The sequence below is a fragment of the Salmo salar genome, chromosome ssa03, assembly GCF_905237065.1.
Source record: "Salmo salar chromosome ssa03, Ssal_v3.1, whole genome shotgun sequence".
Taxonomy (NCBI): Eukaryota; Metazoa; Chordata; class Actinopteri; order Salmoniformes; family Salmonidae; genus Salmo; species Salmo salar.
In genome coordinates, this window is record NC_059444.1 from 12,776,211 (window position 1) to 12,843,010 (window position 66,800).

At 41.6% G+C, this 66,800-nt stretch overlaps 3 protein-coding genes, 5 non-coding genes and 1 pseudogene across 10 annotated transcripts; 3 read left to right on the plus strand and 6 right to left on the minus strand.

Moving 5' to 3' along the window:
• The first annotated feature begins 1,767 nt into the window (after positions 1–1,767).
• On the plus strand, positions 1,768–20,795 carry LOC106598820 (lactosylceramide 1,3-N-acetyl-beta-D-glucosaminyltransferase A). 2 transcript variants are annotated; one of them, XM_014189829.2, is made up of 2 exons: positions 1,768–1,986; positions 18,926–20,795. In XM_014189829.2, exon 2 carries the CDS (start codon positions 19,257–19,259, stop codon positions 20,406–20,408), a length of 1,152 nt encoding a protein of 383 aa, XP_014045304.1. In that variant the 5' UTR covers positions 1,768–1,986; positions 18,926–19,256; the 3' UTR covers positions 20,409–20,795. The 2 variants fall into 2 exon arrangements, with proteins under 2 accessions (XP_014045304.1, XP_014045300.1); XM_014189825.2 differs by having other exon boundaries at positions 1,770–2,013.
• An 8,102-nt stretch (positions 20,796–28,897) lies between these two features.
• On the minus strand, positions 28,898–35,672 carry LOC106598734 (eukaryotic initiation factor 4A-II-like; annotated as a pseudogene).
• On the minus strand, positions 30,360–30,539 carry LOC123741925 (small nucleolar RNA SNORA81). Its single transcript, XR_006769450.1, has one exon. It is a non-coding gene; the product is annotated as a small nucleolar RNA SNORA81 (small nucleolar RNA).
• Positions 30,942–31,122, minus strand: LOC123741924 (small nucleolar RNA SNORA81). The gene has a single exon (XR_006769449.1). It is a non-coding gene; the product is annotated as a small nucleolar RNA SNORA81 (small nucleolar RNA).
• LOC123741927 (small nucleolar RNA SNORD2) lies at positions 31,848–31,918 on the minus strand. Its single transcript, XR_006769452.1, has one exon. It is a non-coding gene; the product is annotated as a small nucleolar RNA SNORD2 (small nucleolar RNA).
• Positions 32,285–32,358, minus strand: LOC123741928 (small nucleolar RNA SNORD2). The gene has a single exon (XR_006769453.1). It is a non-coding gene; the product is annotated as a small nucleolar RNA SNORD2 (small nucleolar RNA).
• Positions 34,542–34,612, minus strand: LOC123741926 (small nucleolar RNA SNORD2). Its single transcript, XR_006769451.1, has one exon. It is a non-coding gene; the product is annotated as a small nucleolar RNA SNORD2 (small nucleolar RNA).
• A 1,374-nt stretch (positions 35,673–37,046) lies between the features above and the next one.
• On the plus strand, positions 37,047–40,453 carry LOC106598823 (DCN1-like protein 1). Its single transcript, XM_014189830.1, has 7 exons — positions 37,047–37,122; positions 37,903–38,116; positions 38,577–38,745; positions 38,982–39,112; positions 39,216–39,298; positions 39,462–39,558; positions 39,805–40,453. Exons 1-7 carry the CDS (start codon positions 37,120–37,122, stop codon positions 39,879–39,881), a joined length of 774 nt encoding a protein of 257 aa, XP_014045305.1. The 5' UTR covers positions 37,047–37,119; the 3' UTR covers positions 39,882–40,453.
• A 1,863-nt stretch (positions 40,454–42,316) lies between these two features.
• Positions 42,317–60,563, plus strand: ccdc39 (coiled-coil domain 39 molecular ruler complex subunit). Of its 2 annotated transcripts, none has more exons than XM_014189831.2 (23): positions 42,317–42,746; positions 42,992–43,111; positions 43,357–43,503; positions 43,777–43,935; positions 44,139–44,231; positions 44,472–44,600; positions 45,030–45,221; positions 45,498–45,601; positions 45,827–45,959; positions 46,441–46,635; positions 48,707–48,871; positions 49,114–49,251; positions 49,408–49,616; positions 50,346–50,469; positions 52,235–52,394; positions 53,603–53,709; positions 54,178–54,318; positions 54,586–54,765; positions 55,346–55,434; positions 56,961–58,549; positions 59,050–59,160; positions 59,258–59,334; positions 60,136–60,563. In XM_014189831.2, the coding sequence occupies exons 1-20, from the start codon at positions 42,657–42,659 to the stop codon at positions 57,136–57,138; spliced, it is 2,853 nt and encodes a 950-aa protein (XP_014045306.1). In that variant the 5' UTR covers positions 42,317–42,656; the 3' UTR covers positions 57,139–58,549; positions 59,050–59,160; positions 59,258–59,334; positions 60,136–60,563. The 2 variants fall into 2 exon arrangements, with proteins under 2 accessions (XP_014045306.1, XP_045570461.1); XM_045714505.1 differs by having other exon boundaries at positions 59,050–59,090.
• The last annotated feature ends 6,237 nt before the right edge of the window (positions 60,564–66,800 follow it).

Here is a 66,800-nt window from a genome sequence, read left to right on the forward strand (position 1 = left end):
AGTTCTTAAGGAGTTCGGGAAGCTAAGCTAGAGCTCTGTAAAACATTCACAGCGGTGGGGGCCGACGTTTTGATCAAGAGAGACCTTTAGAAAATATGCACATTTTATCTAACACTAAACATACAGATATGTATATTACAGTTATAAGGAAGTTGACATCTTATACTTAGTCATTTTTTATAATTTGATCATGCTATATTTAGAAAGCATATAACCTAATTTCAAGACTTATTCATGCAGTTTTGTTGAATAGGAAATACATCGTATAAAATACTTTATATTTTCATATTTGTATCCAATTTGTACTGTGTACTAGAGCTTGTGTCCTCAAAAGTGACTATACCTCAACAATGTATAAAATATATGTTTAAGAGAAAGGTGAGATTTTAGCCTTTCTTTGAGTAGGCCTATACAGCATTACTAGTTATTGTTTATGGCCCTCTCATGATAAATGAAGATTACTTTTAGTTACATTTGCCTACTATTGCCTTAACTCCCTTATCTTACCTCATTTGCACTCACTGTATATAGACTTTTTGTTTTCTACTGTATTATTGACTGTATGTTTTGTTTATTTCATGTGTAACTCTGTGTTGTTGTATGTGTCGAACTGCTTTGCTTTATATTGGCCAGGTCGCAGTTGCAAATGAGAACTTGATCTCAACTAGCCTACCTGGTTATATAAAGGTGAAATAACCAGTATAATTTTTTTTTTTTACAAATTAACAAAAGACCCAGCCGCCCAGAACAGGACACTAGCCCAGGACAGGACTAGTCTAGTAGAACACTGAACCATCATTGTGGTGAGAGAGAGAACAGGAAGAATACTAGATGCATGACAGATAGATACTTGAGCATGTGTCATCAAAAGTGACTACACCTCAGCAATTTATAACTATGTTTACCAGAAAGCTGAGATTTTAACCTTTCTTTGTGTATGCATCATTACTAGTTATTGTTTATGGCCCTCCCCTGATAAAGAATTACTTTTGGGGATTACATGTAGTTACATTTAGCTGGTTAATAACAAAAGACCCAGCAGCCCAGAACATGACACTCGCCCAGAACAGCACTAGAGAAGTACATCAGGAAAACCCGTAATTGTGGTGAGAGAGAGAACAGGAAGAGGCCTTGACAGTGTGTCTCCTACCTCTGTTAATAGCTAGCTAATACTAGATGCATGATAGATCATTTCCTTTGTCTCTACTCTCTTTGTACTAGATAAGTATGATGGTTTCAGATTAAAAAACAGGACCCATCCTTACATAATAATAGATGCATGATAGATAATTTCCTTTGTCTCTACTCTCTTTGTACTAGATGAGTATAATGGTTTCAGATTAAAAAACATGACCCATCCTTACATAATAATAGATGCATGACAGATAATTTCCTTTGTCTAAAAAAATATATATTAGATCCGTATTATTTGTTGGGAAACTCAGATCATTTCCTTTGTCTTTACTTTCTCTATATGATACTTTCTCTATATGATAAAAAAAAAAGATGTCGTTCTGCCACTGAACAAAGCAGTTAACCCACTTTTCTCCGGTAGGCTGTCATTATAAATAAGAATTAGTTGTTAACTGACTTGCCTAGTTAATAAAAAGATATAAGTAGATGATCTGGGGACATGTTTATGGATTTGATATCGTCAGGGGAAAACCTCTGGTTGAAAATGTTGAGGTGGAAGCAAGCACTTCAAGTCTTTCACTCCCTCATATGGCTTCCTACCTCCCTCTCTACACACCCCCACAGTGTTTGATGGCGTGGAGTGAACAGAGGAAGTGGCAACACGCTCTGGACAGAGTGATGCTGACACACTCAGTTTAACTGCGCTGCTTCTAGAAAGAGGAGTGTGTGTGTGTGACTCCACTCCAATCACTCCAGGGAGAGGTAGACAGAAATACCCCCAGAGCTATATCAGGAGGGGAGAGAGAGAACTCAACAGGAGTCGGTTGACATTGGGACTACTTCTTACAACTGGTAATTTGGATATTATACATAACAGCGGTAAGTGCCGTGTTGTGGCGCGTGCTTGGCAGTGATTCTTTCCAGTTTGAGATCTATTTATATACGACCTGTGACCATAGCGGCGGGAAGATGTTTTGTTATTTTATGTAGAATACTAATTATTTATTATGTGATCTTCCAAGACATTGATTCAACTTTGATCTAACTACTAAATGAGCACCATTGTGAGAAGTGGCAGAGCGAAACTCCATGCTCTCCGGACCGCTGCTGTCCGCTGCAACTACCCAAGTTTTTTGCCTCCACATATGTGGCATTTTTATGAAAATCTTATAATATTTGGCCAAGGAAACATTTTTGGTTGATCTAAAACAGTAAAACAGTTAGGAAGGGAAACGGTTCAAACGGGATTGCGTGAAGTAGCAGAAAATATGTTGAATGAGCAGCTAATAAGCATGGAGAGCCTCACAAGTTTGACCAAATGACCTTATATCTTTTAGTCTAATACCGCCATTTGCTTACTTTTCATCAGAACAACACATTACACTGCACCGATCTGGTGACAATAAAATATTTATATTTTTTTAAACACGCTTTTTGAAAGTTGTTAAGCCTACTGTCCTCTTTAAGTTTAGCTGGAGCAAATATGGATATACTGACAAGATACATGTCTCTCCGCCCTTCAGAGGGCTATATCGGTCTGCTAATATAGGACTAGTAAAGGCCCAGTGCACTATATTTGTGAAGACTTTTTTTTTAAATATACAGTACCAGTCAAAAGTTGACACACCTACTCATTCCAGGTTTTCTTTATTTGTACTGTTTTCTACATTGAAGAAGAATAGTGAAGACATCAAAACTATGAAATAACATATGGAATCATGTAGTAACTAAAAAAAAGTGTGAAACACATCAAAATATATTTTATATTTGACATTCTCCAAAGTAGCCACCCTTTGCCTTGATGACAGGCTCTTGGCATTCTCTCAACCAGCTTCATGAGGTAGTCACCTAGAATGCATTTCAATTAACAGCTGTGCCTTGTTAAAAGTTAATTTGGGGAATTTCTTTCCTTTTTAATGCGTTTGAGCCAATCAGTTGTGTTGTGACAAGGTAGGGGTGGTATACAGAAGATAGCCCTATTTGGTAAAAGACCAAGTCCATATTATGGCAAGAATAACTCAAATAAGCAAAGAGAAACGACAGTCCATCATTACTTTAAGACATGAAGGTCAGTCAATCCGGAAAATTTCAATAACTTAGAAAGTTTCTTCAAGTGCAGTCGCAAAAACCATCAAGCGCCATGATGAAACTGGCTCTTATGGAGGACAGCCACAGAAAAGGAAGACCTAGAGTTACCTCTGCTGCAGAGGATAAGTTCATTTGAGTTACCAGCAGCCCAAATAAATGTTTTACAGAGTTCAAGAAACAGAGACATCTCAACATCAACTGTTCAGAGGAGACTCCGTGAATCAGGCCTTCATGGTGAAATTGCTGCAACAAAAAAAACCACTACTAAAGGACACCAATAAGAAGAAGAGACTTGCTTGCGCCAAGAAACACGAGCAATGGACATTAGACCGGTGGAAATCTGTCCTTTGGTCTGATGAGTCCAAATTTGAGATTTTTTGTTCCAACCGCTGTGTCTTTGTGAGACGCAGAGTAGGTGAACATATGATCTCCGCATGTGTGGTTTCCGTGAAGAATGGAGGAGGTGTGACGGTGTGGGGGTGTTTTGCTGGTAACACTGTCAGTGATTTATTTAGAATTCAAGGCAGACTTAACCAGCATGGCTAACACAGAATTCTGCGGCTATACGCCATCGCATCTGGTTTGTGCTTAGTGGGACTATCATTTGTTTTTCAATCGGACAATGACCCATCACAACTTCAGGCTGTATAAGGGCTATTTGACCAACAAGGAGAGTGATGGAGTGCTGCATCACATGACCTGGCTTCTACAATCACCCGACCTCAACCCAATTGAGATGGTTTGGGATGAGTTGGACCGCAGAGTGAAGGAAAAGCAGCCAACATGTGCTCAGTATTCCAGGTGAAGCTGGTTGAGAGAATGCCAAGAGTGTGCAAAGCTGTCATCAAGGCAAAGGGTGGGTACTGTGAAGGATCTAAAATATATTTTGATTTGTTTAACCTCTTTTATCACAACAACTGGTTTGATACATTCACCCTTGAAGGTAAATAATGTACTTACATTCAGTAATCTTGCTCTGATTTGTCATCTTTAAGGTCTCAGAGATAAAATGTAGCATGGTTTTGTTTTATAAATCAATTTTTAATGTCCAAATGTAGGCACTGGGGTCTACAGTTTGACCCATCCCCACTGCTGTCTCTAGCGCCACACCCACCACGCCCGGTCATCTAGATGTGTGAAAGTTAGTGTATAAGCTAATGATCTAAAATTTATGACATTCCTGGGGGTGTGTAATCTTACATGTTTTATTACCATAGCATTTTTGTATGTTCTCTATAGTTATGTACTTGCAAATGTATCAATTGACCAATTAGGCACATTTGGGCAAACTCCTGGCAGACTTGATACAAAATATTGTGCAGTAATTTAATTCTTCACTGGATCAGTTGGAAACTTTGCACACACACTGCTGCCGTCTGCTGGCCAAAATCTAAATTACACCTAGACTCCTATCTGAAAGTATGGCCTTTCTCTTGCATTTCAAAGATGATGAAAGAAAAAAAATGCACCTCAATGAGCTGTTTACGTCGATAAGCAAACAGGAAAACGCTCATCCATGGGCAGCGCTCTTAGTGGCCGGGGACATTAATGCAGGGAAACTCAAATCCGTTTTACCTAATTTCTACCAGCATGTTAAAATGTGCAACCAGAGGGGGAAAAAAAACTCTAGACCAGCTTTACTCCACACAAAGCTCTCCCTCCTTTTGGCAAATCTGAACATCAAATGAAATTGTATTAGACACATGCGCTGAATATAACAGGTGTAGACCTTACAGTGAAATGCTTACTTATGAGCCCCTAACCAACAATGCAGTTTAAAAAAATACAGATAAGAATAAGAATTAAAAGTAACAAGTAATTAAAGAGCAGCAGTAAAATAACAATAGCGAGACTATATACCTATATATACCTGTACAGAGTCAATGTGTGGGGGCACCGGTTAGTTGAGGTAATATGTACAGTGGGGGGAAAAGTATTTGATCCCCTGCTGATTTTGTACATTTGCCCACTGACAAAGAAAGGATCAGTCTATAATTTTAATGGTAGGTTTATTTGAACAGTGAGAGACAGAATAACAACAAAAAAATCCAGAAAAACGCATGTTAAAAATTGTATGAATTGATTTGCATTTTAATGAGGGAAATAAGTATTTGACCCCCTCTCAATCAGAAAGATTTCTGGCTCCCAGGTATCTTTTATACAGGTAACGAGCTGAGATTAGGAACACACTCTTAAAGGGAGTGCTCCTAATCTCAGTTTGTTACCTGTATAAAAAACACCTGTCCACAGAAGCAATCAATCAATCAGATTCCAAACTCTCCACCATGGCCAAGACCAAAGAGCTCTCCAACGATGTCAGGGACAAGATTGTAGACCTACACAAGGCTGGAATGGGCTACAAGACCATCGCCAAGCAGCTTGGTGAGAAGGTGACAACATTTGGTGCGATTATTCGCAAATGGAAGAAACACAAAAGAACTGTCAATATCCCTCGGCCTGGGGCTCCATGCAAGATCTCACCTCGTGGAGTTGCAATGATCATGAGAACGGCGAGGAATCAGCCCAGAACTACACGGGAGGATCTTGTCAATGATCTCAAGGCAGCTGGGACCATAGTCACCAAGAAAACAATTGGTAACACACTACGCCGTGAAGGACTGAAATCCTGCAGCGCCCGCAAGGTCCCCCTGCTCAAGAATACATATACAGGCCCATCTGAAGTTTGCCAATGAACATCTGAATGACTCAGAGGACAACTGGTGAAAGTGTTGTGGTCAGATGAGACAAAAATGGAGCTCTTTGACATCAACTCAACTCGCCGTGTTTGGAGGAGGAGGAATGCTGCCTATGACCCCAAGAACACCATCTCCACCGTCAAACATGGAGGTGGAAACATTATGCTTGGGGGTGTTTTTCTGCTAAGGGGACAGGACAACTTCACCCGCATCATTTGACGGGGCCATGTACTATCAAATCTTGGGTGAGAACCTCCTTCCCTCAGCCAGGACATTGAAAATGGGTCGTGGATGGGTATTCCAGTATGACAATGACCCAAAACACACGGCCAAGGCAACAAAGGAGTGGCTCAAGAAGAAGCACATTAAGGTCCTGGAGTGGCGTAGCCAGTCTCCAGACCTAAATCCCATAGAAAATCTGTGGAGGGAGCTGAAGGTTCGAGTTGCCAAACATCAGCCTCGAAACCTTAATGACTTGGAGAAGATCTGCAAAGAGGAGTGGGACAAAATCCCTCCTGAAATGTGTGCAAACCTGGTGGCCAACTACAAGAAACGTCTGACCTCTGTGATTGCCAACAAGGGTTTTGCCACCAAGTCATGTTTTGCAGAGGGGTCAAATACTTATTTCCCTCAATAAAATGCAAATCATTTTATAACATTTTTGACATGCGTTTTTCTGGATTTTTTTGTTGTTATTCTGTCTCTCACTGTTCAAATGAACCTACTATTAAAATGATAGACTGATCATTTCTTTGTCAGTGGGCAAACGTACAAAATCAGCAGCGGATCAAATACTTTTTTCCCCCACTGTACATGTAGGTAGAGTTATTAAAGTGACTATGCATAGATGATAACAACAAAGAGTAGGAGCAGTGTATAAGGGGAGGGGGGGGGGCAATGCAAAAAGTTTGGGTAGCCATTTGATTAGATGTTCAGGCGTCTTATGGCTTGGGGGTAGAAGCTGTTTAGTAGCCTCTTGGACCTAGACTTGGCACTCCGGTACCGCTTGCCATGAGTTAGCAGAAAGAACAGACTATGTCTAGGTTGGCTGGAGTCTTTGACAATTTTTATGGGCTACGTCTGACACCACCTGGTATAGAGGTCCTGGATGGCAGGAACCTTGGCCCCAGTGACGTACTGGGCCGTTCGCACTACCCTCTGTAGTGACCTGCGGTCGGAGGCCTAGCAGTTGCCATACCAGGCAGTGATGCAACCAGTCAGGATGCTGTCGATGGTGCAGCTGATCCTTTTGAGGATCTGAGGACCCATGTCAAATCTTTTCAGTCTCCCGAGGGGGAATAGGTTTTGTTGTGCACTCTTCACGACTGTCTTGGTGTGCTTTGACCATGTTAGTTTGTTGGCGATGTGGACACCAAGGAACTTGAAGCTCTCAACCTGCAGCCCCGTTGATGAGAATGGGGGCGTGCTCGGTCGTCTTTTTCCTGTAGTCCACAATCAGCTCCTTTGTCTAGATCACGTTGAGGGAGAGGTTGTTGTCCTGGCACCACACGGCCAGGTCTCTGACCTCCTCCCTATAGGCTGTCTCATCGTTGTCGGTGATCAAGCCTACCACTGTTGTGTCATCGGCAAACTTAATGATGGTGTTGGAGTCGTGCCTGGCCATGCAGTCATGAGTGAACAGGGAGTACAGGAGGGGACTGAGCACGCACCCCTGAGGGGCCCCTGTGTTGAGGATCAGCATGGCAGATGTGTTGTTACCTAACCTTACCACCGGGGGGCGGCCCGTTAGGAAGTCCAGGATCCAGTTGCAGAGGGAGGTGTTTAGTCCCAGGGTACTTAGCTTATTGATGAGCTTTGAGGGCACTATGGTGTTGAACGCTGAGCTGTAGTCAATGAATAGCATTCTCACATAGGTGTTCCTTTTGTCCAGGTGGGAAAGGGCAGTGTGAAGTGCAATAGAGATTGCATCATCTGTGGATCTGTTGGGGCAGTATGCAAATTAGAGTGGATCTAGGGTTTCTGGGATAATGGTGTTGATGTGAGTCATGACCAGCCTTTCAAAGCACTTCATGGCTACATACGTGAGGGCTACGGGTCAGTTGTCATTTAGGCAGGTTACCTTAGGCACAGGCACTATGGTGGTCTGCTTAAAACATGTTGGTATTACCGACTCGGACAGGGAGAGGTTGAAAATGTCAGTGAAGAGACACTTGCCAGTTGGTCAGCGCATGCTTGCAGTACACGTCCTGGTAATCCGTCTGGCCCTGCGTCCTTGTGAATGTTGACCTGTTTAAAGGTCTTACTCACATCGGCTGAGGAGAGCGTGATCACACAGTCTTCCGGAACAGCTGGTGCTCTCATGCATGTTTCAGTGTTATCTTCCTCAAAGTGAGCATAGAAGTAGTTTAGCTCGTCTGGTAGGCTCGTGTCACTGGGCAGCTCTCGGCTGTGCTGCCCTATGTAGTCTGTAATGGTTTGCAAGCGCTGCCACATCCGACGTGCGTCGAAGCCGGTGTAGTACGATTCCATCTTTGTCCTGTATTGAAGCTTTGCCTGTTTGATGGTTCATCAAAAGGCATAGCAGGATTTCTTAGAAGCTTCCGGGTTAGTCCCGCTCCTTGAACGTGGCAGCTCTAGCCTTTAGCTCAGTGCGGTTGTTGCCTGTAATCCATGGCTTCTGTTTGGGGTATGTACGTACGGTCACTGTGGGGACGACGTCATCAATGCACTTATTGATGAAGCCAGTGACTGATGTGGTTTACTCCTCAATGCCATCGGAGGTATCCCGGGACATATTCCAGTCTGTGCTAGCAAAACAGTCCTGTAGCTTAGCTTCTGCTCCGTCTGCCCACGTTTTTATTGATCTAGTCACTGGTGCTTCCTGCTTTAATTTGTGCTTGTACTTTGAAACTATGCAGACATAGAAGGCTCACTTTCACACAAACTGTATTTAGACTGAGAGTTGGGAACCCATGAGGCTTTTTCAATTTGCACTCCCGGTTAGAGTTTCAAGTACAGGTTTGTGACTGTGTGTGAGTGTACAGTCGTGGCCAAAAGTTTTGAGAATGACACAAATATTCATTTCCACAATGTTTGCTGCTTCAGTGTCTTTAGATATTTTTGTCAGATGTTACTATGGAATACTGAAATATAATTATAAGCATTTCATAAGTGTCAAAGGCTTTTATTGACGATTACATGAAGTTGATGCAAAGAGTCAATATTTGCAGTGTTGACCCCTCTTTTTCAAGACCTCTGCAATCTGCCCTGGCATGCTGTCAATTAACTTCTGGGCCGCAGCCCATTCTTGCATAATCAATGCTTGGAGTTTGTCAGAATTTGTGGGTTTTTGTTTGTCCACCCGCCTCTTGAGGATTGACCACAAGTTCTCAATAGGATTAGGTCTGGGGAGCTTCCTGGCCATGGAACCAAAATATCGATGTTTTGTTCCCCGAGCCACTTAGTTATCACTTTTGCCTTATGGCAAGGTGCTCCATCATGCTGGAAAAGGCATTGCTCGTCAACTGTTCCTGGATGGTTGGGAGAAGTTGCTCTCTGAGGATGTGTTGGTACCATTGTTTATTCATGGCTGTGTTCTTAGGCAAAATTGTGACTGAGCCCACTCACTTGGCTGAGAAGCAACCCCACACATGAATGATCTCAGGATGCTTTACTGTTGGCATGACATAGGACTGATGGTAGCGCTCACATTGTCTTCTCCAGACAAGCTTTTTTTCCCGGATGCCCAAAACAATCGGAAAGGGGATTCATCAGAGAAAATGACTTTACCCCAGTCCTCAGGAGTCCAATCCCTGTACCTTTTGCAGAATATCAGTCTGTCCCTGATGTTTTTCCTGGAGAGAAGTGGCTTCTTTGCTGCCCTTCTTGACACCAGGCCATCCTCCAAAAGTCTTCACCTCACTGTGCGTGCAGATGCACTCACACCTGCCTGCTGCCATTCCTGAGCAAGCTCTGTACTGGTGGTGCCCCGATCTCGCAGCTGAATCAACTCTAGGAGACGGTCCTGGCGCTTGCTGGACTTTCTTGGGTGCCCTGAAGCCTTCTTCACAACAATTGAACCGCTCTCCTTGAAGTTCTTGATGATCCGATAAATGGTTGATTTAGGTGCAATCTTAATGGCAGCAATATCCTTGCCTGAGAAGCCCTTTTTGTGCAAAGCAATGATGACGGCACGTGTTTCCTTGCTGGTAACCATGATTGACAGAGGAAGAACAATGATTCCAAGCACCACCGTCCTTTTGAAGCTTCCAGTCTGTTATTCGAACTTAATCAGCATGACAGAGTGATCTCCAGCCTTGTCCTTGTCAACACTCACACCTGTGTTAACAAGAGAATCACTGACATGATGTCAGCTGGTCCTTTTGTGGTGGGTCTGAAATGCAGTGGAAATGTTTTTGGGGGACTCAGTTCATTTGCATGGCAAAGAGGGACTTTGCAATTAATTGCAATTCATCTGATCACTCTTCATAATATTCTGGAGTATATGCAAATTGCCATCATACAAACTGAGGCAGCAGACTGAAAATTAATGTGTCATTCTCAAAACTTTTGGCCACGACTGTATGTGTTGAAGGGACAGACACTTTTCACAGCATTTCGATACAAAGTGATTGATGTAGCAGGTTAGGAGAGCATTTCCTGCTAACCCTATCCCCATTCCTAACCTTAACCTCAGTCTCCTAACCTGCTGCATAAGTATTCCTAACCTTCTACGAAAAAGTCATTACCGTAGTGTTGTGAAAAGAGGGTTTCCCGTGTGTTAAAGGTATGCTAATAGTTGCAAAATTTTAACAAACCTGTATCAACGGTTTCAGAGTGTTTGCTGAGGATGGTGACACCCTTGAAAAGATGCCAAACAAACTACAGTTGAAGTTGGAATTTTACATACACCTTAACCTGAGTTTAAATGTATTTGGCTTTCACAATACCTGACATTTAATCCTAGTACAAATTCCCTGTCCAAGGTCAGTTAGGATCACCACTTTATTTTAAGAAAGTGAAATGTCAGAATAATAGTAGAGAGAATGATTTTTTTCAGCTTTTATTTCTTTCATCACATTCCCAGTGGGTCAGAAGTTTACATACACTCAATTAGTATTTGGTAGCATTGCCTTTGAATTGTTTAACTTGGGTCAAACATTTCAGGTAGCCTTCCACAAGCTTCCCACAATAAGTTGGGTGAATTTTGGCCCATTCCTCCGGACAGAGCTGGTGTAACTGAGTCAGGTTTGTAGGCCTCCTTGCTCGCACACGCTTTTTCAGTTCTGCCCACATATTTTCTATGGGATTGGGGTCAGGACTTTGTGAGGGCCACTCCAATACCTTGACTTTGTTGTCCTTAAGCCATTTTGCCACAACTTTGGAAGTATGCTTGGGGTCATTGTCCATTTGGAAGACCCATTTGCGACCAAGCTTTAACTTCCTGACTGAAGTCTTGAGATGTTGCTTCAATATATCCACATAAGTTCTTCCCTCATGATGCCATTTATTTTGTGAAGTGCACCTTCCCCTCCTGCAGCAATGCACCCCCACAACATGATGCTGCCACCCCCGTGCTTCACGGTTGGGATGGTGTTCTTCGGCTTGCAAGCCTCCCCCTTTTTCCTCCAAAAATAACGATGGTCATTATGGCCAAACAGTTCTATTTTTGTTTCATCAGACCAGAGGACATTTCTCCAAAAAGTACGATCTTTGTCCCCATGTGCAGTTGCAAACCGTAGTCTGGCTTTTTTATGGTGGTTTTGGAGCAGTGGCTTCTTCCTTGCTGTGCGGCCTTTCAGGTTATGAATATATAGGACTCGTTTTACTGTGGATATAGATAATTCTGTACCTGTTTCCTCCAGCATCTTCACAAGGTCCTTTGCTGTTGTTCTGGGATTGATTTGCCCTTTTCACTCCAAAGTACGTTCATCTCTAGGAGACAGAACACGTCTCCTTCCTGAGCGGTATGACGGCTGCTTGGCCCATGGAGTTTATACTTGCGTACTATTGTTCATACAGATGAACGTGGTACCTTCATGGACATGGAAATTGATCATAGTCTGCTGCTGGAATATATATATAAATATATATATATTTATTTAGTGGCGTACTTAGCTTTACATTTACCAGTACCTTATAGAGTATAACATGACTTTAAACCCATGGCAATCCTGACATTTCCTGAGTAATGGGTTTGTATTTGTATTTATTATGGATTCCTGGGGTCCTGCAGAATTAAGGCAGTTATTACATTTTAAAAACATTACAATACATTCATTACAGAATTCACAACACACTAAGTGTGTGCCCTCAGGCCTGTACTCTACTACCAGATATCTACAAAACAAAATCCTTGCGTGTGTGTATAGTGTGTATGTTATCATATGTGTGTATGCATGTGTCTGTGCCTTTGTTTGTGTCTCTTCACAGTCCCCTCTGTTCCATAAAGTGTATTTTTATCAGTTTTTAAAATCTGATTTTACTGCTTGCATCAGTTACTTGATGTCGAATAGAGTTCCATGTAGACATGCCTCTATGTAGTACTGTGTGCCTCCCATAGTCTGTTCTGGACTTGGGGACTGTGAAGAGACCTCTGGTGGCATGTCTTGTGGGGTATGCATGGGTGTCCGAGCTGTGTCCTACTATTTTAAACACTTTGAGCCATGAGAGATTGACATGAATGTCATTGTTAGCTCTCCGTGTACTTTTAGGGCCAGCCGTGCTGCCCTGTTCTGAGCCAACTGCAATTTTCCCAAGTCCCTCTTTGTGGCACCTGACCACACTACTGAACAGTAGTCCAGGTGTGACAAAACCAGGGCCTGTAGGACCTGCCTTGTTGATAGTGTTAAGAATGCAGAGCAGGGCTTTATTATGGACAGACTTCTCCCCATCCTAGCTACTGTTGTATCAATATGTTTTTAGCATGAAAGTTTACAATCCAGGATAACTCCAAGCAGTTTAGTCACCTCAACTTGCTCAATTTCCACATTATTCATTACGAGATGTGGTTGAGGTTTAGGGTTTAGTGAATGGTTTGTCCCAAATACAATGATTTTAGTTTTGGAAATATTTAGGACTGCAGCTCTTTGTTAAGTGTTGCAGTCATTTCAGTCGCTGTAGTAGCTGACGTGTATAGTGTTGAGTCATCCGCATACATAGACACTCTGGCCTTACTCAAAGCCAGAGGCATGTCGTTAGTAAAGATTGAAAAAAGCAAGGGGCCTTAACAGCTAACCTGGGGAATTCCTGCTTCTACCTGGATTATGTTTGAGAGGCTTCCATTAAAGAACACCCTCTGTGTTCTGTTAGACAAGTAACTCTTTATCCACATTATAGCAGGGGGTGTAAAGCCATAACACATCCGTTTTTCCAGCAGCAGACTATGATCGATAATGTCAAAAGCTGCACTGAAGTCTAACAAGAACAGGATCCATTTGCCCAACTTTTTTTCTCCCCTTACTGGCTCTGACCTTGTTGATAGCTACTTTCTTGAGGAAAAATGGACTTACTTTGACTGTGATAAGTGGTTTTCCTACCTAGTTACTGTACCTTAAGATGAATGCACTAAGACTAAATGACTAAAATTAAAATAAAATAAAAATGTATACAAATAATTACTTGAATGGTTAAACATTAGTAGAAAGTAGCCTAAGTAAAGGTATGTCACAACACATATTACAAACCAAACACGCCTGTGAGGTAAAGCATATTTGACTTTCAACAGTCAACAAGAAAACTTGCAGAACAAACAGGCAGTTTTATTGGCAGATGTCAATGAGACTTGAGAGGCGAGACACACCTTTGTCTTTGTTAGATGGATATTGTATCGTGGCCACAAGACCATCAGCAGGAAAGCCAAGTATTTACAATGGAGTACCTAAGTGCCTGGGAAGTATACTTAAGCAATAATGCTAGAGGGGGTGTGGTATATGGCCAACATACCACGGCTGTTGCATCGTGCCTAAGAACAGCCATTAGCCGTGGTATACTGGCCATAAACTATAAACCCCGAGGTGCCTTATTGCTATTCTGAACTGGTTACCATCGTAATTAGAGCAGCGAAAATAAATGTTTTGTCATACCCGTGATATACGGTCTGATATAACACGGTTGTCAGCCAATCAGCATTCAGGGCTCAAACCACCCAGTTTATAATCAGTGTCTTATGTCAGACACCGGTACACACACACACGTACATGAAGCACAAATGAATACATCATAGTAAGACAATACTGATATCCAGAGCCATTTATTTTAGCATGTCTCTACTTCGATCTAACTGTTCTTTCATTTACCAATGCAAAATTACCCCAGTTTCATATACGGTAAGCAGTGGTGAGTGGAGTGATGTAACTGAACATCCCTTTCCAGTTAATTCCAGATTTACTTGAATCATACAATTTGCAGACGATTGTTTCTTGAACCATTGTCCTTTATGAGATAATGACAGTTAATTAGTAAACACAGATTCATGCAGGCGTGGACTTTACTGTAACACACAGACAGTGGGAGGAGGGGCTTCTGAAAGCTTTTTCGGGTTGAAATGGAGAAGCTGAGGTTAGACAAGACAGCAATACCTCCTCATCTTACTCAGGCAAAGAGGGAGTCACAGGAAGAGATAAGGATAGAGAGAGGGAGAGATAGAGAGGGGTGAGAGGAGACAGAGAAAGATACGAGATTCTGAGCGTGTGACCCTATTAGGCAGTGGGTAGCTAATGATAAAAGCTCTCGGGGGAGGGGGGTTTACCAAGGCCAAATGGGCGGAAGCAGCCTATTCTCATCCCCGCTCTCACTGTCATTGTGCTCCCAGAGCTATCCTGATGCCCTCCATTGTGTGCCGAACGCTTTCCGCAGCTCTCAGGAGTTTCGATGGGTATTCGTCATAAACCCCTCTATTATGGGAGAACCCCTAGCACAACATTTGCTGCGCTGGCTTTTACCATTCACCGGCCACACTTTGGACTTCTCAGCTAATGTCACACAAAGCCACACTAGGAAATCAGAGGAGAAGCACACAACAGAAGTACTTGTTTTTATGATATGAAACTGATTTAGTTGAAATGATAAGCCTATAGATTTAAAACAGGTATAGAGGGATTGGGTGACTGGGAGGGCAGCTTCTCTGAGGTGTGTGGGGGGCCTCAACTAATCTCACTTCAGTCTCTTGGTGGACCCACTCTCCAAGTAGAACCCCACCAGCCAATATATTTTAATTAACATTTTAGTAATTTAGCTGACGCTCTTATCCAGAGCGACTTACAGGAGAAATTAGGGTGTCTTGCTCAAGGGCACATTGACAGATTTTTCACCTAGTCATGTCAGGGATTCGAACCAGCAACCTTTTAGTTTCTGCTCCAACACTCTCAACCGCTAGGCTACCTGACCACAATACTCAGGGTGTGTCCGTAATTTCAATCTGGAGGGCCAGAGTGCGCTCTGGGCGTTCATAAATTCCGAGCATTGTCAGATTGTCCAGAGCGTTTCACTCTCCTAGCGTTCAGAGCATACACTAGACACTCTGGCTGAGGACTAGGGTTGATCCGAGCGGGCTGACCTCACAACGGTAGTCAAGCACCCAAGCTAACTGGCTAACGTTGGCTCGCTTGCTAGCTACTTCCAGACACAAATGAGAGAACACCTCACAACTGGTTAGGCTACTTTCATGTTATCCAGAGCATTGGTGACTGTAACTGTGCTGCTGGCAACAATTTAAGTATGCTTTGTTTTGCTGATGTTTACCGGCACCAGCCATATTCAACGGGTGTTGAGCATTCGTAAATTCATCAGTTATTCTGCGTTCTGGCACAGTCAGATTTGAGTGCTCTGAAATCAGAGTAGATAGCCAGAGTGAATTTACGAACACACCCTTAACTGACAGTCTTCCTCCAATGTATGTACAATGACATAAATCAACAGATTTTCAGTACATTAGGAGAGGAGTTGGAGTTTAAAAGTGCCTCAAAGTACAAATAATTGCTTGATTTCTGTTGTGTGTTCTCTGTTAAATGTTTGCTCAGCCCACATGCTCTATATGGCCAGGTCGCAATTGTAAATGAGAACTTGTTCTCAACTTACCTACCTGGTTAAATAAAGGTGAAATAAATAAATATATGTAATGTATACAATAACTATGTATTCATACTATGACTCTCTAAACGTATTTGCAGGCGATATCCTGATATACCTGACCAATATTGAAAACTCAATGCCACTCTTGCTAAATATAGTTTCAGAATACTCAAAAATCTCAGGATATAAAATGAACTGGGAAAACCCTAAAATAATGGCAATAGGAAAAACAATTCATGATCTACAGCAATCCTTTAGTAGACCACAAAAAAATATAAAATACTTAGGATGCTAAATAAGTGACAAACAAATATATAGAGAAATGTGTCTCATTACTCAACAATATGAAAGCAGGTCTAATTAAATGGAAACATCTTCCCATAAATCTTACAAGTAGAATATTTCCTCTTCAGAATGGCATGGCTCACAAAGCTGTATATTATTTCTCGTTTACCACACTGAAGACATTCTTTAAAAAATGTATACTTGGTCATAACAGACTTTATATGGGCAAATAAAGATAATAGAATAAAAAGGAAAGTTCTACACTAGTAAGTCTGAGGGTGGTGTTACATTCCCCCAGCAAGAAAACCAAAAACGTCACTCAAACAGTAAGGGGAACTAACAAAGAGTCACTGACAACAACCAAAACGAAACAGGTGGGGTTATAAAAGACTCTCATAGAGGTGTTCATTGAAAATTGCTTAGCGAGAACAACTGGGACCTAAAAGACACCCATCGCGAGCACCCACTAAGAAGAAAACAAAAGAAAAACAAACTCACAGACAGGAAGCAAACCAAAAAGTTTAGCAAAAAGAAAACAGGGAAGATCAGACAAAGGAATGTTTTTTCTAGAAATCAAATAGGGAGCGCCAACTAAAGGTGTTGACCAACTAAAGGTGTTGACCAGCACAGCACAGAATTGTCAATGAGGTTAAGAAGAATCCTAGAGTGTCAGCTAAAAACTTACAGAAATCTCTGGAAGATGCTAACTTCTCTGTTGACGAGTCTACAACACGTAAAACACTAAACAAGAATGGTGTTCATGGGAAGACACCATTGAAGGAGCCACTGCTGTCAACAACAAAAAACATTGCTGCACGTCTGAAGTTCGCAAAAGAGCACCTGGATGTTCCACAACACTACTGGTAAAATATTCTGTGGACAGATTAAACTAAAGTTGAGTTGTTTGGAAGGAACACATAACACTATGTGTGGAGAAAAAAAGGCACAGCACACCAACATCAAAACTTCATCCCAACTGTAAACTATGGTGGAGGGAGCATCATGGTTTGGGGCTGCTTTGCTACCTCAGGGCCTGGACAGCTTGCTATCATCAACGGAAATATGAATTCCCAAGTTTATTAAGACATTTTGCAGGAGAATGTAAGGCTATCTGTTTGCCAATTGAAGCTCAACAGAAGTTAGGTGATGCAACATGACAACGACCCAAAAGACAGAAGTAAATCAACAACAGAATGGCTTCAACAGAAGAAAATGTGCCTTCTGGAGTGGCCCAGTCAGTCCTGATCTCAATCTGATGGAGATGCTGTGGCATGACCTCAAGAGAGCGGTTCACACCAGACATCCCACGAATATTGTGGAACTAAAAGTTTTGTAGAGGTATGGTCCAAAATTCCTCCTGACCGTTGTGCAGGTCTGATCCGCAACTACATAAAACGTTTGGTTGAGGTTATCGCTGCCAAAGGATGGTCAACCAGTTATTAAATACAAGGGTTCACATACTTTTTCCCAACCTGCACTGTGAATGTTTACACGGTGTGTTCAATAAAGACATGAACAATGAATTGTTTGTGTGTTATTAGTTTAAGCAGACTGCGTTTGTCTATTGTTGTGACTTAGATGAAGATCAGATACAATTGTACGACCAATTTATGCAGAAATCCAGGTAATTTTAAAGGGTTCACATACTTTTTCTTCCCACAGTATATATATTTCATCATACTATTTTGTTGAGGTACTATTTCATTATTGGTTTTGTTAATGACGTCACTACTGCATGTTAACCTCCCCAGTAATGAATGATCCTTGAAAGTCCTGGCAGGCAATCTATTTATGACCATTACACTATTAGACACAGTCAGAATAGACACAGCTCAATATATATTACCTTAACATACATAGTGTGGCTTGGACAATGAAACATGTATCTGTGTGCCTGCATGACTAAATGGCCCCACAATTCATCATTATGACACTTAATTAGCCTGACTAGCTTAAAAAAGCATGGAGATTATAGAAGCAAAAGCTATGCTAAATAAGAGTAAATACTACAACTTTACATTAAAAAACGAATTGGTAAGTCTTTACATTAAGTTGCTTTTGTACCTGTGTTGTAATTGCTCTAGTAATGATGCTGTATTAAAGCTGCGATATGTAACTTTTTTAGGGAGACCGAACAAATGCATATAGAAATATGAGTTATGGAGCTTTCATTCGCATCATTTGCTATTTCTATGCATCCTGTTCTTTAGTTTCGTTTTTGCATTTTTTACTTTGGGTTTTGTACACCAGCTTCAAACAGCTGAAAATACAATATTTTTGGTTATGGAAAAGATATTTCAGTGGTTTAGATGGTACAATGATTCTCTTCACAATGACTGCTTGTTTTGTCACATCAACTGAAATTAGGCAAACTATTAGAATTTTATCAACCAGGAAATGGCGGAGCGATTTCTGCATATTGCATCTTTAAATAACAACATTGTATTCAGAAGTTAATACATTCTAGTTAGAGTAATTACAGAGTAACTACACAGGTAGAAGAGCAGGCTAACGTAAACAGTTACCAAATGTTTAAGAACTCTATCACACCCAAAGGCAAAATTGTTTACAATTTCAGACTAGTTGATTGATCTGTTTGTCTGCTTTTCTCTAACGAGGATTTTATTACACTTTAACTCTCACCACATTGGGCCATTAGAGTAAAACGTGTACTCTCTGTTCCATTTCAGAGCAATGCTCGGCACCCTGGGAACGCTGGATGAGTCTGAGCAACTATGAGGACGGCTGTGTGTGAGTCAGTAACAACAGGAGTGTGAGGGACTTTCCAGACGGAGGCGATGGATTCCGGGAGGCTCCTTATATGATTCACCCTGACACACCCATGCCTCCTGCTCCATGTGGGAAACCTAGGATGGAACACACACACTGCTATGCACAGTCACTGGGACAACTGCCTCTGCAGCCGCTCTTTCACACACTCTGACACACACCACCGCCGCCAACACCGATCAGACTTGACATAGGAAGAACCCCAGAATTTTCCAGAACCAATTTTCCGGTATGTTTGTGAATTTTCGGCGGATCCGCAAGTGCCAGTTCTTGCAGCTAATGACCACGTGCCTGGTGCTGTCGGTGGTGATGGTGTGCTGGGATGGCAGCGTGGTGAGCCACGTCAAGTCCTACTCCTACCGCTACCTGGTCAACCGCTACACCTTCATCAACAAGAGCTTCACCATCCCGCGGCAGGAGGCCCACATGTTCAGCAACCACCGCTACCTGCTCAACCACCCGGATAAGTGCTCAGGAGAGAAGAACGTTTTACTGCTGCTGCTAGTCAAGTCCTCCCCAGAGAACATCGAGAGACGGCGAGCCATACGGTCGACGTGGGGCAACGAGACCTACATCCGCCAGACCTTGGGGGTGACTGTGAAGGTGGTTTTTGTGCTGGGCCTCCCCAAACAGCAGGAAGCTGCCCAGACTTGGAGGAGGCGAGGGGGCACCCAGGACAACCTTGTCCGTGAAGACCTCTTGAATGGCGACTTGGTCCAGCAGGACTTTGTGGACTCGTTCCACAACCTAACCCTCAAGCTTCTGCTACAGTTCCGGTGGGCGCACGACTACTGCCCGCACGCCCGCTTCCTCATGACGTCTGACGACGACATCTTCGTGCACATGCCCAACCTGGTGTGCTACCTTCAGGACATAGACAGGAAGGGCGTGACAGACTTCTGGATTGGTCGTGTGCACAGAGGCGCGCCACCCATCCGCCGGAAGGAAAGCAAGTACTATGTCCCATATGAGATGTACCCATGGTTGGCATACCCGGACTACACGGCAGGGGCGGGTTACGTTGTCTCTAGAGACGTGGCGAACAAAATCTACCAGGCTTCGTTGACTCTCAACGCCTCGCTGTACATCGACGATGTCTTCATGGGCATCTGCGCCAACACCATGGGCGTGTTGCCGCAGGAGCATGTGTACTTCTCAGGTGAGGGCAAGGCGCCCTACCACCTGTGCATCTACGACAAGATGATGACGTCGCACGGCCATGTGGCCGACATATACGAACTCTGGAAAGCCGCCACGAATCCGGAGGTCAAACGGGTCACGTCAGGACTCTTTGGGAGGTTGTACTGCACGGCGGTGAAACTCACCCTTCTTTGTAGACCTTATTTCTTAAACAGCTACCCCTGCAAGGCAGCCTTGTTGTAGTACAGTAAACCTATGTACTGTGTTTGTTCCAAAATAGAGCAAGGGATCATTTTGTACCAAATTTGTCTTTCATCGGTCTCCCGTTATTTGAAAAGGCTGAAGGAGGGAAGTCCTGTGTTTTGTGTTGATGGAGGAAGATACGCATGAGTCATATCTATTGCTGTAAAGTTGGGTTTTACAGTGACCGTCTATCTATATGGCTTTACAGTGACCGTCTATCGATGTGGCCAGCAGTGGTCCAGTTCTTGATATCTTTACGATGTATTGAAGAGCAGAGACTGAATGTGATGAATAAGGAGATGGTATCCAGAGATAAGGATGACAAATAGGATTCTAAGTGAATTTCCGCTTCCACATCTCCTTCCATTAAACTAATTGAGAGATTGATTCTCTGGCCTAAAATTCTGTTATTCTGTTGGTTATGCTACTGTGGTTTAAAAATAACTGTGGATGGACACGATTGGCTCATTCTCTATTGTTTCACAGTAAGGTTTGCTAAAGTTAACAGAAAGATTAAAAAAAAAATGTTTTACTTTCAAACATACCTAATGTCAAGGATGCATTTGAAACTGACAGCAAGCATTTCAAATGGGTGTTGGGGAACAGAGAAGTCTTCAAAACTCTGCAGCCATAAGGTGGCAACTGTCTCAGGTGAAGCAGTACATTAATGTGTAGCCTATGTTTGAGTTACAGTGAGGGGGAAAAAAGTATTTGATCCCCTGCTGATTTTGTACGTTTGCCCACTGACAAAGAAATTATCAGTCTATAATTTTAATGGTAGGTTTATTTGAACAGTGAGAGACAGAATAACAACAAAAAAATCCAGAAAAACGCATGTAAAAATTTTTATAAAATGATTTGCATTTTAATGAGGGAAATAAGTATTTGACCCCTCTGCAAAACATGACTTAGTACTTGGTGGCAAAACCCTTGTTGGCAATCACAGAGGTCAGACGTTTCTTGTAGTTGGCCACCAGGTTTGCACACATCTCAGGAGGGATTTTGTCCCACTCCTCTTTGCAGATCTTCTCCAAGTCATTAAGGTTTCGAGGCTGATGTTTGGCAACTCGAACCTTCAGCTCCCTCCACAGATTTTCTATGTGATTAAGGTCTGGAGACTGGCTAGGCCACTCCAGGACCTTAATGTGCTTCTTCTTGAGCCACTCCTTTGTTGCCTTGGCTGTGTGTTTTGGGTCATTGTCATGCTGGAATACCCATCCACGACCCATTTTCAATGCCCTGGCTGAGGAAAGGAGGTTCTCACCCAAGATGTGACGGTACATGGCCCGTCCATCGTCCCTTTGATGCGGTGAAGTTGTCCTGCCCCCTTAGCAGAAAAACACCCCCAAAGCATAATGTTGCCACCTACATGTTTGACAGTGGGGATGGTGCTCTTGGGGTCATAGGCAGCATTCCTCCTCCTCCAAACACGGCGAGTTGAGTTGATGCCAAAGAGCTCCATTTTGGTCTCATCTGACCACAACACTTTCACCCAGTTATCCTCTGAATCATTCCGATGTTCATTGGCAAACTTCAGACGGGCATGTATATGTGCTTTCTTGAGCAGGGGGACCTTGCGGGTGCTGCAGGATTTCAGTCCTTCACGGCGTAGTGTGTTACCAATTGTTTTCTTGGTGACTATGGTCCCAGCTGCCTTGAGATCATTGACAAGATCCTCCCGTGTAGTTCTGGGCTGATTCCTCACCGTTCTCATGATCATTGCAACTCCACGAGGTGAGATCTTGCATGGAGCCCCAGGCCGAGGGAGATTGACAGTTATTTTGTGTTTCTTCCATTTGCGAATAATCGCACCAACTGTTGGCACCTTCTCACTAAGCTGCTTGGCGATGGTCTTGTAGCCCATTCCAGCCTTGTGTAGGTCTACAATCTTGTCCCTGACATCCTTGGAGAGCTCTTTGGTCTTGGTCATGATGGAGAGTTTGGAATCTGATTGATTGATTGCTTCTGTGGACAGGTGTCTTTTATACAGGTAACAAACTGAGATTAGGAGCACTCCCTTTAAGAGTGTGCTCCTAATCTCAGCTCGTTACCTGTATAAAAGACACCTGGGAGCCAGAAATCTTTCTGATTGAGAGGGGGTCAAATACTTATTTCCCTCATTAAAATGCAAATCAATTTATAACATTTTTGACATGCATTTTTCTGGATTGTTTTGTTGTTATTCTGTCTCTCACTGTTCAAATAAACCTACCATTAAAATTATAGACTGATCCTTTCTTTGTCAGTTGGCAAACGTACAACAAAAAAAAATCAGCAGGGGATCAAATACTTTTCCCCCCACTGTATTAGTGGTGACTAGTGACATACTGTACCCATGGTTGGCATACCCAGACTACATGAGAGGGATGGGTTATCATGTGTGAGTGCCAAAAGGGTCTGTTACGAGGTGGAAAATTCCACAGAGATTTGAAGTATAATGCATATCAGCTGATCTCTTATCATTAATGAACATTAATGAATTGTTCTGTAAATTAAAGGAGGATGCAGGTGGGAAATATACAGCTTGTTTCAAGCAATTTCTTTGTATTACATTTGGAAACCCTAACCAAAGCATATAGGAAGCCTTTTCAACCTGTCGCAAAGCAAATAAGAAACAAACAATGAGGTGATATAGACTAACTGTGAAACAAATTCATCTCAGAGAAAGGTTGTTGTACCACAGAACATATCCAACCCCTTTCATGGCTTTTCTCTCTTCACCATAGCAACTGTATGTTGAGCAGCGGGTGGGGGAGTGGGTTAGATGAGAGTGACACACAAGCCTCACCACAAAGCTCTGAGTTGTGTTCCTGTGGACATTCTGCATGATGGCTGTTGACTTGAGTTCACTCTTGATATACAAGCCGGTGGAGGTTCTTCCAGGATGTACGTCTGTAGAAATATTTAATACAATGAAACATAAGCCTGTAAATTAAATAATTGTAATCATTATAACTATGAACTATTGAGGGCAAGATGAGAATATTAAGCAAACAAATGCCTCATTGCCAGTGTCTATATACACTATAAATACAAAATGGTAAGCCATACAAGCTCACAGAACGAGACCGCAGAGTGCTGAAACGCGTAAAAATCATCTGTCCTCGGTTGCAACACTCACTACCGAGTTCTAAATGACCTCTAGAAGCAACATGAACACAAGAACAGAGCTTCATGAAATGGGTTTCCGTGGCTGAGCAGCACACAAGCCTAAGATCACCATGAACAATGCCAAGCATCGGTTGGAATGGTGTAAAGCTCACCGCCATTGGACTCTGGGCAGAGAACACTACCTGCCCCAATGCATAGTGCCAACTGTAACGTTTGGTGGAGCAGGAATAATGGTCTGGGGCTGTTTTTCATGGTTTGGGCTAGGCCCCTTTGTTTCAGTGAAGGGAAATCTTAAAGCTACAGCATACAATGACATTCTAGATCAGTGGTCACCAACCTTTTCTGAGTCAAGATCACTTTCGCAGTCAAAAAGCAAGCTGAGATCTACTGCTCTGATTCTCATTCCTACAAACAGTTTTGTAGGAATGAGGTTTGGGCAGTAGGCCTAATACATTATCACAGCATATTGGCTATATGATTGGCCTGCCAATATTGTTAATCAGACCATATTATATATTATAACGCAGGGCTATCGATACTTGGCTACTCATTCATTGCAGCTGCAGCCCGAGCGGAAGTACGGAGAAGCGAGTTTTGTAATAGTGTTGAATAAAAACAGTGACAGTGCTGAATATAAACTTAAACATGAACTCACTCAGAAAAACAGCAGCTCTTTGCTGTATTCATTGACAGTCTCTCCGTGGTCATTGTTTTAAAAGTTATTCAATCTTACGTAGCCTATTAAACTTGGCTGTGGCCAGGGTCATGGAAGCTCTGGAGCCACGGTGATTTGAGCTATCTGATTGGGCAGCGCAGTAGGTGTACTCGATTTAGTCACAGATTTTCCGGTCCGCCGGGTAGGCGGAGTTTGTCTCATGGGAACACTTTGCTTACCCGGTGCGCAGGACTTTTGAATCTAGTGCACCTACCAGCAACAGCTCAACGAGATTTTAAAAAAGGAATGCAAGCCTTTATCGTTTTTTTTTTTTTTTACAGAAATATTTGGTGATCGACTAGGAATGCCTTGAAGATCGACCAGTCTCGATCGACCGGCTGGCGATTATGTGCTTCCAACTTTTTGGCAACAGTTTGGGGGAAGGCCTTTTCCTGTTTTAGCATGACAATGCCCCGTGCACAAAGCAAGTCCATACATAAATGGTTTGTTGAGATTGGTGTGGAAAAACCTGCACAGAGCCCTGACCTCAACCCCATCGAACACCTTTGGGATGAATTGGAATGCCGACTGCGAGCCAGGCCTAATCGCCCACATCAGTGCCTAACCTGACTAATGCTCATATGGCTGAATTGAAGCAAGTCCCAGCAGAAATGTTCCAACATCTAGTGGAAAGCCTTCCCAGAAGAGTGGAAGCTGTTATAGCAGCAAAGGGGGGGACCAACTCCATATTAATGGCCATGATTTTGGAATTAGATGTTCGATGAGCAGGTGTCCACATACTTTTGGTCATGTAGTGTATCAACTTCAAATGTTTTTGTCTTTCTAGATCAGGCTGACTCAAAGACTTGTGGGGGAGAGTAATCTAGCCCATTGCTACAGCATGTTGTCATGCATGCCTCAGAGACAGTAGCCTCAAAACTATAGCTCTATTGTTGTTGATGTAAAACTTTAAAACTTGGGACTTTTCTGTCTCCATAATGACCGTCAGAAATAGTTTTGAGGAAGTGCATTTCTGATCTGTTGCATAAGTAAGATAAGAATTGGTTGAATCGTTCAAAACCAAATAAATTGGTCGGTGCTATGAAGGATACTTGGGACGTCCCTATCCTAAACCCTAACTTTAACTTTAAAATGTCAAGTTCAATAGGGGAAAGATATCCCAAAATCACAGACCCCAAAAAATCCCCCTTTCTTTCTGTTTTGGGCATATTTTCTCGTGGGCCTTTCTCCTATTTCTGCGTTTTCTTCGTATAATGGCCCACGACTTGTTCTGAAAGAGGTGCGTAGGAATATCTTTGGGATTAGCCGTTCTCCAAACATCTGGCCTGTTTCCAAGGCAACTGCACAAGGAGAATTCACACAAATGATTAAGAGGGGCCCAAAACATGGTTCAACAACCTACCTCCCACAATTCATAGCTACTACTGCAGTGCACATGTAACTTTCATTTTGCCATTGAAAGGTCCAGTTCAGAGTGACACAACTACCCAAATATATTCAATTTTCTTGTTTGCATCACTTATTATTGGAGCTTTACAATGGTCAACCAGTTTTTCTAAAGTCCTTTGGAAGACCAGCTTCTCAATCCGAAAAACATTTAACAATGCAGGAGAACTGGTCCAGGTGGAATCAGCCAATCTCTATGCAAATGTCCAATTAGTTTATTTTTTCTTCTCTCTACCCTCCCAATGCGGTCCTGCCAGCATAATTGCATTGACTTCTGTGAACGTGGGAGTCAAAGAACAAAGTTGATGTGCTAAAAATACATGCATTTACCATATCATAGACAATTACACATTCACTGAGGTGCTCAGTGCCCCTGAGGCAGACTATAATTTTAACTAACCTGCCTGCCTCCAATTTACACAGAGGCACAGAGATATGGAGAATTTATATAGCTAAATACAACAGATTAAACTAAAGGCCATACAAACTTGCCTGCTTTATTGCTATAAACAGAAACAGTACTATTGTGATCTGTACAGTGCTTTCAGAAAAGTATTCACACCCATAGACTTTTTCCACATTTTGTTGTGTTATAAAGTGGGATTAAAATGGAATTGTTGTCTGTGAACAATCTACACAAAATACTCTGTCATGTAGAATCACCTTTGGCAGCGATTACACCTGTGAGTCTTTCTGGGTAAGTCTTCAAAAGCTTTCCACACCTGTATTGTGCAACATTTGCCGATTATTCTTTTCAGAATTCTTCAAGCTCTGTCAAATTGGTTGCTAGACAACCATTTTCAAGTCTTGCCATAGATTGTCAGTCAACCAGATTTAAGGCAAAACTGTAACTCGGCCACTCAGGAATATTCACTGTATTCTAGGTAAGCAACTCCAGTGTAGGTTTGGCCTTGTGTTTTTTATTGTCCTGCTGAAAGTTGAATTCATCCCCCAGTGTCTGGTGGAAAGCAGACTGAACCAGGTTTTCCTCTAGGATTTTGTCTGTGCTTAGCTCAATTCCATTTCTTGTTTATCCAGAAAAACTCCCCAGTCCTTAACGATTACAAGCATACCCATAACATGATGCAGCCACCACTATACTTGAAAATATGGAATGTGGTAGGTACTCAGTAATGTGTTATATTAGATTTGCCCCAAACTTAACACTTTGTTTTACACTGTGAATTAGATCAGTGCTATGGAGTAACTACAATGTTGTTGATCCATCCTTAGTTCTCGTCACAATCAATAAACTCTGTAGCTGATTTAGTCGGCCTCATGGTGAAATCTCTGAGCAGTTTCCTTCCTCTCCGGGAACTGTTAGGAAGGACGCTTGTGTCTTTGTAGTGACTGGGTGTATTGATACACCATCCAAAGTGTAATTAATAACTTCACCATGCTCAAGGGGATATTAAATGTCTGCTTTTTATATTTTACCCATCTGTCTACAATGTCTTGAGTGACATATCAGCTAACAGGCATAGTCAATGTAATTTTCAACTGTGCCTTGTCCCAGTCTAATCCTCACGTTTTAACATCACTCCAATCCTTCCTGTTCCCAAACTGAGCAATCGGGGGAGAAGGGCCTTGGTCAGCGAGGTGACCAAGAACCTGATAGTCACTCTGACAGAGCTCTAGAGTTCCTCTATGGAGATGGGAGAACCTTCCAGAAGGACAACCATCTCTGTAGCACTCCACCAAGCCACTCCTCAGTAAAAGGCAGGACAACCCGCTTGGAGTTTACCAAAAGGCACCTAAAGACTCTCAGACCATGAGAAACAAAACTCTCTGGTCTGATTTAACCAGGATTGAACTCTTTGGCCTGAATGCCAAGCATCACATCTGGAAGAAACCATGCACCATCCTTAAGGTGAAGCATGGTGGCAGCATCATGCTGTGATGTTTTCAGCAGCAGGGACTGGAAGACTAGTCAGGATCGAGGGAGATGAACGGAACAAAGTACAGAGAGATCCTTGAAAACCTGCTCCAGAGTGCTCATAACCTGACTGGGGCAAAGGTTCACCTAACAGGACAATGACCCTAAGCACACAGCCAAGACAACGCAGGAGTGGCTTTGGGACAAGTCTCCTTGAGTGGCCCAGCCCTCCCTAAATGTCCTTGAGCGGCCCAGCCAGAGAATGGATTTGAACATCTCTGGAGAGACCTGAAAATAGCTGTGCAGCAACACTCCCCATCCAACCTGAGAGCTTGAGAGGACTCTGTACCAGTACCCCTGTATATAGCCCCGCTATTCTTATTTACTGATGCCATTTGTTTTTGTTTACTCATGTTGTTAAAAATTGCATCATTGGTTAAGGGCTTGTAAACAAGCATTTCACTGTAAGGTCTACACCTGTTGTATTCAGCACGTGACATATAAAATTGGATTTAATCTGCATAGAAATAAGCCACATTCTCCAACTGACATAATTGACAAAGCATGGGTTTGGTGAGTCTGCCAGATCAGAGGGAGTGGGGATGACCAGTAGGGACAAGTCACAAGGGTTCACTCCATTGTGAAAAGCTCTGTTGTAGGACCTAACAGTTTATGTGCACCGGTTACAGTGCAATTAATGTCTTGTTTGTGGCTTTGCTGACATGCATCTACTTAAGTGCGAGTTTGCGCCACAAAGAGTTACATGCTAACAACCACGAGTCATTAGCCTGCACCTCCACTAGTTATTTTCATCAGCTGTGTACCCCCACACTGACTCAGTACTGAGCAAAGGGTCTGAGTACTTATGCAAGTGTTTTTTTTATTTATTATAAATTAGCAAAAATGTCAACCTGTTTTTGCTTTGTCATTATGCTGTGTAGATTGAGGGGCAGTAGCAGGGAAAAGTATCAATTGTCATACTTTAGTAAATACTTTCCTTAACTGAGTTGTTTGTCAAAGGGCTTGCAAGTAAGCATTTCAGTTAGATCCAGACCTTTTGTATTCAGCGCATATGACAAATACAATTTGCAAACCAAAACATGCACCCAGGAGGGGACCTCTAAGAGTTTGGGAAAGCCTGATTTACAGGACTGCAGATTTGACCACGGGAAACATTTCACACTAAATGTTATTGGACAGTCAGTATCATATACACTAGGGATGGGAAACTGATGGGGTGGGGCTACATCCAGACAGAGCCAGCTCTAGCCTGTTGGGGGCCCCAAGTGGAATTGTTGGAACCACTGGTTTAGATGGCTCAAATAACATGCAATTGTGTCAAAGGCTATGTAACAAGTAGGTTATTCACCATACATGGTATCATTTAGTACAGCAAGTTTGTTTTATTAAGACAGTTTTAGGGAAATGGCAACACTTAAAACAAGTTGAGATCAGGACAAACACATTACACAAAATAGTTAAACTGAGGATTTGACAAAGCGTGATGTGGTACACTTAAATTAAGTCAAAATAAAAAAATCCAGGTGAGGCAAATGAATAACATTGAAGCAGACTCATTACACAGAACATGTTAGCATAACATAATTGGCAGACTTAATACCACACTTATGGTAAAGAAAATCCACACCTTAATTGTACAACAAAATAAATGACTGGTAAGAAACACTGTTTAGTCTCCACAGCTTGTGGTTTCAACCAGCGGTTAGAATCTATAACTGTCCATGAGACCACCATATATTACAGATATCACAAGTCTGACTCAAGGAAAGCATTGAGAAGTTTCCCTCAAATGGACATAACGAGTGTAAGACCGCTAGCAATGCGTCAAAATCCTCAACACCCAGGTTCAAATCAGGTCAGCCACATGCAAAGGCATCCCATCCACTGTCGTATTGTTAAACAGCTCAATGTCCCGTAGAATTCACTTGTCCTCGGTCACAAAGTTTATAGCCACACCTCTGCCAAAACAGCCACCACGACCAACTCTGGAGAAATGGGGGAGGAGGAACAATCTTTAGGTCCAGGTCTGCTTTCCAAACACAGTCTAAGCACATCTTCCAGTTAGGCAGGGACTGGACACACCTGTGAATATAATTCTCCCTGTTTGTAGGAAGGTCATGGTTAATGACAAGGAAACCTGCTGCACATCAATTCGTCGAGCCTGGATATCAAAGCAAACACCAGTTAAACTCAAGTTGAAGCGTAATCAGATTAACCAAATATTTAATTTTAAATGTAGTCTGACATTAAGTAACAGATTCCTACAGAGAGAGAAGCCCGTGGTGGAGAACAGCCATTTCATCTCCCAAAAGGTGTTACTGCTAAGCCATGAAAGGGCTGTCGCAGAGAAAAACCGTTTGGGATAACAATTACATGTAACCAAGTCAAGTCATGAACCACAACAGTTCGATAAGAGTGAGATTCTACCCTCACCTATAAGTCTGTAGTGATAAGTATTCTGCTTGAGCCAGACTGAAGTCCCTCATGATCACATCTCTCCATGCTGGAAAACAAAATGTTATTTCAACCCCATGCCCAACACAACAGTAATTTTAACAGCATTATAATTCAGGGAGCAATGTTTGATGGCCTTACCAGAGCAGAGATTGTTAAGTCCCTTGAGTTCATCTTCTCGGTCAGCCAGTCGACCTTCCCCCTGGTATTGAGGAAGATGACTGCCCGAGTGATTGTTAGTGTCTCGTACAGGTCCCACAATGTGTCCAACTTCCACCCCTGGAAGAAATATGAGGGGAACAACTTACTTCACCGACCAGACAAGCCTTACAACATACACAACTTCTAAATGGAAAATTACCAGAAATATTGTAGCACAGAATCTTGAGACAAAGGACACTGGACATTAAGAAAGAGGTCCGCCCAAGCCTCATTTCAACCCTGGCTTTACTGTCCTTCCTTGGTGTACCCATGCTTACATGACCGCAAGAGCCAAGCCCGAAGGCATCGCCCCCACAATTTTAGCAGGGTGCTTTAAAAAGAAGGGAAACACTATACACATTGACTACAGAAACTCAAAATTAACAAATGGATATATTTTTTATTTATTAAGGATCCCTTTGTTGCAGCCAAGGCAGCAGCTAGTCTTCCTGCAGTGCAGCAACATTAAGGCAGTTAAATACACAATTACATTTCATAACACATGTAGAGAGCCATGTATTTTCTTACTACGCACCTCTCGCTCTACATTGCTGTAGAACTGCTTAACACCCTCTAGTGTAAGCTCTTTTTTGTTCACCAGAATGCGAATGGGCTCTCGCATTAACTTCTCGGTCCCCTCCAGCACACCAGTAGGCATGGTGGCCGACAGGACGACCTGCACAGCGTTAGAAGAAACACTAGTAAAAATCACATCTGGAGGAAATGCACTCATCTAAAGTCACTGATTAATTGTTGCACTGGGCCTCGAGACAGGAGGTCAACGAACATTAAGAAAGAGGTTCGGCCACGACTCTTTTCCGGCACAATGCAAAATGCTCTCCTTCCACACAATACTCTGCTAGCATTATTGCCTAAACCAAGTGTTACCTGGATTCTGCAATTTTAGCACAGTTCTTTTATATGGAAGTTAGGTGACTGGGGCAGAGACAAGTCCATAACGATTGCCTTGTGGCAACAAGGTTGAACTTTAATTTTCTACAGCAAGGCTCTAGAATTGAATCTGGAACTCAATACATATTTACGAGTAAAATGAGTAATATACAACAGATGAGGCCTACTTGAACGTGTGCTCAGTGTCTGGACGATCTCATATCGGATCCTTGAAGCAACGACTCAGCATCTCAGCTTCTTCCAGGACAAACATCTTGATGCTTTAAGTAATAGAGGGCACAACTTAAAATCTGCAGTGGTCAAGCCAAACTAAGGTATCTAAAGCATGCCAATGGACAAGTTGGATATGATATATAGAAACATTTTATTAATTTACCTCTGCATTATTGGCTAAAAGCTTATTGGCAAGCATTTCACAGTAAGTTGTATTTGGCACATGTGACAAATACAATTTCATTTGAACACAAGTCAGTCAGATACTTACACTGATGAGTACTTACACAGGCATCGCCTGTTAAGCATATCAAACACCCGGCCTGGAGATCCTACCACAGTGTGGGGGACTCAGCCTGCAGCGTCTGCATCTCGTTGTGGACATTAGTGCCCCAATTTAGGCATTGCAGGCAGCCCCCATGTAGTCCCCCAATCCCCTTCTGGATCTAAGAAAACAGATCAAACAAATACCAACGCGTCATGGTGATTTGCTCTGGGCACCAATGTATTATACAGGACTCAACAGTTTGAGTGATCAGTATAACAGGTTGTCACCATTATCAGGTCTGTCCCGAAAGATGAAATGCCATCATTTCACTCACTTGTTACAGAACAGAAATCCCCTGCCAAGTAGTCAGGTCAACTTTCAGACCAATGCAGTCATGGACGGACTACACCAATCCTAAAAGAGATCCACCTCCTTTAACCCAATTAGCTGATTTTGCATGAAGAAATTTAGTTAGAGATTGTCCAAATATGCCCCCTCTGTCTGATACACGTAAGTTTCTTGACCTCAGGTACAGCATACCCGCTGAGCCAGCTCCCTGGTGGGTCCCTTTCTGCAGGATAGAGATGGCAAACGTGGCCGTCTTGCCCGTGCCTGACTGGGCGATGACGTCACAGCCTGTGAACAGAAAAAGGGTTTTATGATCAGAATTTAAATTAAGTCCCGCTTTGCCCAGTGACAATTGATCAGTAATACTAAAAAGTTTTTCTCCATTGCTGTCAATCCCAAAAGATGGTATGGCATCTTGTCACTCAAGAAAGTTCAACTTGCAATTATACTGAACCAAAATATAAACACATGTTAAGTTCGTCCCATGTTTCATGAGATGAAATAAAATGACAGAAAATGTCCATATGGACAAAACACCTTTCCCTCAAATTTTGGGCCTAAATTTGTTTATATCTCCATTAGTGAGCATTTCTACTTTCCCAAGATAGCCCAGACAGGTGAGGCATATCAAGAAGCTAATTAAACAGCATGATAATTACAGGTGTACCTTGTGCCAAGGACAATAGAAGGCCCCAAATGTGCAGTATTCATAGTGGCAGACATCTCAAATTGAGTGTGCAATTAGCATGCTGACTGCAAGAACATCAACCATGGCTGTCGCCAGATAGAAAAATTACCACATCCAGCTAACAGTCCAGGACCCCCACATCCAGCTTTCTCACTGGTGGGTATTTCTGTCTGTAATAAAGCCCTTGTGGGCTGGGCCTGGTTCCCAAGTGAGTGGGCCTATACCCTTCCACCCATGGCTACACTCCTGCCCAGTCATGTGAAATCCATAGATTAGGGCCTAATTAATAAAAAAAAAATGTAATTTACTTCTATGAACTCTTAACTTCTTTGGGATGGGGAAGTATTTTCACGGCCGGATAAAAAACACACGATTTAATCTGGTTACTACTCCTGCCCAGAAACTAGAATATGCATATAATTAGTAGATTTGGATAGAAAACTCTGAAGTTTCTAAAAATGTTTGAATGGTGTCTGTGAGTATAACAGAACTCATGGCAGGCCAAAACCTGAGAATATTACATACAGGAAGTGCTGACAATTTGTTGTCCTTCTGTTGCATCTCTATCAAAAATACAGCATCTGTGCTATAACGTGACATTTAAGGCTTCCATTGGCTCTCTAAAGCCACTAGAAAGTGGAATGGGGTGTCTGCTGTCTCTGGGCAAAGGACAGCAGCAGAATTTGTAAGTGGTCAGCCTGGGGACAGTGAGACAGATGCGTGTTCACGAGACTTCTCAATTTTTTTCTTTCAGCCTTTAAATGAATACAATGTTGCCCGGTTGGGATATTATTGCTATTTTACGAGAAAAGTTGCATAAAAATTGATTTTAAACAGCGTTTGACATGCTTCTAAGTACGGTTATGGAGTATTTTGATTTTTTTGGTCATGGAACGCACGTCACCCTTCGGATAGTGACCTGAACACACGAACAAAATGGAGCTATTTGAATATAACTATTGATTATTTGGAACCAAAACAACATTTGTTGTTGAAGTAGAAGTCCTGGGAGTGCATTCTGACGAAGAACAGCAAAGGTAATCACATTTTACTAATAGTAATTTTGAGTTTAGTGAGCCGTGATGGCCGAGCTATGTACTCAGAATATTGCAAATGTGCTTTCGCCGAAAAGCCATTTTAAAAATCGGACATAGCGATTGCATAAACGAGTTCTGTATCTATAATTCTTAAAATAATTATGTATTTTGTCAACGTTTATCATGAGTAATTTAGTAAATTCACCGGAAGTTTTCAGTGGGTATGCTAGTTCTGAACATCACATGCTAATGTAAAAAGCTTAAACAAAACATGCATGTATGGTATAACAAGGTCCTAGGAGTGTCATGTGATGAAGATTGAAGGTTAGTGCTGCATTTAGCTGTGGTTTGGGTTTATGTGACATATGCTTGCTTGGAAAATGGCTGTGATTATTTGTCTATGTACTCTCCTAACATAATCTAATGTTTTGCTTTCGCTGTAAAGCCTTTTTGAAATCGGAAAATGTGGTTAGATTAACCAGTCTTATATTTAAAATGGTGTAAAATAGTTGATTGTTTGAGAAAATTGAATTGTGGTATTTTAGTTGGTTTTGTATTTCGTGCCGTGCCATTGGCTGTTGGCTAGGGGTTCCGCAGGCGGAACGTCTGTCCTCAACAAGTTAATAAAATCTTACAAATTGTCACGTTTATATTTATTGCTATCAACAAGCCATTGATTTGCATACCTTTGATACAAGGAATGACTGCCCTCTTGAATGGCGTCTCAAAACCAAACGCATTGGAATGGGTCCTTCTGGGCCATGTCATCGAAGTTGTCCGTAATCTTGTTCCAGGTGCTCTGCACAATAAGAGTATTCTGTTTACACATCATTTCAATGACAAGTGTTTGAGATGACATCGAGTTAATGCAGGTGTACGCTTGAGTGATCAGTATTAAAAGTTGTCACCATTATCAGGTCTGTCCCGAAAGATGAAATGCCATCATTTCACTCGCTACTGAAAATAACTCAAATCCACTAAAAGTGGTACGCAAAAAACTCTTGGTCTGAAAGTTGACCTATGCATACATAGATGGACTACTCCAATGAGAACTCTTAAACTAATTAAGCATTTAGAGTTGAGTTGAAAATACCTCTATGAAACATCAGGCTCCACTCCCTCTGGCCCACCATCATGTTCAGATCTCTTGAGCTATTGGAGAAATAAGGGTCAGCGTCAGACATGGAAAAACTGCGCAAACAAAAACACTTGATTAAATATGGTTATTGGGCGACGGTTGAATCAATTACAGGAAAACCCAAGTCAGCCATGTGCGAAGGTAGAAAACGTGATACAGTAAAATGCAAAAAAGTAAAATGCTAAAAAGTTGTCTATATAGATAAATAGTTTCAGTTCCGAAAGATGGGATGCCAATATATAACAATAAGTCCAAAAACTCTAAACGACATGTTACTTATCGAGCTAGGCCTGTGCTGTCCCAATTTCACCAACTTTGTTGGTTGGGCGGCGCGCACGTGTCTTCGTACGGTAATCTCAGTTGAGGCTGACATGCCCCCGAAATTCGACGAGATGAACTCACATTCGCTAATATTTTATTTCCATAGTGTGTATTTTAATCCTGCGGCCAGCCAACTCAGTGCGTCGCAAGTTAACGTTAGTTTAGCCGAGCAAGCTGGAACTAGGCCATGGATGACATTAATAACAAAGTAGTCAAAAGTCTGATTACATCAGTTAAATATACAAATTATGTCTTGGTAACTAGCATAGGTCACTGCATTTTATTTGCATACTAACGTTACACGCAACACCACGAGTCGGATGTGCCTTGCCATCTTCGCAGATATTTAAAGTAGCTAACATTAGCTAGTTAACGTTAACTAAATTAATGCCAATGGGTCCGGCGTAAACCACCTAGTTTCCTCTGAATATCTGCAAGATGCATGGAAAACGCATATCTATAAATACATGTACTTTTAATTTGTGACTATAATTGTAAATGAAAATGCTTCTTTTTTTGTTTTACCTGTTGTAATCAGGAGAGTCGCCAGTCATGATACGTCTCCAACTCCTACATGCGACTGGAAAGATCTACGTGGAGGAGGACAAGCGCTTTTATATAGCCGGACTATTTTCACTGAAATGTAAAAATTATATTTATTCGACACGACTTTCTCAACACAACAACACAATATTTTTTAATATACAAATAATTATGTTTTATGTGTTAATAGTGTGAAGTGTCATTCTATAAAGATAAAACAAAAAAGATTTAGACTATATTTTATAACGGAATGATATTACAGCACAAATTGCATGTGCTTCGGTTGCTACGGCGTCCTCAACATGTCAAAATTCAGGGAATGGAAAATGTAATGGTCAGCGCTATCTGGATTCCTGGGGACGTCCCTACCCTAAATCCTAACCCTAATCCTACCATAACCCTTACCTAACCCTAACCTTAACCATTTTAAATGTCAACCACAATGGGATAGGGACGTCCCAAGGATCTGGGATAGCAAGGATGCAGGAGTACCTTTGCCATGACAACATATATATCAGTTTTATGAAATAATTTCTAACCTCAAACAGACTCCTATTTTTTCATGTCAAAATGCCCTGTTTTAACACTCATACATTTTGGGGATTATTATCAAACTAGTTATAGCTGTCCTAGCCCCATGTCAAAAATGCAAAACTGAGGCTTGAATGCAAAATAAAGATGTTTATTAAAACATCATTAGTGGCCAAAAAAAATCATAGTGCAAGAAAGTGCATAAATAAAAAACCTACAGCAAACTCAGCAAACTCTGTTTGCAGTTCATTGTGATCATTACGGCATCTTTTAATGAGACTCAATGGAGAACATGGAGTACATTACAAAAAATATGTAATTGGTTGGCATTGATTCCAGTGTTTCTGTAATGAGTGGTATAGATAGAGCATTATTATACAATATATATTTTGGGGATAACACACTGCAATATCATGGGAACAGAATACTAATTACAATAGTAGCTATATTAATAATACTTTTGAGAGATTTTGTAATATATGCAATTTACATATTCTGTATTGTATTCTTATGGTTGGGGCTGGTAAAGAGATATTGTGTGTCTGTCTATCTGTTAAATTTGAAACATAAGAATCTGGTATCCAGGCAGGATTAATGTTTTTGGATGGTATCTGATCTAGTAAATTATATCTCTGGTATACTAGCAACGCATTTCTGCCCCACTCACAGTGTCCACCACCAACCATTATGTCAATGGTTAAGATACACTAACCAACCATTATGTCTAATAAAATACACTATGCTACAGTCCGTAGTCCGTAGACATACATACGGACCATGTCTGACTAAATATGGCGACCTGGAAAAGTGATATGTAGCAACACCAACATGACAGGCATCTGTTGTGTCCAAACTGCGCATGAGCGGAAAAGGGTGGAAGAGAGCGAGGCAGCTGGATGGGAAAAAGGGAGTCGGGCAATTACAAACATGGTGAAGAATACGTTTATTTATCTAGTTTTTTATGTTTATTTTAAGTTATCCCATACACCGTTGATCAAATGAACACCCTAAACACTGAATTTTTTGACAAACTTGTTTAAAATGTTATCTGCTAGCATTGCAAAGGTAACGTTAGCTAGTTGTTAGCTAGCTAGCTTTTCAGCAACTCGACTGTATTTCGGTTAATTGTCATTGAACAACCTAGGTGGCTTGTCAATACTGCAGCATAGGTAGGTTGTCAGACAGTTCTAGTCAACAACAGCTACTAGACAGTCAGTTTAGTTATCTAAAGATTTAAAACGTTGCTAAAGAAGCCGGCCAATCTAGGCTAGCTGGTCGTTCAAATGAACATTATGCGCCGTCGCGGATCATAGCTTTGACTAGGCCTGTTTGTTTTGCCTATGAATGCCGTGGCTAAGTTAAGAGTGGATATTGGATAGAATGTGTGAATGCCACAATAACTTAATTGTTGTGCTCAGCCTCCGTATGTCATGCCAATACTTTTCTGCATCCAAACCGTTCATGTATAGTCGATTAAGCAGTTTTGCGTTGTTGATACCTAGAGGAAAGTCATTAGGCTAAGTAGCTTTCCAAAACGACCTCCGTGGCTATAAGCCAGCTACACCAGAAGAAGTGTGCAATGCATGTATTGTTAGGTTTGCAGACTTCTACCCAAGGCTATACAGTTTTGAAAGCTCACAATTCTGAGCATGAGTAGAGCTACATTTCTGTCATTGTGTTTGTTCTGTAAACGTCTGTGTTGTTCCCCAGAACAAGCTGAAGTCCTCACAGAAGGATAAAGTTCGACAGTTCATGATCTTCACACAATCAAATGAGAAGACGGCATTGACCTGTCTGTCACAGAATGACTGGAAACTAGATGTCTCCACAGACAACTTTTTCCAAAATCCAGATCTCTACCATTCAAATCTAAAGGGAGTGTTGGACAAGAAAAGGTTAGAACAGCTCTACAACAGATACAGAGGTAAATGTCCTATTTTTTTTTCACACCTCTGTCTATGCTGGATGTACTATAATAATATATGCAATTTAGCAGACGCTTTTATCCAACGCGACTTGGTCATGCGTGCATACATTTTTAAGTATGGGTGGTCCCATCGAACCCACTATCCTGGCATTGCAAGCACCAGGCTCCTCTACCAACTGAGCTACAGAGGGCTTGACAAGTGCACAAGACAGTACTATGGTACTGTAAGTAAAAACAATAGCAGTATAACTGACTGTAAAAAAAATAATAATACTGCCATAGGCCATGCATGATGTCGAAACACATAACTCACCTTTGACCACCAAAATCGAATAAAATTGATATCATTAAATAAAGACATATATTTGTCAGTCAATTTACCCCTTTGTCAGTCAAGTTGCTCAAAAGTGGCAAAGTATTAATTGAACACCATATTTTTGCCTTATCCTTCACTCAGACCCACAAGATGACAACAAGATTGGTATAGATGGTATCCAGCAGTTCTGTGACGACCTGGGCCTGGACCCGGCCAGTATTAGTGTGCTCTTCATCGCCTGGAAGTTCCGGGCTGCAACACAGTGCGAGTTCTCCAGACAGGAGTTCATGGATGGGATGACAGAACAAGGGTGAGGAGGGCCTTTGAAGAGAGAGAGAGGTTTCACTTAATTTCTGGAGCCAATTTAATTGACAACGTGTGTGCGTTCATTCATTTCATCATGTAATTATAGAGGAAATTGTTTGTTGTCATCCATCAGCCACTGAGTTGTGTAACAGAATGTAGGCTAAGCTCTTCTTTCTCCACATCAGATAGGCTAACCCTTAAACGTGTACTTGGTGCTAAAGCTTATTTTGTTCTCCTCAGGTGTGACAGTATAGAGAAACTAAAAGCCCAACTACCAAAAATGGAGCAAGAGTTAAAAGACCATGGGAAATTTAAGGACTTTTACCAGTTTACATTTAACTTTGCAAAGAATCCTGGCCAGAAAGGTTTGGGTAAGCAATACATTTTGACATTCCTGATCTATTTTCATAGTCTACTCTGCTCATTGGACTTGGATTTCTCTCAGACATGTCCTCATTGTTGTGCATTTTCTAGACTTAGAAATGGCAATTGCGTATTGGAATTTAGTACTGGCTGGAAGATTCAAATTCCTGGACCTGTGGAACAAATTTTTAGTGGTAAGTTATTTTCTCTTAATTGAATTGAGTAGACTTTATTGATCCACACAGAGTGGAAATTGGATGGGTTTGCTTCAGTTGAAGGCTTCAATAAACATGATAAATGAAGGCTAGTTGTTTCTTTTGAAGCACATTTTTACGTTTTCTTCTACTTTCCCTGCAGGAGCACCATAAACGATCAATCCCTAAGGACACCTGGAACCTCTTGTTAGACTTCAGCACAATGATAACTGATGACATGTCCAATTACGACGAGGAAGGTTTGTGTTTTTGTGTACTAAGGCTGAACTATAGCAACCCATTGCCTCAGGTCAGGTGCATGACAATGGAATCAGTTGTGAATGGAATAATATGGAGCCAGCCCACTTGTTGCCTCTCCCAACAACCACCAGAGTTGATAAGTAATTTTTTCTTGCTTAACCCTATATCTGTTGTGCTTCCTTTTAGAAAAAGCTAGTTGAATTTTATGCATGAAACATCTGTCATTTTTGTCTCCTTCCTCCAAGGAGCATGGCCAGTCCTCATTGACGATTTTGTGGAGTTTGCACGACTGCACATCGGGACCAAAAGCACCGCTGTCTAGGGACCGCCCAAACTCGGAGGAACGTCCATACGTTTGTTTATACAAAAAACACACAACCGAGGCGGAGAAACGGAGCACAGGGGACTGCACTGAGCTGAGATCTATGTTGCCTTTTCCAACCCTCAGGACTGAGATGTTTTACACAACAGACAATATAAAAGGCATATCTCCTCGTCGGTCGTCTTGTGGTGGTTTGGGATTTTATCTTTAGTATGGGGCTTTTTTCGTGTCAACTCTAGCCAACTGGAGAGGAGTCGCCATCCTGGACCTTACAGTTCCTGTCCCAGTGTTTAGTTGACACAGTCGAGGTTCACGTGAAGCAAACCGACACCCCGAAAAGACAAATACAATTGTATCGTATTCTAAACACGAGGGTCCGTGAGGGAATGTCATTCTTTAAATATTAAATTAAATTTTAATACTTTGTGTGCATTCCTGCTATGAATATGAATTTTGTTTTATGAGACTTGTGTGACAGAACAGTACAAAAACATTTGATTGTAATTTTTGTTAGTTTTAAGCATAATGCTATTCCAGTACAAATGTATAAGGTAATAAATGTTTCAATTTTATATTTCTTTGATGTGTGTTGATAATGGTGATGCACTCTTGTCTGTCATATTTCTCTCTGCCAAAGCTGATACCCGAAACCTGCATATGAACTTGTATGTCTTATGTTAAAAGGATCAGGGGCGAAAATCTGATATCAACTTTGGAGGGGACAATTACATTAAATTTTCTCAAGAGCAATTCCTGAGGGGGACACCAAAAGTAGTGCTGTAACACATAGCCTACATTGTAATATGGTAAATGTATATTGAGGAACCAAAGAAATAAGGTGTTTGCCGTACTCCTAACTACCGGTACCCAAAACTACACAACTAATCCCAACAGCAATACCATTGCCTTTAACAAATCTTAGTTCAGTCATCAGTTTAAGTTGAGAGTGGGGGTATCCATGGCATTTTCCAATTATGTTCCTATTTTACAAGTCAAAAAAATTGAGAACCTTTCATAATGTTGCCAAACAAAGACTCAACAAACTTACCTGAGACTCCCTGTCTCTGCCAGTCTGTCCCTGCATATCTGTCCCCAACTGCTGTCTGTGTGCCATCTGTGGCCTGCTCTGCCTAATGACATCATTGTGAAACATTTCCATTAGAATATCATTTCTTTCTTATGAACATTTTATCAACTAGTCTTTGAGATATTAGGCTACTATGGTTCTTACTATGCGTTTTGGTGTATTGAAAAATACTCTGATGTCTGTCTTTTATTTTTCTGCCATTTTTCTACCTGGCTGGCTGGCTGGCTGGCTACACACACAGTGTGTAGGTTATTTACAGTAGGAGATGGGCTTCTATCATCTTCAATCATTCTATTTGGGCTTCGATCTAAAAGGTAGCTAGCAAATGTGAAACGGATTAAAATGACAAGAGTTGACAGCTGTATGAGTTCACCATTTACACAACATATGCTGCAACCTTTTGTAATTTTAATAGTTTGTTTCATATTTGCTGGCTTCCAACAATAGCTGAATTTGCAAAGCTAGCGAGCACCAATTCAGTTTCAGTGGTGTTTGCTATAATCTTTGCTACCCGGGTTAAATAAAGGTGAAATAAATAAATAAAAGTTCCCTTGCGACAATTTAGCTTTTGCAACGAGACCATTAAATATATTTAAGACAATGGTAGAAGAGAGTGTAGTTCTGTTCAGTTTGGATTTCAGTTTATCGCTAACCTTATCACAGGGACTTTGAAGCACTAACTTACATCATCTGCATGCTGATCTTGGAATAAATTGACGATAGCAAAGATTCCATATTTGACGACGCCACATAAATGGAATAGGCACTAGCTAGCTTAATAGTTAATATTTGCGCGCTAGCTCTGCATATTCAGCTAGTGTGTGTGCGCGATTGACTGGATTAACCTCACGTCAGTTACGTGCATTGAGTGCCTTTCAGACAGTAGATACGACCTCTGTTACCTAGCAAGCTAAGGAACTGGCAGTGGATCAAACCATTGTGAGGCAAAGGGTGGGTCGCAATCTTTTGAAACTTAAAAACGCGCTATTAAGTGTCTATAATCAGCACAATTGCTTTCATTGCATATTATTAATATTATTTAAATTACATAGTTATGTTTCAGTGATATATTGGGGGGGACAAATCATATTTTTCCCAGGATGGGGTGGTCGTGTCCCCCCCGGGATTTTCGCCCCTGAAAAGGATGTACTATTCTTCCAATTGTTTAATTTTACTACAGATGTTTCTCAAATAGTGATGGCCTTTGTACGCTACTGGCTTGAGAGTGAATGAACTATTCTTTAATGTGGTTAATTTATTTTATTTAACTAGGCAAGTCAGTTAAGAACAAATTCTTATTTACAATGATGACCTACAATGTTAAGTATGTTATTTGGATAGAAAATAGTAATAGTATAACCTTCTGGTGTGATTCACAAAGTTTTTAGTCGATAAACTGAGTACAGTGACTCCGGTTGCATGCATTGCCAAGTGGTAGTAGTGGTGTGGCCCTCTTGTGACGCGTGCGATTTTTTTTTTACAACAGGATGATGTGGTAACTAGCCACCTGATACGGTTGCTAGGGGCCAGCATTGACAACACGGTGGTTTTGTAGCGTGTTATGACCCTTACAAGTTGTCAAAAATAGAACAAAGTAGCAATTTATTACTTATTGTAAATAATTAGTTGGCACATTGGGCTGGCTTGATATTCAGTTCTAAAACTTGGAATTTAGTCTTACATAAAAAATGTCGAACATACTTTTATCCGAGGTAGGCTGGGACGAGGGCTTTGCCATCCCAGTTGCCAATGCAGAAAATAAAGGTTTGGAAGATGAGGTAAGTGTCTGTTAGCTAACAGTTTATTAGCTTATCTGTACCAGAATATCTGACATTTCATTTGTTTCATCTGTATTTTATATAAATCGAAATATTTATGCCCCAGTTACATAGCGGACAGTAGGTAGGTATCTAGTTAGTTAGCGAACGTTAGCTAGCTAAAACGAAACAGCTAACGTTAGCTGGGATGAACATCATTCCAATGTGAAATATGACTGTCATGTGCACTTCCTGCCTCTCCACAGCTTCAAATGAAACAAAATCAGAAGTTACAACTGGAGAACAAACTTGGTGGATACAAGGATAGAATACAAGCCATGGCTGAACACCTGAAAAATGTTAGGCAGGAGTTATCTCAAACTCAGGTAAAGCTACTTGCCCATTTTGGAATCCCATGAAAAGATACTTCTGAGGTTCTGACCCAAAACTATTTATCTCATGCATAGATCTAGAACATTACTGTATGAGTAGTAGTTCTATTGCTAAGTAATTCTGTTTATGCAAGGATGAATGAATAACGCCATGCGAACACAGGTATGACAGTAATCGTTTTGCAACAACTTTGAAATGCTGTCCTATAACTGGTTTATTTTTATCTGTACTGTGTCAGGCTCTGTGCAAAGCCAGGGAGAAAGAGACTGAGTCGGAGATGCATTTCAAGGCCCTGGCGGAGAGAGAGGTGGGCCGCCTGCATCAGGAGATTGCACAGCTGGACAACGAGCTTGGAGCTCTGAGGGAGAAGAAGAATGCACAAGAGGTTATTCTACATACCATCAACATCCTGGTCTTTCTGTTCTAAAACAGAGGTCTTTCCTCAAAACAACATGGGTCTCTCTCTCTCTCTCTCTCTCTCTCTCTCTCTCTCTCTCTCTCTCTCTCTCTCTCTCTCTCTCTCTCCTCTCTCTCTCTGTGACTGAGAATTCTCTGGCCTGTAGTTCTATTTCCAACTGTTAGTATTCACCGGAACATACAACATATTCAGTGTATGTTCCACTGTATTAGATAAATGTCTAGCCATCTGTTTCCTCAGAACAACATCTTCAAAGCCACCCAGAAGCTGGAAGAGCTGAAAAGCCAGCTGAATTGGGACCAGCAGACCCTGGATGCCTGGCTTGAGGAGTCGGCACACAAGGACGAGGACACCATGGCCATCATCAAGTACGCCCAGCAGGACGAGAGCAGGATACGGGTACGTCATGGGTGTTGTGAGTGACCGACTGATGGGGGTACGAAAACCCGGGTACCCTGTGTGGTCTTGGATCTCAGTTAGAGTGGCAAGCAACTACATTTCTTTCAGGATCCTCGAGAATGAACAGTTCACTGACAATGGTATATTCTTAATGAGCAGTACAATTTATTTTCTAAACTACTGTTTGCATTCTTTGTTTACAGGAGCTCACCTTGTTGATAGAGAAGATGACGCTTGAGGCCAACCAAAAGCACAAGGCACTGGACAATGAACTGACTGAGACCATATCAGCACAGGTCTAAAACACCAGCTATCTTACAGTTCAGTACATTAACTAGTACAGAACAACACAGGAATATCAGTCAATGTTCAATCACCCGCAACTGAGATTATTTTGTTGACATTTAAGCTACTTTGTGTCCATTGATGACACACTAGAGATTTATATGTCCCACATCAAACCGAAAGCATTTATTCTTCCTTGTTGATATCCATCAGAGTGTGTCTCATGTATTGTAGTTGTGCTCTGCCAACAGATTGGTCTGGATAAGACAGCAGAAAACTTCCGCCAGGCTCACCTAGAGAGACAGGAGCTGATACACCAGTGGGAGAACACCATCGAGCAGATGAAGAAAAGAGACAGTGAGATGCAGCAGTGTTCAATGGTAACCACTAGATGGCAGCCTGCAGTCATTACAGTCAGTCAGTCATACAATATTTGAGATGACATGGGATATCATAGCCTGGCTAAACCAGATTGAATGCTACACTCACTTTGCTTCACTATCATTTTGTCAAGTTCAACCAGGCTAGGAATATTATAGCAGTTCGAAACTATTGTAAAGACACTAGTTTACTAGTTTACTTTTTTACATACTCACTTGGTCCAGAAACGATTACATGTATTTTATAGGTATTTTATAGTTGAAACAACACTGTTTCAACACCCCTTTTCATATTACGACACCTTCTTAAGATTAGTCTATCAAAATCATAAAAAAGGCTACATGAAAGTGACTGATGACAAGCAACTGTGAAGTTTCTAAAATAATGGTCTGACAATGTAAGCAATGGATTTTGCTATATATTTCCAGCTCCTCACCCAAGTAAACCAGGACATCAGAGAGAGGAATGGAGTGATCAAGGAGAAGAAGACCTTCCTGGAGAGCGAGATGGAGAACAACAAGGAGTACGAGAAGAAGATAGCCATGGCCGATCGGCAGGGGGCCAAGCTGAGACGGGAGTTCCAGGAGCAGGAGAGTAACCGCACCAGACTACGGGATGAGGTGTGTCTGTCTGTCCAGAGCTTTCTTCCCAGGACGAAACATTAACAAATTAGTATTTCATAATTTGCAAATATTTATAGGCATTATAACATTGCAATTCATCAGCATTTATACGCATGTAATTACATTTATAGTGTCTTATTCAAGAAAGTGATTAAAAAAGTGTAACCAAATCATTTAGTCAATGCTTTCTGCTGACAGGTATTTCTATTCTGTATGACTTCTTTCTATGGGAATGATGGCTTGTCTTATATGTTATCACGTATCTCTTTCTAGTTGGAGAGTCTGAAAGGGACAGTGGACAGAGCAGCTACTGATGTCGAGTCCATGAGGTCCCAGCTAGCCAACATGAAAAAGGACATCCAGGACAAAAACAACAAGTGAGACATAGAGATCGGCAGGCCTCAGTACCAGTCAAATAGGAATAATTGGAGGCATCGTTTTGGGGGAAACTAACCGTTTACATTTAAATGAATTCCCTCACAGGGATTCTTTATGTAATTCTGTGGAATACCCACCCTCTCACTAGTTCTGATCTGTGTGTGTGTGTGTGTGTGTGTGTGTGTGTGTGTGTGTGTGTGTGTGTGTGGGTGAACCTGGTCCAGGATAAAGGGGGCCAAGCTTCATAACACAGCCCTGGAGGAGAAGCTGAAGACAGTGACTGAGACGACCCTCAGCGTGGAGGAGAGGGCCGCTCAGATGGAGCAAGTACTGAAGGAAGAGGAGCAAACTATCAAAGTGAGTGCACTCCGCATGATAAAACGATGTTTTTGTTATAATATCAGTATGTTTATCGGAAAGAGTGTCTGCATGGTACTGGGATGGCAGGCTGCAGTTGCGTTGAGCTAACTTGTGCATTATACCTAGCAATTCACATGGTCACAATATGAACTCGATATCGCTAGATATTTAGAAGTATATGAACATTGTATCAATCAAACTGATACATTAAATCCCATTCTGACTGACTGTATTCTCACATTTAGTTATTTTCATTTAGGTGCTCTGATGTCATTCTATTCATTCCTATGAGGAATGTAGTGTTACATTGTGTTGTGGTTCTCTTTCGTAATTTTCCCAACTGGGGAAACATCTCGGATGTCTTTCTTTGGAGCTGGTGAACCATGTGTTGTTGACTTCAGTGTCACATTGTGTTGGTTAATGTACTCATGACCATGTTGTGGTGAACTGTCTCTTCTGCGTCTGTCGTGGGCTGCAGGACATGGACGCCCAGCTGCACCGCCACCGTGAGGTGCTGTTCCGTGAGAGCCAGGAGGTACAGGCCCTGAGGTTGAAGGAGAAGGACTCCATGGCTGTGCTCTCTGGGAGCCGGGTGACCCTCTCCAACCTGGACAGCCGCCTCAGTAAACTGGACCAGAACTCCCTCAAGCAGCAGGAGATCATCTACAACCAGGCTAGACAGCAGAAACACTAGTCTTTCTCTAGTTGTTATTTTCCTATCACTAACAATATGCAATACCCACCCTGTTTATTATCTATGCATAGTCACTTTACCCCTACCTACGTGTACATATTACCTCGACTAACCTGTACCCCCTGTATATAGCCTCGTTATTGTTATTTTATTGTTGCTCTTTTATTTTTTACTTTAGTTTATTTAGTAAATGTTTTTTTTCTTAACTCATATTTTTCTTAACTGCATTGTTGGAACCTCTCTAGGGTATGTGGGACGAAATCGTCCCACCTACTCAACAGCCAGTGGAATCCCGTGGCGCGATATTCAAATACCTTAGAAATGCTATTACTTCAATTTCTCAAACATATTACTATTTTACACCATTTTAAAGACAAGACTCTCGTTAATCTAACCACACTGTCCGATTTCAAAAAGGCTTTACAACGAAAGCAAAACATTAGATTATGTCAGCAGAGTACCCAGCCAGAAATAATCAGACACCCATTTTTCAAGCTAGCATATAATGTCACAAAAACCAAAACCACAGCTAAATGCAGCACTAACCTTTGATGATCTTCATCAGATGACACTGCTAGGACATTATGTTATACAATACATGCATTCTTTGTTCAATCAAGTTCATATTTATATCAAAAACCAGCTTTTTACATTAGCATGTGACGTTCAGAACTAGCATACCCACCGCAAACTTCCGGTGAATTTACTAAATTACTCACGATAAACGTTCACAAAAAACACAACAATTATTTTAAGAATTATAGATACAGAACTCCTTTATGCAATTGCGGTGTCCGATTTTAAAATAGCTTTTCGGCAAAAGCACATTTTGCAATATTCTGAGTAGATAGCTCGCCATCACGGGCTAGCTATTTTGACACCCACCAAGTTTGGCACTCACCAAACTCAGATTTACTATAAGAAAAATTGGATTACCTTTGCTGTTCTTCGTCAGAATGCACTCCCAGGACTTCTACTTCATCCACAAATGTTGTTTTGGTTCAAAATAATCCATAGTTATGTTCAAATATCCTCTGTTTTGTTCTTGCATTCAAGACACTATCCGAACGGTGACGCGCGGATGCGTATCGTGACAAAAAAATTCTAAATATTCCATTACCGTACTTCGAAGCATGTCAAACGCTGTTTAAAATCTATTTTTATGTGATTTTTCTCGTAAAAAAGCAATAATATTCCGACCGGGAAACCCTGTTTTCGTTCAAAGACTCAAAGTTGAAAATGGCCTCGTCTCGTGCAGGCGCGCACCCGTCTCATTGTTCTCAGATCGACCACTTACCAAATGCGCTACTGTTTTTCAGCCATGGGCTGCAAAGTCATCATTCAACGTTCTGGCGCCTTCTGAGAGCCTATGGGAGCCTTAGGAAGTGTCACGTTACATTAGAGATCCTTTGTTTTCAATAAAGAGAGTGTAGAAGGCCAAGAAATGGTCAGAGAGGGCACTTCCTGTACAGAATCTTCTCAGGTTTTTGCCTGCCATATGAGTTCTGTTATACTCACAGACACCATTCAAACAGTTTTAGAAACTTTAGGGTGTTTTCTATCCAAATCAAACAATTATATGCATATTCTAGTTTCTGGGCAGTAGTAATAACCAGATTAAATCGGGTACGTTTTTTATCCAGATGTGAAAATACTGCCCCCTACCCTAGAGAGGTTTTAAGGGCTTGTAATTAAGCATTTCACTGTAAGGTCTACACCTGTTGTATTCGGCGTGTATGACAAATAACATTTGATTTGAATAGTAATAACAGCATGGTCATTCAACAGACGCTTTTAGATAGCCCTTAGACCACTGTCATATGATCATTATCTATTTCTACCACCATGACCATTATAGCTAGCGTTCGCCCTAATGTCATCACATCTCCCTCTACCATTGGGGTATACAAATCAAATCTTTTCAGTGTCCTGAGGGGGGAAAGGTGTTGTCGTGCCCACTTCACGACCTATACAGCTGGTCTTGAGGTGTATGCTTGGTGTAGTGGGTACATCACTAACTCCCTCTCCACCTCAAACTTTGCTACTCCAGGACTTCCAGATCCAGCTGCTGGAGAGGAAGATGTTGCGTCTGCGTGGCGAGGTGAACACGGAGGAGAAGCAGGTCCTGGAGAAGAAGGCCCAAAAGCTGGCCCACAGGCTGGAGGAGAAGAAGAGGACGGCCATCATGCTCACCACCCAACTCAAGAAGCTCCAGGTGGACAGACCTCTCTCGTACTGTAGAATGTTCTTGATACTATTTTTCCTGATGATTTGGGTATTTCTGTTGTTTTTGTCACCTTAAAAGTAGGAAGAGTATTGTTGGGTTTTTTTTCTCAGATTTTCTATGTTTTCAAATTAGTCTCTATTTACAGTTACCATATAATTACATTTTAACTAATCATTATAAAAAAATCTATATAGACATTCTGTGATTTTACTGTTTCTGTCGTCTGACAGGATGATATTCGCTGTGTGAGGAAAGAGGCGGAAAAGACAGGAGCTGAGAAGAGAGACCTAACCACCAAGATCGAGGAACTGCACCTGTTCAACCACATCTCCGACAAGGAACTGAAGAAGCTCCGGCTCAAGAAGCAGGTGAGAACGCAGGCGTACGCGCACACACACGCACACACACAGTCACTGCAGTTCTACTCAGCCAGCCTTGACTTTATCAATCTGATTAAATAAAACGATTATGTGAAACTCATACTCTTACACAGCCACTCGTTGCCTCTGACCTTTGACCTTCAGGACACCATGGTGGAGGACAACATCCTGAAGCTGGAGATCAAGCGTCTGCGTGACCTGCTGTACAACAAGGCGGACAGCGTGCTCTCGCTGGAGAAGCGGAAGCTGCAGCTGCAGACGGCCATGAGGGAACGGGAGGAGGAGATTAAAGCGCACCGGGAGATGCTCAACAAGCAGGTCAAGATCACTGACCAGGAGCGCCAAGGACTCAGGTATGTCTAAGACTGGCTCTCAAAAGATACCCTATTACCCAGACAGTATAGTGAAGTGTTCTTAAAGGGACACTTTGGGATTTTGGCTGTGGGGGCTATTTATCTGATGCCTTTAAACCCTGAACCTGGTCATGGGGATTCACAGGGTGTGCAGGCTTTTTATCCTTCCCAGTACTAACATACCTGGGCCCATATTCAGATAGAGTCTTTTAGATCATAATGAATAAGATTGTATGGACGGGGGGGACTGATTCCAGATAAGCACTCCTACTCTGAGATGCTCTCTGAATACAGGGCTTGATGATCCAGTGCCATACAAGGGGGGTTGTGTTTGTTTTGCCCAAGGCTCATATAAAGTGGTAATGCGGCACTTGAAAAGAAAGCTGTCAAATGAATTGAACATAGGATAGCCAGACACTTGGTGTTTTGAGCCATTGTGTATACTCTATGTCTAATCAAATCAAGCTTTATTTATAAAGCACATTTCAGACATGCAATGCAATGTGCGTCACAGGAAAAAATAAATAAAAACAATGAAAATGAAAACTAAAATATTTACTACATAAGAATAACAATAAAAACTTCTCTGAAATATGCCTCAAGCTCAGCACATTTTAAATGTGGAGGAAATTTCACATAGGTTTACGGGGGTAGGATTTATCAGGCCATCAATGGTCGAGAAGAGCACTCTCAAATTATTCTATGCAAACATTGATTGGTTAATTTCAGTGCTGAGGTGCATGAGAGACTGTCCAAGGTCGACAAGATGAGGAAACGCTATGAGATTATGACTGTCTCAATGGCTGCTCCAGAGGGAGAAGAGGAAAAATCACAGGCTTATTATGTGATCAAGGTGAGAATTCCTTCAGACACCAAAAAAAATTCACCAGCCAACTATTGCTTCAGTTAATAATTGATTTGCCTTATTGTGAAAAAATATATACAGTGGCAAGAAAAAGTATGTGAACTCTTTGGAATTACCTGGGTTTCTGCATAAATTGGTCATATAATTTGACGACAATAGACAAACACAGTCTGCTTAATCTAATAACACACAAACAATTATACGTTTTTATGTCTTTATTGAACCCACCGTGTAAACATTCACAGTGCAGGGTGGGAAAAGTATGTGAACCTTTGGATTTAATAACTGGTTGACCCTCCTTTGGCAGCAATAACCTCAACCAAATGTTTTCTATGGTTGCGGATCAGACCTGCACAACGGTCAGGAGGAATTTTGGACCATTCCTCTTTACAAAACTGTTTCAGTTCAGCAATATTCTTGGGATGTCTGGTGTGAACCGCTCTCGAGGTCATGCCATAGCATCTCCATCAGGTTGAGGTCAGGATTTTCTTCTGTTGAAGCCATTCTGTTGTTGATTTACTTCTGTGTTTTGGGTCGTTGTCCTGTTGCATCACCCAACTTCTGTTGAGCTTCAATTGGCGGACAGATAGCCTTACATTCTCCTGCAAAATGTCTTGATAAACATGGGAATTCATTTTTCCGTCGATGATAGCAAGTTGTCCAGGCCCTGACGCAGCAAAGGAGCCACAAACCATGATGCTCCCTCCACCATACTTTACAGTTGGGATGAGGTTTTGATGTTGGGTGTGCTGTGCCGTTTTTTTCTCCACATAGTGTTGTGTGTTCCTTCCAAACAACTAAACTGTTGTTTCATCTGTCCACAGAATATTTTGCCAGTAGCGCTGTGGAACATCCAGATGCTCTTTTGCGAAATTCAGACGTGCAGCAATGTTTTTTTTTTGGACAGCAGTGGCTTCTTCCATGGTGTCTTCCCATGAACACCATTCTTTAGTATTTTCCGTATCATAGACTCGTCAGATGTTAGCATGTTCCAGAGATTTCTGTAAGTCTTTAGCTGATACTAGGATTATTCTTAACCTCATTGAGCATGCTGCGCTGTGCTCTTGCAGCCATAATTGCAGGACGGCCACTCCTAGGAAGAGTAGCAACAGCGCTGAACTTTCTCCATTTATAGACAATTTGTCTTACCGTGGACTGATGAACATCAAGGCTTTTAGAGATACTTTTGTAACCCTTTCCAACTTTATGCAAGTCAACAATTCTTAATCTTAGGTCTTTTGAGATCTCTTTTGTTCGAGGCATGTTTCACATCAGGCAATGCTTCATGTGAATAGCAAAATCAGATTTTGTGAGTGTTTTTTATATTGCAGGGCAGCTCTAACCAACATCTCCAATCTCGTCTCATGGATTGGACTCCAGGTTAGCTGACTCCTGACTCCAATTAGCTTTTGGAGAAGTCATTAGCCTAGGGGTTCACATACTTTTTCCAACCTATACTGAATGTTTAAATTATGTATTCAATATAGACAAGAAAAATACAATAATTTGTGTGTTATTAGTTTAAGCACACTGTGTTTGTCTATTGTTGTGACTTAGAGGAAGATCAGATCACATTTCTTGACCAATTTATGCAGAAATCCAGGTAATTCCAAAGGGTTCACATACTTTTTCTTGCAACTGTAGTTTTGACAGTTGTTAATTGTTTTGAGAACATGGAACTTTGTTTACAAATCAATTGAGAAAAACGTTGTACCATTTTACTTTCTAACGTGGGTGATGTGATTTTCATAAGGCTGCCCAAGAGAAAGAGGAGCTCCAACGTAAGGGAGACGATTTGGACGCCAAGATCCGCAAGATGGAGAAGGAGATCCGAGCGCTGGAGAACACGCTCCACGTCGTCAACAGCCGCAACACAACCTATCGCAAATCCTTCAACAAAGTGACTGAGTCCAGTGCGTACTGTATGAGGAAAGGTTCCCTGTGAGATAAACTGATTCCCAATCAAATCAAATCAAATTTTATTGGTCACATACACATGGTTTGCAGATGTTAATGCGCGTGTAGCGAAATGCTTGTGCTTCTAGTTCCGACCATGCAGTAATATCTAACAAGTAATCTAACAATTTCACAACAACTACCTTATACACACAACTGTAAAGGAATGATTAAGAATGTGTACATATAAATATATGGATGAGCGATGGCCGTGCGGCATAGGCAAGATGCAGTAGATGGTATAGAGTACAGTATATACATATGAGATGATTAATGTAGGGTATGTAAACATTATATAAAGTGTCATTGTTTAAGTGACTAGTGATACATTTATTACATCCAATTATTAAAGTGGCTAGAGATTGAGCCTCGGACTCTATGCCCCCCTCCCAAAAAAAGATGACACAAATATGCCAGCAATAAATATTGACTCTATGCCATCACCATAGTAACACACACACACATACACATCAATGTTATCAGTGTTTTATATCTATGAAGGGAAAACCCAACATAATCAGATGAGAGGAAATACTATTTATATACTATTTTATAACTTTAATGTGGTGGTTGTTTTGTACTGTTGTTCTGTTCAGATCCTTTTATACTCTTTGTTTTTGTTTTTTACTCCTTTTTCTCCCCAATTGGTAGTTAGTCTTGTCCCATCGCTGCAACTCCCATACGGACTCGGAAGAGGCGAAGGTCGAGAGCCATGCGTCCTCCGAAACACGACCCCGCCAAGCCGCACTGCTTCTTGACACAGTGCCCTCTTAACCCGGAAGCTAGCCGCACCAATGTGTCGGAGGAAACACCTCACAACTGGCGACGTGTCACTGTGCATGTGCCTGGCCCGCCACAGGATTCACTATAGCGCGATGGGACAAGGACATCCTGGCCGGCCAAATGCTTCCTGGACGACGGTGGGCCAATTGGAGTCCCTCATGGGTCTCCCATTCGCGGCCGGCTGCGACACAGCCCGGGATTGAACCCGGATCTGTAGTGACACCTCAAGCACTACAGTGCCTTAGACTGCTGCGCCACTCGGGAGGCCTTCCTTTTATACTCTATTTTGGTTTTTATTTATTGCTTAATGCTGTAAAGTGTGTTGGTACAACCCTTTAATGTTTTTATAGAAGTTAACAGTGAACCGAAAACTGTTTTGAAGGTGAGGAGTATCAGGAGAAACTGAAGCTGGATGAGCAGAAGAGAGCCGCTGAGGAGAAGTACAAGTACAAGAGGAGGCAGATCCGAGAACTGCAGGAGGACATTCAGGTACTTCTCCACCAAACCAACCATGACTGGGGCCAGGAGTTTTACTGGACTACTTAACCTGATCAGGAAAACTCCTGGTCCTAGCGTTGACATGAGCGTGGGTTTTCCACCAGGCCATTATCTTCTCACATGAAACTGGAGTAGAATCATCTTTTGTGTACTTAATTTCCATGTTGTTACTTTTCCTCTCTGTCTCTCTCTCTACCTTTCCCATGTGCAGTGTGTTAGATATGTCCTAAGCCCTATCATGATCTCTTTTGTCTTCATCACACGCCTTACATTGGCTGCTCGTGTCCAAGAACAACAGGTCCAATATAGACTTGTCTGACAACTCACTCTTAACCACCAGACAGTGCAATCATAACTGTGTGTGTGTGTGTGTGTGTGTGTGTGTGTGTGTGTGTGTGTGTGTGTGTGTGTGTGTGTGTGTGTGTGTGTGTGTGTGTGTGTGTGTGATTAAATCGGTAGGGCATGAACAATACACTCGACAACCTGCTTCAAGAGGAGGCCGTTCAGAATGTGAGGACTGAAGAGACCCAGTCACGTATCATGTCTCTGAACAGAGAACTGGTCTCCCAGCAGGAGAAACTCCACAGGGTCACTAAGCAGGTTTGATACCACCACCCAACAATATACACCATCGCAACAAGTGTGTTCACACCATTCTTCAATGACGAAAGAAAAACATGAAATACGAAATGTACTTTACTGTAGCCCCCCTTATGTATGCATTCATAAAGCCTTTATAACAACTACACAAGACATATAACGTCTGTCATAGGCAGTCATAAACATTAGTTGGTCATAGGGTCAGGAAAGAATCCTGGCCCTACTTATCACTGCTCTGTGTTCATCCCTTGCTATCCTCCATAACAGTGCTCCAAACTGACCAAAGAGATCCGGTCGGCCAAGAAGGCCAAGGAGGAGACGTTTGAGGAGAGGGACATTGAGCTGAGGGAGCTGAAGGACTTCAATAAGAATATCAACAAGATGCTGCTGGTTGCCATGGAGGAACAACCTGACCTCAGATCAGCTCTACATATGTACTTTGTCCAGGTAGCCTTTTCTTTTTACTATAAAAAGTATAATGTTTTTCTCCATGCACCTGATAATACTATACACCCTCGAAAAAAGATGCCACCTAGAACCAGGATGGGTTCTTCAATTGTCCCCATAGAAGAACCTTCTGAAAATAAGTATTTTTGGTTTCAAGTAGAATCCTTTCACTAATACGAGGTTCTATGTGAAACCTTTTACCACTAAAATATTCTAAGTAGAAAATGTTTAACAACCAAAGGGTTCTCCTATGGGGAGAAACAAAGAAAAATACATTCTAAAATTGTAGGTGTGCGAATTATACCTTTTTAGCCTTGTAGAGTTGGGCAAGGCAATGACATTCTGAAATTCTGACAGCAAATTGCCCTGTTGTTAGTTGATTCAAGGAAATACAAAATGTAAGGTTTTAGGGACAGCTAGGTTTCAAACCAATCTAATAAAACTAAACTAATCAATTTCTGGCAACTCTCTCTAAAAGCAAACAAGAAGTTGACCCATCCCGTTAAGTCTCATTTTGGATGGCCTTTTACTCAGGACTAAAAAGGTCTAATTTAATTTGTGTGTACTGTATGTGTCCCAGGCCAACTTGCCCCTGCCGTCCCCTGCCTCCACCGCTGCCAGCCGACAGAGCTCAAAGACTAACTCTACTCGCAGCTCCGTCTCTCTCAGGTACGTCACAACTATTTTACACAGACAATCTAGCTCAGGGGTCTACAATATACAGTCCATAGCCAAATACCCTCGAGAGAATTTTTGGGGGACCGACGGGTAAAAAAATGAGAGACTCACAGTTAGGAACATATCTGAAAGCTAAATTCCTTTTCTTCCTGACACATTTTAAAACCCCAAAGGTTTTTCCTGTTTAGCTGTTTTTTGAATGTCTTGTTTTTTGACTGCTACAACAGAATTGTCCATATTGTTATTTCTGAATCTCAAAGTTTCCAATAATATCTACTGATAATTTACACAGAGTGCACAGAACATTAGGAATACCTTCCTAATATTGAGTTGAACCCCCTTTTGCACTCAGAACAGCTTCAATTCATCAGTGCATGGACTCTACAAGGTGTTGAAAGCGTTCCACAGGGATGCTGGCCCATGTTGACTCCAATGTTTCCCACAGTTGTGTGAAGTTGGCTGGATTTCCTTTGGGTGGTGGACCATTCTTGATATACATGGGAAACTGTTGAGTGTGAAAAAACCAGCAGCGTTGCAGTTCTTGACACAAACCGGTGCGCCTGTCACCTACTACCATACACCATTCAAACGCACTTAATCTTTTGTCTTGCCCATTCACCCTTTGAATGGCACACATACAGTGCATTCGGAAAGTATTCAGACCCCTTCCCTTTTTCCAAGGCACATAACAGCCCGCTTGGAGTTTGCCAAAATGCACCTAAAGGACTCTCAGACCATGAGAAACAAGATGATGAAACCAAGATTGAACTCTTTGGCCTGAATGCCAAGCATCACATGACGAATACCTGCCACCATCCCAACGGTGAAGCTTGGCGGTGGCAGTACCATGCTGTGGGGATGTTTTCAGAGGCAGGGACTGGGAGACTAGTCAGAATCGAGGGAAAGATGAATGGAGCAAAGTACAGAGAGATCCTTGATGAAAACCTAATCCAGAGTGTTCAGGACCTCAGACTGGGGTGAAGGTTCACCTTCCAACAGGACAATGACCCTAAGCAGACAGCCAAGACAATGCAGGAGTAGCTTCGGGACAAGTCTCTGAGTGGCCCAGCCGGAGCCTGGACTTGAACCCGATCAAACATCTCTGGAGAGACCTGAAAATAGCTGTGCAGCGACGCTCCGTTTATTTTAATTGTTTTTTTGCTTTGTCATTATGGGGTATTGTGTGTAGATTGATGAGGGGAAAACGATTTAATCCATTTTAGAATAAGGCTATAATAAGACAAAATGTGGAAAAAGTCAAGGGGTCTGAATACTTTCCGAATGCACTGAACACAATCCATGTCTCAATTGTCTTAAGGCTTAGAAATCCTTCCTTAACCTGTCTTCAACTGATCGAAGTTGATTTAACAGGTGACATCAATAAGGGATCATAGCTTTCATCTGGATTCACCTGGTCAGTCTGTCATGGAAAGAGCATGTTTTGTACACTCATCGTGTGTCAATATGTTCTTGTAAAATATAGCTTCTTAAATATATTTTGTATTTTTCCACTGCAGGTCAGCTGGGTCTTCAGCAAGCAGCAGCCCAAGGGCGTCGTCAGTGCAGTCTCCCCCTGTTAAGACTCTAGAGCTGGGTCTGGGGTTGTCCGTTACATCCCCTCCTCTCACCTCTCCACGGGACTCCCATCCACCCAGCTCCAGCAGCAGCGGCAGCAGCAAGCGCCAGAGCCCATAGAGAAACCCCACAATAGGACAGCCTCACTTACAGCACCAGAAGGCTAATGTGACTGTAGTGCCATTAGGAAAGAGAATGTGTGTCACTGTTTAATGTGTACTGAACAACCGTTTGGTGAGTTGATTGATTTGCATGTTTTTTTTTGGTTTTTTAACAAACTGGGACAACTGGCACATGACAGCCTGCTTGGAGTTTGTCAAAGAGAACCTAAAGGACTCTCACACCATGAGAAACAAGATTCTGTAGTTTGATGAAACCAAGATTGAACTCTTTGGCCTAAATACCAAGCATCATGTCTAGAGGAAACCTGGCACCATCCCTACGGTGAAGCATTGTGGTGGCAGCAGGAGTAGCTTCAGGACAATTCTCTGAATGTCCTTGAGTGGCACAGCCAGAGCCTGGACTTGAACCCGATCTAACATCTCTGGAGAGACCTGAAAATAGCTTGTTTGCATGTTTTTTTGTTATTTTTTTTTTTACTAACTGGGACAACTGGCAGTGATATGAGAAATATACTTAAATAATATGTGATTTACCTTTTCTTTGAAATGCACATATTTTCCATTTGTCAGCTAACCTTTATAGAATTGTATTGTAAATGTGCATAAAAAATATGTACTTTGTCTAAATTCATTTTTACTCCTGGCAATGTGTTTCTGGATATATCCCAATAAAATAGATGGTTGCTTGTCAGAATGATCAATTAGTGGATAATACACTTGTTTTGTTTAAATGCCCAATGTGGTCAAAAACACGTTTTTTCTGTGTTTTATATATATTTCCACACTATGAGGTTGGATTAATACTGTAAAAATGATGATAATGCCCTTTTAGAGTAAGAGCTGTTTGAAAAGACCACCTGAAATGTAAGCCTGTTTTGGTGGGATGGTCTTTTGGCCTGCCTGGGGACAAAATTCTTGCTTGAGAAATTGCTCTTTGTTAAGAAGCAATTTTTGTTTCTTTTAGACATTTTAATTGAAAACAATCACAGTAAGGTGCTTAATTGTTACCCAGAAATGATGTGATATTGAGATTAAAAAAACAGCTTCATTGGACCTTTAAAAAATACTGGTTGAGGTTTTGATAAAAAATCTTGTGAGACAGAAATATGGAACAACTTCCTCATAACTATTAAAATAGTTCAAGAGGAGGCGGTCTGACCTTTTTCTGAAATCACTTGTGCCTCAAATGAATTTTTGAACACCTGGGCATTATTTAAAAGGCCAATCCCTCCCACGATGAATAGAGGAGACAACTTCCTCATGCTGAACAAAGATTGTCAGACGGACTCGCTGAACAGAATCTTCCCACATCACAGCTCAGTCGGTGCTCTCGGTCTTCTGAAACAACATCATGCTTTTCCTATTATTTTGTATTGGATGTGTTGCTTTGTCTGCAGGGCAATCCTTTGGTAAGTTATCAATTTAACATGTTTTTAATGTTCATGATTTAAAAAGAAAATTATGTCAGAGGTTTAGTCCAGAAAACAATGACTGTTGAAGCATGACCAAACCCAGATATCAGTGAAGACACGTGTCTTCCAGTCATTAGTAGTGAGCATAAGTCAACAACAACAAAAATTATATGTGGAAAAGAATAGAACAATACAACTGAACAAATCAGATGATTGAATGTGGATCAAATGCTGATATTTAAAATATAGTAGGAAGTAGAGAAGTGTGATGACTACTGTGAAACGACTATATTTTGTATTTTTGTGTTGCTTGTTGTGATCATAAAGTAGATATACTAGAATGGGTACTAGTCTGTTTGGGCTTTTCATTCCACTCCTTATAATGTAATGTTTTGTATGTGACACGGGAGTACAGGGAGTGGAATGTTTAGCCTAAAACAGGTATGGATGTCAGGCTAATGAGAGATACAGCTTCATGTCAATATTTACCCCATCAGCTTCAACACCTACAATGGGACCAAGGACTACCACGACACAGGTGACAACACCTCCAACTCTTACTATCCCTTATGTGGACCCACCTTTTGGTACTAAACCACTGGAAAGTGGTGGGTATTTAAGCATAAAGTAAATACATTGAATTATGATACTTGGCTAAATGTCTTTATATACTGAAATAATTTGAATATTCTTGCCCAAATTTAGGATTTGCAATTCTTCAGGTCGCTGTCCAATCTTATCAGGAGCTAAATGAGACCACAGTTGATCCAGTCTTGAGTCAGGTAATATTTAGACCACAGTTGATCCAGTCTAGAGTCAGGTAATATTTAGACCCCAGTTGATCCAGTCTAGTCAGGTAATATTTAGACCCCAGTTTATCCAGTCTAGAGTCAGCTGACATTTAGACCACAGTTGATCCAGTCTTGATTCAGGTAATATTTACACCACAGTTGATCCAGTCTAGAGTCAGGTAATATTTAGACCCCAGTTGATCCAGTCTAGTCAGGTAATATTTAGACCCCAGTTTATCCAGTCTAGAGTCAGCTGACATTTAGACCACAGTTGATCCAGTCTAGAGTCAGGTAATATTTACACCACAGTTGATCCAGTCTTGATTCAGGTAATATTTACACCACAGTTGATCCAGTCTAGAGTCAGGTAATATTTAGACCACAGTTGATCCAGTCTAGAGTCAGGAAATATTTAGACCCCAGTTTATCCAGTCTAGAGTCAGGTAATATTTAGACCCCAGTTTATCCAGTCTAGAGTCAGCTGACATTTAGACCACAGTTGATCCAGTCTTGATTCAGGTAATATTTACACCACAGTTGATCCAGTCTAGAGTCAGGTAATATTTACACCACAGTTGATCCAGTCTAGAGTCAGGTGACATTTCCTCATTCAATCATGGTGGTTTGCTTTTTTTTGTTGTCCTCTTATCTATATCCCAGGTAGCAATGAATATTTTATATAAAGTTCCAATGCATATGATTTATCTATTATACAAGTATTTATATTGGAAAATAAGATCTAGATTAGATGAGCTTGAGTTGAACTAAATAGTGATCTATTTTCTCTACTAGCTCTACAGCATCTTTCGGGCACAGCAACCTGATCTGAATATTCGACTGACCGTGAAACATGTCCAGAAAGTTTGATGGATTATGATTCAAGGCATAGCAGATTGAAGTTCTAATGGTACATCATGTTCTGCAGATGTGAACTATTGTACTTTATTTTCAATGATTTTATGCTGTTTAATACCAGTCATTTTATTCATGTTAATAATATATTTGAATGTATAATTTAATTGACTTATATTGACTTGCTGCACATTCCAATTACCATCTGGTGGAGGAGTTGTAATTTAAGAGTTATGTCACAAATTTTCCCACTTTAATAGAATCTTGTCATCTGCTTCCAGTGTTTTCTGATGGATTTGATGTTGGACTGAATAGTCTTAACTACTGTAATCTTTTCTTTGGCTATAAACATGTTACAAATACTGCAACTGTTCTCACACTCATGTTAATTCAACGGATCCAGTGACTTCAGTCTTTTTTTATATCAAACATAAGGTGACTTCCCTGAAAAGAACAGTCCAACCCACCCCCCAAAAATGTATATGTAACTTTTTTCATTCATAAAAAAAGAAACAATAATGACAATGTTGTGTACAAATTAAGCTAAACCTTGATAACTACTAGCCACATTTTTTGTGCAAGCAAGGGGTTTCTCTCCAAAGCTAAAATCAGTTGGTGTATTAATTTACAACACAAACATAAATATTGTTAAGAGTTTTTAATTGAGTATTCACAAATATCAATGTAAAAAATGTACCCTGTGAACGACGTTTGAAACGAAGTCACGTAGGCCTATGTTAATATGAACATACAGAACCAGAGGGCTCCAGAGAGTGTAGCCTACATTTATTTTATTTTACCTGAGTCGCCAACAGCATACCATCCTGCATCCCACTGCTGGCTTGCTTCTGAAGCTAAGCAGGGTTGGCCTTGGATGGGAGACCAGATGCTGCTGGAAGTGGTGTTGGAGGGCTAGTGGGAGGCACCATTTCCTTTGGTCTAAAAATAGTATCCCAATGCCCCAGGGCAGTGATTGGACACGTTAAACAGGTGTCTTGACTCTCTGTGGTCACTAAAGATCTCATGGCGCTTATCGTAAGAGTAGGGGTGTTAACCCTGGTGTCCTGGCTAAATTCCCAATCTGGCCCACATACCATCAAGGTCACCTAATCATCCCCAGTTTAGAATTGGCTCGTTCTTCCCCCCCCTCTCCCCTGTAACTATTCCCCAGGTCGTTGCTGTAAATGAGAAAATCCAGTTGTTGGTTTAATTCTTTAATCTTACTGAGCCCACTTCCTGCAAAGGTATTAGACAGGCAGGGCTAGAATCAGATTGTGGAGTATGTTTGACATTGGTTGTGTTTGTAAATTCAATCTGGAGTGCCAGAGTGCGCTCTGGGCGTTTGTAAATTCAGAGCGTTGTCAGATTGTCCAGTCGTAAATTCAGAGCGTTTCTCTCTCGGAGGGCACACTGGACGTCCTGGCTGAGGACTAGGGTTGATAAGAGCGTTCTGACCTCACAACGACAGTCAAGCTAACTGGCTAACGTTGGCTAGCTTGATAGCTACTGTTAGGGTTGAACTGACTATTTGTATGCATAATTTATATAATATACTGGGGAAGCTATGCTACAATGTTAAGTATATCAAATACGGGTAAATCAACTGTTGAAGACAAGAAGAACTACAACTGGCAACAGGAAGTGCGTCACGACGCTGGGATCAGCCTGCACGCCGACGACAGGAGGAGCAAGTTTAAACCACGCTCCTCCTCCCTCTGACAGGCCAGCATTGAGCGGGAACTATCTCTGTCAGAGTATAAAAGAGAGAACAATAGAATGTGACGCTCTTCTTCTGTTTTGCCCTGCGAGGTAAAACAGCGAGACCGTATACGAACGACATATTTACCATACACGTGTTTGCATTAATTAAAGTACAGCTAAATCAGAAGTTACTATGTGCTGACTATTTTGTTCTGATACCAGAAACGAACAGGTCGCAACTTTAACACTACTTCCAGACACAAATGAGAGAACAGTCTCACTCTGACCATTTTACTCGCCCGAGCATAGCTGGATAGGGTGTTTTCATGTTATCCAGAGCGTTGGTGACGTGCAACAATTTAATTAAGCTTTTTTTACCGACGTTTACTGACACCGGAACCGGCCATATTCAACTGGTGTTGAGCGTTCATTTATTCTGTGCTCTGGCCACAGACGAAAGTGCTCTGAAATCGGAGTAGATATTATATATATTTTTTACAAACGCACCCATTGTATTGTTGTTTAGTGGGCACTTGAGTTTCAATTTGTATTAGTCGCATGTATGGGACACGCATGGTATACATCCTTCAACGAAATATTTACTTGCAGGTTCCTTCTTGACAATGTAACAACAATGAGGAATAGTACAAAATAAGAATATGAACATAAAGTAAATGGCAGTAGAATATTGGACATTACCAGGGACGTTACTGGATAAAGTAATGTGCAGATATCATTAAATACACAAAACCAGCAAACGGATCTCAAAACCTCATACAGAATTTATGGAATTTAATTAAATAAATACTGTAATCAAACTCGTATACTGCAGGCATGTGTATGTGTTTGGTGTTAAGGGAATGTGTTTGGTGTTCAGGGAATGTGTTTGGTGTTCAGGGCATATTTTTGTTGTTCAGGGCATGTTTTTGTTGTTCAGGGCATGTGTTTGGTGTTCAGGGCATGTGTTTGGTGTTCAGGGCATGTGTTTGGTGTTCAGGGCATGTGTTTGGTGTTGGTGTTCAGGGCATGTGTTTGGTGTTCAGGGCATGTGTTTGGTGTTCAGGGCATGTGTTTGGTGTTCAGGGCATGTGTTTGGTGTTGGTGTTCAGGGCATGTGTTTGGTGTTCAGGGCATGTGTTTGGTGTTCAGGGCATTTGTTTGGTGTTGGTGTTCAGGGCATGTGTTTGGTGTTCAGGGCATGTGTTTGGTGTTCAGGGCATGTGTTTGGTGTTCAGGGCATGTGTTTGGTGTTGGTGTTCAGGGCATGTGTTTGGTGTTCAGGGCATGTGTTTGGTGTTCAGGGAATGTGTATCAGTGGCGGTCAGTGCCGTTAAAGATGAGGGAGGACAGTGACACATGGACAGATAGTGACATTCAGTAGCGCCTTGTACACTAGTGCCTGAATCTAGCTGATATAGGGTGTAATCATTAGTCCAACAGTTGCAAACAAGAGTAGGGCTGTGGCGGTCACGAAATTTCGTCAGCCTGTGATTGTCAAGCAAATAACTGTTGGTTTTACGGTAATTGACCATTAATTAACATAAACACATTTAGCATCTCCTGGCTTCCACACAAGCCATTTTAAAAAGTTTAATAAATCCATGTAATATAGCCTACACCTTCACAATAAATCCATTATTTATTTTAGACATGTCTAAAGAAGCATGATTTGAAGAAAATGTAGTCAATTTCAGAAGAAAAGAATAGCATACTCTGAGTTATCCTTATGTTGGGTCCTGATGTGGCTATGCCAAATGGCTGTGGGCTACACTAGTTCATTTAGCAGACAAGATTTGCTTATAATTCAGTGACATTATTTTATAGTATGAAGAATACAATTGAACAAAGCTGAATAAAATATAAATATTTTCTTCAAACTATTTGGAGTGCGCACATGCGGCTATTCTGTGTTGTGCGGTTTACAAAGAAATAGGTCCTCCTATATGCATAATTTAGAGTTATTAATGTAACTTTAGTTGTTCTACAAACATTAGGCTATATGTTTTGATGTTTAATACATTCCAAGGCTGCATGATGAGACCCTCATGATGATTTGAAAAAAGTCGCTTGAAAGGCATGAGCTCTGCTTTGTTTTTCTTTGCACAGGCTGTACACACTACATCAGTCTCTCATTCACAATTTGACAAGCACTTGATAATACCTCGAATTTCACGGTGGCATCCCCTTTGTGGCCGTAATGCACCCTAAAAAAATCCATGCCTTTTGCGGTCTGGAGTGCTACTTTGTGCCCTTCTCCCTGAGTGTGCTGCGCAATCCGAAGCATCTCTCACTCACACTCGGGTTTTTCTCACAGGCTACAAGTGAAGACATACATCGGGGACACAACTCTGCGCGTCCTTATCCAATTCCGAGGTGCATATTGAAGATATTGGAAGAACTATCCACATTTATATTTCGTCAACCAACAAGATGACTAGGCATAACGAACAGCAAAAGCACTAGCCTATGTCAATCTACTATCCCATAGTACAAAAGTTGACCTACTGTGCAATAAATAAATATTCCAAACATTGTTTGGGACAGTTGTGGGATGCGATAGATCCCAAATTAATACAACGACTAGCATCCCCCCAAAAAATGTTAAGCAATGTGGCTGACGCAACATAGAACGTTTAGCTTAAAATGTTGATACATTATTCAGCTATTTCTTCACATTATAAGCGCAGCAATGCGCACATGGTAGTAGGCTATAAGCGCAAATGTTTCATTAGCGGAAAACACCATTATCAAAAGCGTCCGCAAATGCAATTATGCATATAATGCTTTTATTATAAAGGTGCATTTTCATGGTGAAAATGATCTTCCCCAAACTTGAAACTCACATGCTGCTTATATATGCCTGTTAGGCTCCACACCCCTTGTAAAGTGGATTAATGTGCCTAATTTTAAGACGTTATTTGGCCACTTTAGTTGTGATACAAACCTTATTAAAACATATAGGCCTATGGGCTAGGCTACATGAGGTGTGTGACTATGATTAAAAAAATTCGCAAAAAAAAGGCTTTGTTTCTTATGCTGGGCATCATTCACAAGTAATAATATATAATTCACAAGTGATAGGCTAATATTGTCACCCCTCAGACTATTCTTGATTTAATCTTGTCTTTACATATACTACATAATATATGTGTGTAATTTGTTTTGATTTAGAATGGACACTTTTTACAATGGACGCTTTTCCCCGTGGTTTATTTTCATGCCAGCCAGATAGTCTATACTCCTGTTGCAAATATAAGAAATGTGCTTAATATTAGGAAGGTTGAGAAATAAATATAGTAGGCCTAGCATATAGAAAGCTGATGGGATCCTCCTCTTTTTATTAGCGGCCATCACTCTGTTTTCTCCCGCAATTGCAGAGCCTATGGAAATGTTGCGCAACATGAGCTCATGGGCCCTCAAGGAGTATTTGATAGAATTTGCAAATACATTTGCATTGATGTCAGAGTGATTAGAGGAACAATGGAGTGCTGAGTCCCAGGCAGTTAGCAAGTTTGGTAAGCTACTATTGACCAGCATCAGAGCTTGGAGAAACCTAATTACCATGACTAAACAGTCATCTTGAATTTGACTGCCTTCATGACTCGTGACCGCAGGTGTGGCGGTAATATGGTCACCCCAACAGCCCTAAATGAGAGTTTCTATTGGAGAAATTCAGGTATGTTTATCCCTGTTTTGTTCCGTTTGCTTCCAATTTAAGAAACGTTTTTCAACCGAATCGGCGAAATGAATACAACCCTGATCATGCATAGGTAGAGCTGGCGCTTTCAAGGAGCGGGACTCTAACTCGGAAGCTTATGAGAAAACACCACTATGCCCTCCGACGAACCATCAAACAGGCAAAGCATCAATAGAGGACTAAGTTTGAATCGTACTACACCGGCTCCGACGCACGTCGGATGTGGCAGGTCTTCCAAACCATTACAGACTACAAAGGGAAGCACAGCCGCGAGCTGCCCAGTGACACAAGCCTACCACAAGCCACAAGCCTACCAGACGAACTAAACTACTTCTATGCTCGCTTCGAGGCAAATAACACTGAAACATGCATGAGAGCACCAGCTGTTCCGGACAACTGTGTGATCACGCTCTCCGCAGCTGATGTAAGACCTTTAAACAGGGCCAGACGGATTACCAGGATGTGTACTGCGAGCATGCGCTGATCAACTGGCAAGTGTCTTGACTGACATTTTCAATCTCTCCCTGTCCGAGTCTGTAATACCAACATGTTTTAAGCAGACCACCATAGTCCCTGTGCCCAAGAACACTAAGGTAACCTGCCTAAATGACTACCGACTAATAGCACTCACGTCTGTAGCCATGAAGTGCTTTGAAAGACTGGTCATGGCTCACATCAACACCATTATCCCAGAAACCCTTGACCCACTCCAATTTGCATACCGCCCTTTCCCACCTAGACAAAAGGAACACCTATGTGAGAATGCTATTCATTGACTACATTTCAGCGTTCAACACCATAGTGCCCTCAAAGCTCATCACTAAGCTAAGTACCCTGGGACTAAACACCTCCCTCTGCAACTGGATCCTGGACTTCCTGACAGGCCACCCCCAGGTGGTAAGGGTAAGTAACAACACATCCGTCACGCTGATCCTCAACACAGGGGCCCCTCAGGGGTGCGTGCTCAGTCCCCTCCTGTACTCCCTGTTCACTCATGACTGCACGGCCAGGCACGACTCCAACACCATCATTAAGTTTGCCGATGACACAACAGCAGTAGGCCTGATCACCGACAATGACGAGACAGCCTATAGGGAGGAGGTCAGAGACCTGACAGTGTGGTACCAGGACAACAACCTCTCCCTCAACATGATCAATACAAAGGAGATGATTGTGGACTACAGGAAAAGGAGGACCGAGCACGCCC

Coding starts and splice junctions, on each gene's coding strand:
- LOC106598820 (XM_014189829.2), top strand. CDS start 19,257: ATGTTTGTGAATTTTCGGCGGATCCGCAAGTGCCAGTTCTTGCAGCTA.
- LOC106598823 (XM_014189830.1), top strand. Junction 38,117..38,576: donor GCTCTACAACAGATACAGAG/GTAAATGTCCTA, acceptor TCCTTCACTCAG/ACCCACAAGATGACAACAAG. Junction 39,559..39,804: donor GTCCAATTACGACGAGGAAG/GTTTGTGTTTTT, acceptor CCTTCCTCCAAG/GAGCATGGCCAGTCCTCATT.
- ccdc39 (XM_014189831.2), top strand. CDS start 42,657: ATGTCGAACATACTTTTATCCGAGGTAGGCTGGGACGAGGGCTTTGCC. Junction 44,601..45,029: donor AGATGCAGCAGTGTTCAATG/GTAACCACTAGA, acceptor ATATATTTCCAG/CTCCTCACCCAAGTAAACCA. Junction 54,766..55,345: donor TACATATGTACTTTGTCCAG/GTAGCCTTTTCT, acceptor TATGTGTCCCAG/GCCAACTTGCCCCTGCCGTC.